General features: G+C 35.2%; 1 long non-coding RNA gene across 1 annotated transcript; it reads right to left on the reverse strand.

Moving 5' to 3' along the window:
- Positions 1 to 19,606: 19,606 nt before the first annotated feature.
- On the reverse strand, positions 19,607 to 56,283 carry LOC134430054 (uncharacterized). Its single transcript, XR_010030713.1, has 3 exons — positions 56,148 to 56,283; positions 55,488 to 55,505; positions 19,607 to 19,764 (listed from the first exon to the last, which is right to left on the reverse strand). It is a non-coding gene; the product is annotated as an uncharacterized LOC134430054 (long non-coding RNA).
- Between the last annotated feature and the right edge of the window lie 15,806 nt (positions 56,284 to 72,089).

Below are 72,089 nucleotides of genomic sequence, written 5' to 3' on the forward strand. Positions count from 1 at the left end.
AAGCTTGTATGTCTAACATGAAGATGAAAATTTTGCCCAATGAAGATGAAAATTTTGAAACTATCCCCAACAGCTCTGCCCATATATATGACCACTGGAAAGTAAACTAGAGAACTTCCTTAGTGAGAACCAAAACTTTTACATGACTACATATTCTCTTGCTAGTGGAAAGAGATTTTTTTTTTTTGCTATTCATGTCAGTCATGACTGCAGCCTGCTCTTAAATCTTGATTTCAATTTGCATATTAAGTTGACTATAAATTATTATTTTATAGGCACTAAAAACAGTGAGGTAAACATTTTTACATTTTCAAAAAATGCTTTAAAAATGCTAAATGGAAATTTACAGTGTTGCAGCTATTTTTTTTTTAACTTTAGAAGTCTATTTTTCATTAAATTTTATCATCAAATAGACAGTTTCAAGACACTTGATTTCATGGGATTTCTCTCCTTTCATTCTTGTTTGAAACTTTGTAATAGTGAGTTACATATTTTGACAATAAATTCATCTGTCTGAGATGAGGAAGTTATTAACCGCCCCTCTGAGAGAGAATCGGAATTTACTTAATGAAGATTTATCAGCTTTTCATACTAACACAGACATTTGACGTTCAGACATTTTATAAAACTTAGTAACTCGTTGCATAAAATGATGTCTCTTAAGAAGATAATTGCTCAGAAACTATTCAAGAAGTTTATGTTTAATGACAGAAGAGATTTTTGACAATATTTATTTTTATCAGGGTATGTTCTCATCACCATTTTTGTATTAGAAACATTACAGAAGTACAAAGATATCATTAGTAAATTTCTGAAAGTATTTTATTGTAATCCTTGATATCTAACAGTTTTTGTAACTTGATTTTAAAAATAGCACTTATTTCACTGTTCTATTTAAAAATATTTTTCTTTTCCCATTTGTTCCCCATTTCTCCCTTCCTTGTCTCAGTCCAGTAAGAAGATCTTGATGAGTTTATTAAGCTTATGTCTAAATAGAGTTACTATTTGAGGAATTTGTTTTATTTACATAAAATATATAGTATATATTCTATATAATTTACTTATAGAAGATATCCTAGTTCTTTAAATTAAAATTATTCAATACTTCTTTATCAAGGTAAAAAAAAAAGCCATGCAATCATATGAATGTAGAGGTATCTTCCTCAGTATAAGTCAACTTCCCTAAATAGTATTTTCAGCATATTGGGTCATTGACAACCTAAGTTATGTTTTGGGAGACTGTCTAGTCAAGGAGAACTTTCTCTCACTGAAAGATTTTGTAGAAGGAAAGCCCAGATACACAGAGAGAGCTCAAATAACCTCATTGCTTCTGAACACTGTCAATAACTCATGCAGGCATTCAGAGATAAACACTGTCAAGCAGAGAACATTGCAGCTTTTCAAGAAATATTTTTATAACCCTTATGCAAGAGTTCTGAGCCTCTAATATCATATCTTCAAACAATTTTCATGTTGATTGCTAATATATTATGATTGGGTTTGGCTCTGTCTTCAATTTCCTTTTAATATGAGTCTTCATTTTAATAGAATTTCTGTTTCAGAAAATATACATCTTTATATTTTATCTGAAAGAAAATATTATGTTAGAAATTCATAATGATAATTCCTTTAACTGAAATATCCAGATCCCACACATCCATACCACACACTTTGTTGATTTGATACTGCTGGATTTTTTTTTTCCTTTGATTTATTTGTTAAAGTCAATATACAGAGCTGGTTTTTTGTTTTGTTTTGTTTTTTTTTTTTTCTCCTAAGGCAGATGAGTATCCTCCCTTCATGTCAGAGATCAGTGACATTTCTGGAATGTTAAGTCTTGAGGTTTTTGAAATAACCAGAAATATAGTCAGATTTAAAATAAAAATATTATTTTGTCTAAACCTTGATTTTCTCAGATGCTTTAATTAGATTTGAAGATATTCCCATCAGAGAACATTCTGAAAAAGGATCAGGAGAAGGAGACCTGCCTCATTCCTTTTTTAACAGACTATTAAACAGTGTGAAGCATTATGGAGAGTTTTCTGTGTATCTCAGTTTCTTTAGTCTATGTTCCTTGAAAAAAAAATTTAAAATTAGATATTTTGTCAGAGAGGGAAATTATAGTGTTGTTATAGGAAAAGTTCTACATAGCGTGCAAAGCAGAAGGTTCAAATTCTCTAACAAGATTAATTCCAGCTTCACCTCTTTAGCACAGTTAGTTGAAAATTTTCAGAGGAGTGACTTAAAGCAGAAAGCAACTTTTTATTAATAACATTGCCAAATTATTAGCAATAAGGCAGAGGCTTTAATGCTGAAAAATAGGGCATTCATGAAACAGCTACTTGTTGTAAAGAAGTTAAAGCCTGAGTATTCACTTTTAGATCTCCTTTATAGCTTTCTCCTGTCCTGACCAGCTCTTACCCAGACCTACCTAAAGATATATTTAAATGCTCTCTTCTCAGCTGAAAAAAACACAGTTCACCTTCTTTTCAGTTTTAAGATTGGAAACTGTAAATAGCAAATGTGACAAACCTATTACCACGTGAAGAATTGAGAATTCCCACCCATTTTTGACAATGTGGTCGTTTCCTAATGACCAGGTACACCTTAAAAAGGCAAACATTAGAAACTGTTTATGAAGTAAGGGAATATTGCTACTGTCTTTTACAGGTATTGAGAGGAGTAAAATAATTGTACAGGCACAAAAGAACAAGGAGGCTCTGAAGTTTTCTCATAGCCTGGTTTTCTTGGCGTTGTGTTCTCCCCGGCATATCCATTACTGACCATGAGCATCTTCAGGCTGCACTAGACAGTGGTTTTCAAATGAACTTGCACGTCTGCCAATAAGCTGATAGGAAAAATAGACAAGAAAGAGCAAACCTCAGAAGCTCCTGTTAATCTGTTTAAGACTGCTACTTCATTTTTCCCAAGCAAAGAATGGGTAGAGCACAGTTTTGCAGCCTTGTTGCAGAAACATGTCGGGGGTTACATGACAGCTTTGTCAATTACCCAGTTTGCATTACTCACCAGTCCTTCTGTTTCTGCTGCCTGATCAAACACCACAGCAAAGATTGACTTGGGTTGATTTCTGAGCAGCCACAATGTGAAGCTCAAGCTGCTTCCTGATATGCTGCAGTCATTTCAGTTCTCATGAGCCGAAACCTCAGGAATCATCTGACTCGATCAATAACTTGTGAAGTAAATTCATTATGATGTGCCTGGCATAGAGTACAAATGTGCCCACATGCAAATAGCAAGAAACTTTTGCCGGTTAAGAATGTCTGTTTATTTTCAACGGAGTGCTAGTCAGGTCATACTTTTCTCAAATCTGAGAGGTAAAATTTGAAATTTTCTGTTTTCTAAACACTGAGGCTTTATAATTTTTACAATATTTATTTATTAAATATTATATTTCAGAACTGTAAAGATGGGGTTTTTTTTTTAGTTTAAAGAGTCTACTGGTCTTATTAAGTCTTATTTGGGATTTGTATATCCTCTAAGCTATTAGAAGGGAAAAGGAAATTATGAACTCCTGTATTTATATGGTCCTAATTCTCAAAGTAACCCAGTGCCTGGCCCTCTTTAATAGATTTAGCCTATAACTCTTCTCAAAATCCAAAAAACTACACTGTTTTTACTAGCACGGTAATATATATGACTTGTCTTAAGTCACACAAGAAAGTTGTCACTAAACAGTTAACTATATTTGGCCAGTCAATATCAGGCCAGCACATGAAACATTTCATTTTGTCTCTAAAGCTAAAAAACTAGATGAGCATTTTTCCAGAGCACATTCTAATCTAAAAATATCTAATGTGATTATTGTGACTCATATGAGACATTGTCTTAATAAATGTCTAAAGATGACAAGACTGAAGAAATGTTAATTCATCTGAGAAAGTCAAAATCTAAGTTCTGTCAATTTGACTTCACATTTGGTATACAGTTAAGCCAATGCAAAACATTCATTTCAAACGTGGATGTGGTCAGTGCAGAGTGCAAGGCTGCATCCCGACAATGATCACTTACAAGTCAGATTCTATAATCAGATTTTTCATTGCACTGGTATTAGTGATAGCTCTTCTTTCTGAAAGTAATGGCAAGTATAGAAGTGGAAGGATCCCCACTTGCACTTACCACATGACAGGCTTTGACTGCAGACACTGTGGTAAGAAAAGCAGTTAATTGTTAGGAACCGCATTACATATTCCTGACATCACATGCTCAAAATTCATTAAATACTCCCCCCTGGTTTTAAAAATAAATAAAAAAAATCTTTTACAGATGGGCTGCTGAGAAGACTTATTTTCTGATTGTTGATAAAAAACTGGGATTACTGAGGTGTTTTTTACAAGGTAAAATTTCTGCTAATATACCTATAGAGACATTTAAATTCTTCTTTAAAAGAAGAGAAAGAAATAAAAAAAAGCATTAATCTTTAAATATGTAGAGATACTGCTAAAATAATGATTCAGAGGCAAGAGAGTTTTCTGATCCATGTTAGAAATGTAAAAAATCCTTCAGACATCCACTCACATATTCTGTAATGCTGCAAAGAACTGACAGTTCTGACTTTAGAGCTGCACAACATTCAAAACATTAATAAAACACTAAAACAGTCAATTAACTCATGCCAGGAAATTGAAGCTTAAATAAAAGTAAGTCCAATTGGTACAACTACCTCAGCATAACCTTCTCTTTAGCAGATTCTCACTATAGACAGATATGGAAAATTACTTCAGAGCTATACATAATAGAAAACCAAGGGTCACAAACTGAAAGAAGAAAATATAAGTCACAACATGCAATGGAAGCCATAAAATGAATGACAGTGCAATTAACATAACAGGGAGCAGATGGAAACTTGTCAGAAACTGGTGCATGGCTGCTCAGGTTTGATAGGAGTGCGGAATTGTTTTCTTCACACAATCTCTTAGAAAACAGATTTCAATCAAGAAGTGAGGGAATGGAACTTGTGTGTATATACACTTCTCTCTGTGCTTGTATATGTGTGTGTCAGACCTTGTATGTGAGTTGATAGAGCAAGGAGCTCAGCAAAGCTGTTAGATCATGCAGACAGCGGAAAAAAGGCCTGCAGTTGAGACCATGAGAGGCAATAACTAAAGAAAAGCACTAATGAGGACTTTGGACTGGCTTTTGGCCATTGGAGAAAGATTTTTTTGCTATTATAAAGAAGTTAGACAACTATTCCAAAGTAAACAGGATAAAGGGGTCTTTTAGCTGAAACTAAAGCTGAACCTTATCAGCAAGAATTCATTCTGTGTCTGCTGTGAAGAAACTAGAACTAAGCAGTTCCCATAAGAATGGAGATGGGAAATTGTTTTTGCCTGTGCTGTGAATCTGAATGGAGATTTTACCCACTCTGCTCAAAAGCTCTCTTGCAAAAGATATTAAGTCTCTGCACTTTCCATCAAGAAAAGCACTATTTATAGTTCTCGGGAAATGACTACTGGAAGCCTTGAGGGAAATACACAGCAAAAACTCTTAACAGAGCAATGTAAGACTTTTGCTAGAACATCTCTTCCAAAGGTCCATCAGGCTTAACATGCATATTAAAAGAAAAGGGAAAAATTGCTCAAAGAACTTACCTTTATGAACTGAATTTCTACTGCCTTCAATCTTTATCAGTTCAAACAGAATATGCAAGGGGCAAAGTTTGTTGGAGTAAAAATCTCTCTCATTATCCAACCTAGAAGAGAATTAATGACTATTTTAGTTTGTGATTAGCTGTAAAAACAACTGTGTTGGAAATTATCGACTTTTTGTGACTGTCTAATCAGTACCAAGCTGGTTGTAGAACAGAAGACAACCTACTTTCTGAGAGTGTCTGGTCACTGAAAGAAAAGGACAGATAATAGACTAGAAAATACTGATCCAAATGGTTCTTTACTGAATCAGCTGTTTAATGCTTGGAATTGAAAAAGAGGGATAAAGGGACAAAAATGAATGTATGATTTAATATGTATTTCTACTTTTAATTTTGGTTGAAGTATGTTCACGTCTTTCACATAAAAGCTGAAGGCATGTGTACATGTTCTAGATTTTTCAAAATTACCCTGACTAAAGATTGGAAATACAATGACCTTATATTACGTCAGCTGATATTATCAGATCTCCATTTTGTCCTATGATCACAGATGACTGTACTTGCTTAAGAGATTCCATACATAACTAAGTGATTAAGCAAATTGTTTTTCTTTAATAAAAAATGAAAACAAGAAAGAAAGAAGACCTTCCTCACATTAAGATGCAAATATAATGGTCAGGTATGAGAAAATTTTTATTTAAATTTGACTCAGTACTGCATTAGCATCTTCTTAGTTGTTTTTTTTTTTTTGTTTTCTTTCCACACTTGTTTACAATTCTTTGTAGTTTTGGTTCTCGTTGGGTTTTTATGTAGTAGAAAATGCATGTCATGCTGTGTTATACTATATACTATTATAGTGTACAATGTATAGTTATGTATATATAAATAAATATAAGTATAGTTCAACTTTGCATAAATAGCATCAGGTTTCAAGAAATTATATGAATTTTTGTTTCTCCTGTTCTTTCCAGGAAGCCAGAAGGGAGCTACTGAATTTCTTGCTTATACATTTTGAATCAGGTGACATGTTCACAGTATGTTCTTGCACTTGGCTATTTAAAATTTTGTAGGAAAAGCACTTTTACACTGGAAAGAATTTGAACAGAAGACATCAGCACATTTGCTGCTGGTTTAGAGCTGTGTTTGCTAACATTTCTTATGAAACTGTATCATTGAGATCCAGACTTTGTATGGTGCTGGTCTGCCTTACTTCTAACAGGATTGTCACCTTAAGTAATTAAATGCACATAAGAGGGATTGAATGATTACAGTATCTTCAACGTCTTCATATTGTCCAAGAAGAGATGCCTAATTTTTTGACAAAAGCCTATAAATACTATATAGTTATAAGCATTAGATGCAACAACTGAGATTTAAGTGTGTTCTTAATATCCATTTAAATACAGCTAATTTAAAATATTTTAACTTTTAGGATTTTTAATTTATTTAATGGAAAGATATAATTGCCTGAATAATAATTTAATCTCAAAATCCTTTGACGTGAAGATTTGGGTGACACAAATTTTGAAATTCCTAAAGGACCCTGCTCTCATTTGTTTAAATTCATAAGTGATTTAATGGATTCACCACTAAATGTTCAGAAATAGTAATATGTGAACCCAAGCAAATGTCTTAATGGGAAATATTTTATAAATAGACATCCCATAGTTGTGTTAAATAGACTTAAAATTCCACTATGAAGGGAGGATTGGCTTTGGTTTGGTTTGGTTTCTGTGTAATATAAGGGACAGTCAAAGAAAAAACAGAGACCTGTTATAAGGCTATAAACCAACATTAGCTCACATTAGAGGTTAAATGATCTAAATATAATAACAACAGACTGTTTCTATTAGTGTAGACATTATCAAAAATTATGTATAGAAACCTGAACTCCAAGTAGGGCTACACTGCTAAATACTCCCTCAAAGGCTCAAGCAATTAGATTATCTGTTTTCCTAGGATTAGGGTAACAGCAGGACAGAAAGCACCTGGCATATATATTGTAGTTTCTTAATTTAAAAAGTAAAGAAAAAGTATTTTCTTGATCCATATCATGTCACTCCTCAGTCAGAGTGCTGACATATAAAACTTTTCAAGCTATCATTTCTTCTGTACCTGATAGATATCCCTGGCATTGTTATCAATTTGTCTCTCAAGAAACTCATAAAGAAAAATAAAATCAGGTTTCCTTTAGCTTTATTAAGAGAAGCTAGGGAGTAAGGGTGTGCCAGTGTGGGAAGTGCACATTTTCTCTAGCCATTTGCATGACTTACATTTTCATCAGGTGCAATTTTCAGTTGCCTTTTCTATATGGATTTGAAAATGTTATATTTAGTTTCTTTGATTGGGTTTTTTTGGGGGGGGCGGTGGGTTTGCCATGGTTTATGAAAGATAAGTATTATGATAATCCCTTGTTAAAGCTGGAGGTTGCATTATTTTGTGCTGTGATTTTTACAATGCAAAAAAATGCATGATAAAATTGACAAACAATTAGGGGCAATGCAAGTAACATTACAGTAATGGATACCTGGCAATTGTCTGATGTGTTACAAAAATCGTTTTTCAAGTTTGATATTTATGTAGTGGCTAAGAATTATAGGGTTCATTTGGGCATTTCTGATCATGTTAGAGCAGAGACAGATTTAATTATCTGGCTTTGAACAATATTGTGGACCAAGTATTTCCTGGTAATGCAAAAGAAGTTGTACATTTCATGTGCTGAATGTTCACATTTCCTGTGCACACTTCATTGGGCTTTGAAAGTTGTGTCTGTCTCCAAACTCACAGTTTTCAAGGCTAAATTGTTCTCTGCATTAGATTTTAGTGATGATCCAAGACAAACAAGCTGGTCTAGCCAGCTTATAAACTCAGAAACTCAATATATTTGTCCCAGCAATGCAAAAAGCAGTAGATGCAGATCCTGTGCCACGGTTGTGCACCAAGTAACTGTGAACTATTGTCTGAATTAAAATCTTCTGACACTTCAGTGGAAAAGGAAAAAAATTATACTCAACATCACTACTGTCATTTGGAAAGAGAGTTCTAAGTCAATGCTTCCAAATATAAGGTTCAGCTTCCTCAGCAGACTCAGAGAAGACAACTCCAAAATGAAGAAGTGTAGAAGGAACATTGTCACCTCTCATTTTCATCATTGCAAAAGAAGAAAAAAAAGGCTTTGTGAAGCCTTGCAAATCTTAATTGTGGTCTAAGATATATCAATCACTTATATTGCTGTCTTCTTTTTTGGATCATCTGCCATTCAAATTGGGGTTAGGAATGATCTGAGCATCAGGGTATTCAATGTAACCCTTGGAAGGGTGCTCCCAAGTCAATGTTGTTCCTCTGAACAACTTTTACAAGCCTCAGGTTTGGCAATTCAGATGTCATATGTGAACGTATTGTGTGAAGACTAGGATTATTATGCAACTTTTGAATGCAGGCCTTCAGCTGACATCCAGTTGATAAAATCTGGGTTTAAGACCACCTGTGCTGAAAAGGTAGATTTTATTATCAACTGTAAGTGTATTTTCGCAGTTAAGGCTTCGATGGTTTTTTCAACTGAAATGTTGCGTTCACATCAAGAGGGTTGTGTTTAGAAGCAAAAGATTTGCAGCAAAGCTGATTTTCAACTACCTCCCCTTTCTCCACTAGATTTCATTAAAAATGTAAGCATTTATTGAACATCCCTTCTCTTATGCACCTGCTCATATACTGCCTCAATAGATGCACCAAAGATGCTAAGTCCTGCTTTTTGCCGACGGCCATGTGGAACACTGGGACTGACCAGCAGAACTGAACACCCTCATTTTTTTTTATCTACCAGATCTTGGCAGCCAATCCCATCATGGCTTCTCTCTTTAGATGACAGAAAAGGAAAGTCTAAGAGCAACAATCCACATCAGATCTTAGTTTGAAAGATGCAGAAAATATCCCTAGTTGATGAAAGGCACGTGTTCTTCAAATGACTAGAGACAATCTCATTTTTGCATCTCTAGCACCTTGTAGGGTCCTTTCAGGGTTTCAGGGTAACAACTTCAGGCCACTGCTCTGTGCCTTTTGAGGAATTCTTCATCACAGATAGTGTACCCTACTCTCTCTGAGTCTTTTCTCTTCCGTATGTACTTTTGCAAATTTTAAAGGAAACATTTGACTTCCAAGACGAGAAGTTTTTTTATACGTAGTATATGATGAGTACAAGACTTATTTGAGCAATAATGTGTGCAGGAAAGAATATTCAGAAAAATGAAGTGCATGCCCTATCTCTTGTTCTACCATTCTGACTGTCTAGCCTAAAGTCTTGTGATCTTAGAGGTTGTAATATGGTGGTGGTTAGTAATTCAGTCAAAGGTTTAAAGAAGAAATAAAACATCTATTCCTGAAGAATATAAACAAGAAGATTTTTTCATCAGACATATATGTGTTTTATTTTTGACAAATAAATCACCTGAAAAATTCCTTGCATTTTCTTTAAATGGAAACATCTGGGAAGGAACTAATGGCTTAAAGAAAGGTCCCCTTCAGCCATATATTGATTTTAAGTATCTGGATTCAAACTTGGTTTGACAATGTTTTGTGGAGAGATGAGGTTAACATACCTTTTCAAATAATAAATCTTGAAAATTGTTCTTGACAATTAGCAAGAAATAAAGCCCTCAGTTTTATTGAAATAAAAAAAACAAATCCAAACAAAACATTCTGAGTAGCTGGAATTTTAAAAATTACAAAAAGTAACCATGTTAATTTGTCTGCAAATTAAAATATTATATCCCTTCTTCTGTTCTTTCAGAGTTCCTTAAGGCTATATCTTGAGCAGCGAATAAGAGACGTTAAAAATTGGTAATGTAAATTTAAAATACAGATTAATGTTGATATGTGACTAGCAGAATTTTACCAAGGAGAATTTAATTTCAGAGTTTACTTGTAAAGCTGAGATTGGTGTTCATTGGAGCTTGATAATTGAAAACCTCCTGAGAAAACCCAGAACCAGCATTGTGGATATGCATGGCAATTTGCAGCAAATTGTTCTTTAAACATGAAAAATAAAGTGCATGCCAGATGTTTTAAAACAATTCATTTTTAATACTTTTTTCTATAAGAGCACTTTAGAGACAAAAAGCAGCACTTCATACTTCCTTGTGTATCAAGGTGTCTTTATTTCACCAGACTTCATATAATAAGTAATTAGAGGTCCCTAAGTTCCCCTGTGTATTATTTGAATGTTACATAGTAGTTCATTATTTCATCTGAGTGAATTCTGTGTCTACATGGCATTTTTACTTCCCAACACAAGCAAATGTGAAGCAATAGAAAATCAATGCTTTAGAGGGGTAAATGGTAAATGAAGCAAACAGACCAATGTTGCTTTTTGACATTTTTTTCCTAGAAGCTCCAATCTGTGAGCTGATGCTTTACAGAACCTGAAAGCAACTGTTTTAACTTGTTTTAGGATAGCATCTTCCTTTACTGATTGGGTCCAAATCATAGGTTTAGTCTCAGGCAAAAAACAGATGCCATCTCTTTCAGATGTTACAGTAATCAAACCTTTATCAGACCCGTTTTAGATTCTTTATATTGTAAATGAACTTCTTAATCCATTAGGGTGATTATGCAAATCATAGTCCAGGGCCAGTCTTTCAAATTTCATTTTATAAATGGAATATGGCTGTCTCACTTTTAAAGATTTCTGGAAAATTATTGGCAATTCCACACATTTGGGTGCATCTCTGATGAGAAATGCAAATGGGTTGATAATGATTGCAGAATGTCAGGAAACTGCATGAGGTTTTTATTAACTTTGACAAGTTCTATTATACTATATGCAGATGGGGCAGTGTACTAGTTCCATCCTTTTTAACCTTGGGAAAAAAGGAGAAGCTCTTTGGCACAAGTCACATGAGCAGATCTTTCCTTACCTATAAAAAAACCCAATAAGTCAAAACAACCCCCACAAAAAACCCAAAACACCAACCCCATAATGTTGGAACCCTGGATGCTGAGAATTTTACAATTTCTGTGCTTGAAGGCACAGACCCACAAGAGAACATTGCAATTGACCCAAGGCTGGAGAAGGCTTCCAAAATTGATTAATAGCACTGGGATTATGGGTATGTAGTTGGTTAGAAGTGTGTAATATTACAGGGTGGAAAACTTAGAGTTTGGGGTTTAGAGTATAGAAATAAATATGAAGCAAGATGAAGGTTTTAGGGCAGAGGTCCTTACTTTCTTCTTCCTTCTTCTTCATAGGTTTGGGTGGTATTTTGTAATTGGACAGAAAAGTCCACATTGCAGCCTTCAAGGGATCAGTTATTGGGTTAAAAGGGAAAATAATCTAGGTGTCAGTTCTTAATTGGATAGTTTAGTCTTAAAAGACCTTGTAACAAGAGATAGCCATTTTCTGCCTTCCTAATGAAAGGCTGCAGAACTCATGGTTGTGAGGCTGCTTCATTGATAAGAAATAATAAACACCTGAGTCTGAACATGAACTCAAATGCCTTCCAAATCCCAACCTCAAAGACCCACACCCCAAAACCCCAACTTCTCTCATCTTTCCATTTGTGGTCTTTTCAGATTTTCTCATTGTGAAGACAACTTTCAGAGAAGTGATGGTGACAGTAATCCTTCACCATGTCAAATCTTCTGACTAGTACATTTGAAAGAGCTGGAATAAAATATACTCTCACATACATTTATCAGATCTGAAGTACAGACGTTTCAGGAATCAAGTAATATTTTCCCAGGCTGCTGAGCAGTTTATGAAGTCATGCAAATGGAACAATTGCAGCTGCTCAAGGTCAAATGGCACTATTAGTTCATGTGGAATACTGGGATAAAAATGCTTCCATTGCTCCCACTAGTGTGTCTGCATGAACAGGGATAACTGTTAACACAGAGATGCCAAAGGGACTACCTATGTGACACCAGGTTCTGTGCTTTGCAGCAGAGTTAGAACATAGGTTATATAGGTGCTGTATCACAGCAAAGAAATGAAGGAAACAATACATGCAAGAAAACTTTTTGCTAACCAATCACAAGATAAAAATACTGTTTGTCCTTTATTCTGCCTGGGTATAATTTGGCACAGGTTCACTGAAGTCAGAAAGGGCTGAGCTCAGTTTACCACTATGAATATAGATCACTGAAAAACTTAAGCTATGCCATCTAATATTAAATTATTATTCTTTAATGAGCACTTCAGCTTCATAAATGAAATAAAAATTCGGAGTAAAATTTTTGCAGCTATAGTTTGAACACGCAATAGAATATGAAGTATCTTTTGCAAATACCAAAAGATCACTTTTTCATCTGTTTCAATTTAGCAAACTTATGCTTTTAAGACAAAAAAATATTTATATTTATATATGTTTGTATAAAATAACCGTTATTGTATAAAATAACCGTTACATGAAATCACTTTTTGATTAACTAGAAAGTGCTGCTTAACTTTCTCCTCCTATCATTGCCTTTCAAACACATGGTACAAAATTAAGGTAGAGAGTAAGTTCTATGAAGGTAACACAATTTGAAATTATCTCATATAGAAATACACACAGTTAAGTACAGTTTTGTAGTTATTCAGCTACCATTCCTCAGGTTTTGTCTGTAGACAGTTATCATAACAGTAATAAAAAAGTTTCCATGGAAGTACACAGTTTAAATGAATAGCAGTAAAGTAAACTGCAGTTATCAAACACTTTTTCCTTAAAACACTGAACAGTAGCCACAGGTTTATGGCAGCATGTTTTAAAAAGATCATTGAGATCATAAGTAAAGCATTGACAACATTAACTGTATTGCTTTTATGCATTCTTCCTGTAAGAACAAATATGAAAATTTTGTATAACACTAGCATACAAAATCTGACGGTTAAGTGGAGAAAGAAATCTCTGAAAATGAATGTCAAAAATAAGAGTATGAAAAAATGAGTAAGGTATTTAAAGAAAAATTTTAATCTAGGTCTTTATTGCCAAAGAGAAATAATTTACAATCTCTAAATTATAGACATATTTAATAACCCAAATCAACCAACTTTTTTCATTTAAACTATATTAGAAAATTACTTTTTTAAAGGCCAACAGGTACAGAGTAATGACAGTGAGTTCTGTGAATCCATTTCACATTTCTATACTCATGTATAATATCATATATGTTTTTTATATATATTTATACATAGTGTATATCTGTATGAATCAGTTTCAGAGAAGTTTCCTTTCTAAGGAAATTAACACTGCACAACAAATAAACAAGCTGCATTTTCTATAGTATACCTATGAATACTTTAGTTTAGCATAAGTGCAACACATTGACCTAGAACAACGATTCATAACTCAAGGTGATATCTCTGCTAGGCTAATTAATGTATTTTTTTCCCCTTGATTAAAGTCTACTAAAATATTATTTTTAATGAAAAAAATTAAGCTAGGATCACCAAAAACAAAATTTAAACAGCAAGGTCTGCATTACTCAGTTGAGTGGGCAAACTTTTTTGTGCATTTAGGTGTGAAGGGGGGCTAAATCTTAGGCTGAAATAGACGAGAGGGGGGAAACAATCCTTTGCTACTGCATAGAATTTTTACATTTTAGAACTGTTACGTTTTTAATTTTCTGTCCTTCACTCTATCACAAGCTAAGAATAATAAATAATACAAGAAATTAATGATACTCTTTATATTTTGCCTTCATCATTTTCATGAAAAGATGCCTTAGGTCATACATTTAGATTAGAAGGGATACAATCAGAGACATTTTGGGACATCTCACATATTTCCAAAATACTAGGCCAGGTCATGCTATTTTTACTAGTCACATTGTACCTCATACAATTGCACTTTATCCCAGAATGAACAGTAGTATTGTCCACTTATTTGTATCCCTCTCTTATGTTTTGCTCCACGCTTTTTTATCTGCATGTAAAAAAGACTGAAGATCTAATAATCTGGACCACAGCATTTTTAAACTATGTAGTAATAATTACACCCACAATGTAAAAATGCCTTACTATTATTATTGCTGTTATTTTTTGCTTATTATTCATACTTTTGTTATTGATGTCATTATTATTAATTTAAATTTTGTCCAAATCCATCTATGCTTTGCCATTTTTTGTTGGATGTCTGTCCTTTTAAATCTATCAGACCTGGCTGTTATGATGTAGAATTATGCAGGTATTATGTGGTTTTGTTTGTACTTCCAGGCTTGGACAACACTGACAGCCTGGGCTCCTGAAGAGCAAGAGTTTGGCTCTGCTAGCCATACAAGACTCCTTCCTTCCTTCCTTCCTTCCTTCCTTCCTTCCTTCCTTCCTTCCTTCCTTCCTTCCTTCCTTCCTTCCTTCCTTCCTTCCTTCCTTCCTTCCTTCCTTCCTTCCTTCCTTCCTTCCTTCCTTCCTTCCTTCCTTCCTTCCTTCCTTCCTTCCTTCCTTCCTTCCTTCCTTCCTTCCTTCCTTCCTTCCTTCCTTCCTTCCTTCCTTCCTTCCTTCCTTCCTTCCTTCCTTCCTTCCTTCCTTCCTTCCTTCCTTCCTTCCTTCCTTCCTTCCTTCCTTCCTTCCTTCCTTCCTTCCTTCCTTCCTTCCTTCCTTCCTTCCTTCCTCCTTTTATAGCTCAGGCTGATCTGACAGACTGACAGAAGAAACTGGAAACATGTCCACAGTCCCAACCTACTGCACTTCAAAAACATTGGGGAAAAAAAGAAACATCTAAGGAATAGGGGGTCGTAGGGTTCTTTTAAGTTCCAATTGTCTTGTAGTGTGGAAGTCAAGTTCTGTCGATTAAACTTTGATTACACAGTTTCTTTCTATGGATACTTGCAGTCCTACCTTCCCAAGACAAGTAGCAAAACTCAATACAGTTACAAATGTGCTGACAGACTAAAGGAAAGTAATAACCACTTTTTCATCCAATTCTAATTCTGCTACTGGATGTAAGCAAGAGTAGACTGCACAAAGGTTTCTTGGGTGAAACAATGTTCTGCCTTTGTGATCAACTGCCTCTTTTTGTGATGTTTCCTGCAATATAAAGGATTAAGAGTTTTTAAATTAACTCTCTCCCAAATGGGAAATAAACTAGAGCAACATACTCAAATTGTCCCTGGTACTGTTTATAAATTTAATTTTTTTCCATTGCATTCCTTTGGCTGAAAGACCTTCAGCACTTTCTGAATATATTTGTTTTTTTGTGGGTGGGTTGTTTGTGTTTTTTCCCAAAAGAACCCCTCTTCTTCAGCCTCAGATACATGGTTAGTGCAAGATGAGATGGTTCTACATCTTTCTTGCTTTCCTGTCATGAAGCTTCTGCTTCCTTCCTGGCCATTTTGATTACTGCTGAATTTATTATTTGCAAGTGCAATAGGATTTGAATGACTTGCTATGCCTCTTTTGCTGTTTGTTGAGTCAGCTTGCTAGCCTTTGAGCCATATGACCTTCAAAATTTGTCTGGAAGGAAAAGTTTGGGGATTGGATACAGGATATACATACAGACCAGGCCTTGACTACTCTTCTTATGATATTTCTGAATCCTTTAATTCTATATTAAAGACAAGTTTTCTCTGTAATAGTGCACATATTCCCAGTGAGGTGATACAATCCCATCATATAATCCTGGGTTCACTAACTTCTGGGAATTTATGACAGCAGAAAATTTAGTTGACTAACAACCTCCAGCTAGGAAAGAACTTAGGCTCCAACATTTGTCTTGTTAACCATTTGTGTCACTGCCTAGTTATTCAATGAGGAAGATACAGAAGCAATTTGATTTATTTAACCATCTTGCAATCTGATTTTCTTAGAGAAATTATTCTCCTCTGTATAGCACTAAGCTTCTCCTTTCCCTCAAACAATGAGCCTTTTTAACAGTGGTTAAAAAGATATTTTGGAAAGTTTGGCTTTTGAAGGGCAAGACATTTCAGTGAAATGTGCCAATTTAATGAAGACTCTAACAGCTCCATAGCACGGCTCCCTGTGTCTATTTTTGCAAACAGACAGCTCAACCATGATACTTCTAATAGAGCCAATGGGGGTCATTCTTGACTGCACCCTGTGTTTGAACACACAACATTTAAAACTTTGGGAGGGAATAGTTGTTTTGGGAGGTGTCCAGATCAGGGACTAATATAACAAGTGGTATGGCCAAGTTTTAACGTTTGTATTGTTCTCCAATTTTGTGTGTCACTCCATTGCTATTCCATAACATATTTTTGAGATTCAGGCATACACTTTTGAATGCCCCAAGGCATGGAATGTGGATAATGCTGTAAAACCCCAGACATACTCCACTCTGGGGGCAGCAGTGCTGCTGGTATTATTTCATACAGTAATAAATTTAAAAAATAACCTCCCCTGCCCTACTTGTGCTCTAGGGGTAACACAGCAGCAAGAGTTAGGTAGCCTGAATGCAGTCAGCATGTGACCATGCAGACTCAATGTTATGAAACCTTTCCTGTCTCTTTATGTTTAAAGATGTTTATATGCATGTAATTAGGCTCAGAGTTTAGGTTCTCAGATCAGAGGCCTGAGGAAGGACATGACTGCTTTCAGGCTTTTCAACCTTTCCATTAAAGATCTGAAAAACCGTAAAGGCTTTCTGGCCTTCTGACCTCCATGTCACAAGGGAAATACAGAAAAACTGAAAACTTTTTTTTTAACTGAAATACCTTTTAAAACAGAATATTCTATTATTTCCTCTATTCAGGAACTTCTCAAATTTTGCATTACATTCCAAAATGGGTCATTTTTTACCCCAAAAATTTCTTGATTCTATTGAGTTTGTATAACTTATTCCACAAGTAAGTGTACTAGCACTGGACATTTTGTCTTTGCATTCTTATTCATTTATCACTCTTGGTGCTTCCTTTTATGTTCCAACAGATATGTATTTATTTCTATACAACCTAAAGTCAGTTTTAAATGGGTTGCAACAAGGCATATTCCACTGTGTACTTATAATGCTATTCATTATTCTGAACAGATCACATCTATATTTCTATTTATTATGGGTTGTCAATATAGTCCTAAGTGCTATCACTCAGAATCCTTGCAGCAGGTACCATAGCATCATTTCCACTCCAATGCTCCCCTCCTTTTTCCATTAACTAAAAATGTAAACATTTCCCAATATTTCTTTGAGTCTAAATAATTTATGTGAGACTTCAGCTCTGGTAACTAAACAAAGTAGTGCAGCTGTTCAAACTTCCACTGTGAATTTTTCAACTCGAGGAGATAAATATGGGCTCCATCATCTTGCTTGCACATTATGCTGTTGCACTTCTACAGTGTTCATTGTGCAGCCCTTTTCAGCAATTTGTCAGCACAGGCCACTGTGGCGATTGTAGGCAAATGCTCATTTGGAGAACAATGGGGACCATCTGCAAGGTTTAAATCATAACACATCAGGGAAAAGAAACACACAACACAAGGGGACAACAAACAAACAAAGATATCAACTATTGTTTCTGAGTAGTTACTCCTGAGCAGGTGTTGGTAGTAGGTACCCCAAGGTATCTGAGATGCAGGGATGGGACCTGGCCCTGATGGCTGGGAGGGAACTGGGTGGGAGCAGGCTGCCCCCTGGCTCAGCGGTGCTCAAGCACAGACCTTGGTCACATCCAGCACTGCTTGCCAGCCTTGGTGTAACAGGGCTGTAGCCTGAGAGTAAGCACCTCACTTTATCTTTAAGAAATGTGAAAGTCATGAAAGAATGAGCATTACTAAGGAAATGTATTGGACTTTTAAAATTCTTCATGTAGTGTCAGCGGTTCTGTGATTCTATGAGTTCTTAACATTTGCCAGCCAAGATGTTAACATGTCTCAAAAAGGTAAATTTACCATAGTCCTGGAAACAGAAGATAGAAGCTTTTTCCTCCCTTTATTCATATTTATGTTAAAAAAATTTCACTTATTCCTTGCATAGAACCTATATCACTTTAGAAATGACCCAGTCTATCCTTCCTTATTTTATGGGAAGCATAACTATAGTCAGGGTTATTTCAATCTGGCTTATAAGACATGTTTTGTAGTACTCCTGAACTGTCTAAGGCAATACTTCATTTTTCTCAGCTTGGTTTTGCTTTTCTGACTTTCTACTCAGAATATGAGCACACTAAGCATTCTGAGATACGAATATTCTAAATTCTCCTACTGTCCCACCAGTTTTTCATCATATTGAGCTTTTAATTTTTGCATTCTACCAACACAAACTCTTCACTTCCTTCAATCTTTTCTACCATAAATGGTTTTTATCATTTTGCTCTTGTGGTTTTTATTTACTCTGGCTTAACAAGTCCTTCAACTATTCCCCACTAATCTCTCATAATAATACTCTTATTGTTATTCTCTTTCAATTTTTTTAAAAGTTATGTACATTTTACAGAAATCTTCAAATCCCAAAATGGATGTATTGCTCAAGATGGACACAGCTAACAACAGATAACCACTCAGAGTAGAGAAGAATTAGAATTTTTTAACATTTTACTCTTTTCTTCTCTCAGGTGTAGTCAACCAGCTCCAGGTTGCAAAAGTATATGCATTTTATTTTTGGCTTCACCATGACTTACTTTTGTCTGAATTTAAAGTAAGAGAAACTTTTTTTTTTGTGTGTAGATTCTTTTAAAATTTGTATACTGCATAAAACCTAACAAACCCCTATACTGGATGTGTAGATTTGGATTTATGTCAGAAGAGATGTCCCAACATGTAATCTGAAATTTCAAATGCTCTCTGCATGGACATGGGGAGTTATAGTCCCTGTGGGAACTTTCTGAAGCAAGTCCCAGAGCCTGTGTCTCTCCTGAGAGATTTAGGAGTGCAGATATTTCAGAGTATTTGAAATCTCACAAGAAAAGACAAAATAAATAAATACTGTAGTAAACCAGGATATCTAGGAAAGAAAAAAACAAAAAGAAATAAAACCAAAACCAACAAAAAATCCCCTACAACCCAACTCCCAAACTTTTAAAAAGTGATTTTCTACTTCTCAAAAAGTAGCAATGGTAATTGAATACCAACACGAATCAGGCTATGAAGGGTTTATTGACAGAGTAATACAAAATATCTTTGAAGCATGTGGTTTTTTCATGTATTCTAGATTCTTTCATATCTTCATTCAGATGAGGTTATGACTTCATGTCTGTGGAACAGGGATAAATGCACCAGTCACTCCAGTAAATACCTGTGGAACAAAGGATAACTCAATATGGCACAGGACAGGCTGCAATACCATAACTCTAGTAAGAGTCACTCAGAAACCCTAATGTGTGCACAACCTTGCATGACTTTTGTAATTTTCAGAGATATCTTTTTCATTGGTACACTGCAATTAGTCAGGGTAAGCACACTTTCTGTAATTTTTTTTTTAATTTATCAAGAAAATATACAGAAATGTTGTTTAACACATTACAAAAAACATGGACTTCTCCAAAAATAATCTGACAAAATAGTTCTGTATGCTCAATTGTTTTTAGTATAATGTTGACTGGAGAAACAAATACTCTTATCTTCAAGATTTAAAATATACCTTGATGATCTGACATTTCTCACACTTGAAGAACATTTTTTCCCCTCTTTATTTCTCTCCTATCACCCATAACTTGAAGTACAATCTTTATAACTGAACTGGTATTTTGAATATACCACTGGAATCAGCAAAATTTGAAATTTCCTCATCTTCAGCTGTTGAGCCTTAGCCAGTTTGTTTGCCCAAATGCTGCATAGCAGAATTATGAGACAGTAACCAATGATCTCTTAAATAGGAATCCAGTGGGAGGCAGACACTAGTTCTCTCTGATATTTCAAAGGCATTGCTGACTAGAACTGATTGAATATTTTCCAACGTATTTATTACTCAGCATCTGTATCACTCTAGTTTTCATCACTGTGCATTCTTATTAAATTGCTGTCACTCTTTAGTCAACTCATTTATAGAAGAATAGTCAATCAATTACTCTTCCAGTGATTAATGATTACAATTATCTGTGGGCTACTTTTAAAAGTAACGTACCTGCATGTTCATTGACTGTTAGAGTGTCCTGTTAGACTGTTTATACAATTTCCTATCTTTGATTACTTCATTTGAAAGAAAGCCCCAAAATGTCAAGAACAGATGTTTAGCAGACCTTCCAGAAGTCCCTATTAATATATATCTAATGCATATAGTAATCTTCTAAACCAGGACCAGGGAGATCACTATAAAACAGAAGTCCTGGCTGCTGAGAGCTGGAACCACAGCTTGTGGGAATTGCTGTAGCAGAGTGTAGAGTGAATTGTGACTGGTGGATTCACTGTACCTACAGTTTGCTGCACAAAGTTCCAGGGAGGAAGAACCAAGTCTCTATCTGGTAAAATGTACTTCTAAGCACACAGTGACATAGACATAGCTTTGAATTACTTAGGGAAAACATTCAAGCACACTCCTCCAGGATTTGGCATTTTTAATAGTGCAGAGAAAAAGAAGATTTATTTAGTCTTACAGGCTCTGCTTTGTGTTTCCCTTGCACATCTCTCAATTAGGAAGTCAGATGAAACATGAAAGAAGCAATTAATTTTGGCAAGCTGACTTCCTTTCATCATGAAAGAAAAAGGGACAAGAATACATTCAATTGCTCTCACCAAGAGGATTAAATACCCAGCCAGAGCAAGCAAGGGCAAAAACTGCTGCTGGACCAAAGGAATCATCTGCCAATATATTGATTCCTGAGGGGACTGCAGAGCAGGAGGGAGAAAGCAAGTTACTGTGACCAGACCTATCACCTTGCATTTCTAGATTCACACCTGGGAAAGGATTTGGAAACAATTCACCTGGTGTGTACAGATAAGCAGTTTGCGCTTAGAAAAGAAAATGCAACTATGTCTAGGATAAGGTACAGACAAAGTCTGTTTTTCTTTTCCTGATGAAGATAGCAATCTGGGTCTTCATTTTAAATCATTAAAATAGTTCAGTAAAGTTACTAATACCATTTACTGGATTAAAGGAATCTTAAAGATACTTATACCATTTTTAAGGATGCTTTGGTTGTATACTCAAATAGGAAAACACAGCTCCGCTGCCCTTGCAACCAGATACACAGATCACCTCCCTAAAATTTAACTGTATGGATCTGTGTGCTCAACTATCTTCATATAATGGTCCAAATGTTCTGATACTTAAAATAGTGAAAATTCCTCTGGCATTATCAAAAGAAACTGCCAGGCACTACAAAGCTAATTTCAGACAGCAAGAAAACTTGGAGAGTGGTGGATATATCCTGACCTGGAGCTGAACAAACCTGGTTTTAGGGGTAATCATCTAAATTCAGAGATGATGAATAACCCAAGACACGGATAATTTATTGCAAAATCCCCTCCTCCCCAACCACCTCACCTTCCTCTTCATTCAGATGAAACCACTGGCCTCAGGAACCAAAGCAGGGGAAGACTTACCACCATTCCAGGAAAGAAACAGAAACCAAAAAGTATGTACATAAAAAGTGTAACCATATTATTCTTATTTTCCTGTATGACTTTTCCTGTATGAAAGCATTCTAACTGTAGAAATCTTTCCTTTACAGTAACTAATCGAAACTTAGATCCAGACCAATAATGATCAGAATTAGATTAGATTTTAAAGACTTCAATTATAGCGACATTACATTCTTTACTTAATGTATGTGCATATATTTATACTATAAATATATATATATATATATATATATAAGATGTGCTTCCTTTTTGCTTATAATCAAGACATTGCAACACTGTAAGATAAGGATTGAATTTGGAGAGTTTTGCAGGAACATAAACTCTTAGACTTTAAAGATGATTTTTCTAATGCAAGTACCTTATTTTAAAAAAATACAAGTTTCCAGTTAACATGAAATGTGGGCACCCTACTAAGGCTAGTAATTTTTAATCCAGTGGGGGGTGGGTCTGTGACTCATCTTTTATTCCAAGCACTCTTCAGGAGTGTGCAGAAATATTGTCTCAAGCTTTTACAAAATATACAAAATATGCAAATGTAAATGGTTCCATATAATTTCATCTCATATGTACTAACAAAAGGAGTCCTGAAACTCTTGTTTTAACAGATATTACAGAAGAACATTATTTCTCACCACACCAAGGAGCAACAGCAAAACTGGAGGATGGGATTTTGATCAGGTTGAGAATAAATTCAGGAAGCCAAAACCATGTTTGGCTGAGAGAGGACATCCTCACCTACTGATAAGGAATTAGAAGACATGAAGATTTTTATTTCTTTGAATGTGCTTTGTTTTGTAACTTCAAGCAGATAATTTCACCCCCTTGATATTCTATTCCTCTCCTAGTTACTTGTTTTGTTCATTGCAATTATAGTTTTTTAAGGCCACGATTGTCTTTCATTATTTGCATTTGATGCTAGTAAAGTATAAAGTTAAGAGGTTCCTAATCTGGATCAAGGTATCTTGTTGTAGCCATGGTACACAATAACAGCAAAGATTCTGTGAAGAGGCAACAAGGTTTTCAGTGAATAAGAGAAAGATACTTTTCTTTTTTTGCTAAGGAAGAATAAACTAAGTATCAGAAATATATAGGCAGCTTTATTTAATATTTAATATCTCTGCAGGCAAAAGTATCAGCTCAAATGCACATAATGCATTTAAGTTGCTGCTCTGGGGTGATGCTTATAGTCTGTAACTATCATATCTTCAGATAGAGAAGAGCAGCTTCAGATCAAGTTTAACACAGCTTTACCTAGTGACACTGAACAAGTGCTGGATTGCTTGCTCGGCTGTGTCACTTGTAATGAGTGACTTTAATATCTATGCTAATAAAGCTTGCTGCATCTCCTGTGTAAGCTTGACATAGACCCCAATGGCAAAGAAGGCACAGGCATCTAAATTAAACTGAATATGTCTTGATTGAAAATGAAGGAAATTATATTAACCAGTCACCTGTGGGTACATGTTACATGCTACTCTGTGCTGAGTTTGCTGGTATGAGTGTCTGGCATATTAATGCACGTCAAGCTTTGACAAAGCAGATAAGGAGCATCTCTGTCACTGAGAGGATTCAGACTGGCACTCCATCCTAGCAGTTCACTAAGATCTTTCTTTTGCTGCTAGCAATTTGCTTTGCTGCAGACTTTTTGTCTGATGTGTCCTGGGATGGGACTTGTACTATCCTTTTCTACAAGCAGCCTTAAAGTTCATGACAGATATAAGCCTCAGATAGCATATGAAATTTGTTCCAGCCACAAGCAGAGTACAGTATGGAAGGGGCTTAGAGGTGGCTAGAGTAATGCAAACCCAGGTTTTACTAAATCAGAAGGCTTTCTTTACATGTAGAGAAGTAATTGGTTTATGATACGGTAAGAATTGTATACCAGTGTCCTATATCTTCATAGTGCCATAGCTGGGTTTTTTGAGAGTGCCCAGAAGCCTTCATTGCAGTGTGGGATAAAAGCATTGTTTTAGTTCTAAAATACAGCATAAGGCCAGCATATGCAGGTGGCCCAGGAGACAAGACACACAGAAGGATAAATACTCTAATTGTTTTTTCCAGCCATGGAATTCATTCCTGGCCTAATATTTTTCCTGCCATAATTTCTATATTTACAAAGAACTGAATTTATTTTACCAATACAGTGTTGCAAAACCATAAGAAAAAGTAATGATGGAACGGTTTGGGCCATATACTATATCCCAAACTTTTCACAAGTTGAAGCTGACCAGCTACATTTTGTGCTAAGCAGAGCTGCTCCTGGAATAGCGGCCTCAACAGGGTGAAGTGGTTCAAATCTAAGTATCAGGATGTGTAAACCTATTTTTCACTCTATCTTCTTCAGTTTGTCTTCCCTTAAATGGGATTAGTTGGGCTTAAAGTGAGTATGGGAATTACATCTAGGAAGGGCAATGATTTGGAATGCTGTGCATTGTAGGGCAGACCAGTGCCAAGATGGGTGAGTGATAGAAAAGACAGACAGCAGAACCTACTTCAAACAGACATAGCAAAAGGTTCTCAGGCAAAGCAAATCTAGTACACATTCATACTCTTACCAGTAGTTTGAAGAAAATTATTCTCTTCACTATGGCATAGAAAGAAATATTGATTTCTAGCTCCTTCTCTACTGTTATTCAGTCATAAACTTTAGAAAGAATGAGAAAAATCTTGCTCAATTATATAGAAAAAGTGGTGATGCATTGTATTCTTATGGAACTTTAGTTCTCTGCTACCTTTATCTTATCTCTTGTGGCATAACTTCACAACCCACAGCAACCTCATTTTCTTTAGGAACATTGCTGCATTTCAAAAAAGTAATAGGAAAAGAGTAAGGGAAGATTTATTTTTATTAGTGACCCAGGGATTGTTCTTGAGACATTCTGATCCTTCCAAGCAGGAAATTTTAGTATTTATTATAATATAGTATATAGTTCAATTTTTCTAGATTGAAATCTATAAACTACTATAATTGGCAAAAACAATTAATCATGGAATTTTTCCAAAAAACTTGGCTAGATTTGAATTCAGATACCTATGTTATAAAACCTCACAGAAAATCTTACCAGGAAGGAGAGTCACAGGAAATTAATTAAGTTGAAAGTATAGAACAAAAAGAACATCAAGATTTCTGGAATGATCAGGGTAATGTAATATATCCTCATGAGGAAACCAACATCCAATGCAAATTGTAAATGTATACTTAATAGATGACTTATCATAGGTACATTCTTTATTAAATCTCCAACTTACGACTTCGGTTATTTCTCACAAATTATTGTTAAGACTTGCTTCTGAACAGGTGAAAGTCATCTTTTAAATACTTTGAAGTGTTCTAAGTTTATATAAACAATTCTCAGATTAAAATAAGGATATGATTCAGCATCAAAATAGACTTTTAAATGAGAATCAAGTTTAGAAATTATCTTCGTCCTGTGTTTATATCTGGGTACTTTTGTCAGAGCAAGAACTTTCAACTTCTTGCTCGGTGTTGCAAAAAGTGATTGTAATTCTTTTAATATTTATTCAATTTCCTTATTTTCCAGGCTTCCTGAACTTTGTATTGCCTGCTCACTAACACAGAATCCCAGAATCACTGAAAGTTGAAAAAGATCTCCAAAGTCATCAAGTCCAACCTGTGACTGATCCCCACTTTGTTAACCAGACAAGAGCACTGAGTACCATTTCCAGTCCTTCCTCTGGGTATGGGGACTCTACCACCTTCCTGTGCAGCCCTTTCCATGAAGAAATTCCTCCTGATGTCCACCCTAACACCAAGCAGAGAGGCACCCCAAGCCAGCTTTCAACGCCTTTTTTTCTGAAGAAACCTTCTAAAAAGTTTGCTTTTCAGCAGATACTAGGTCTGCAATCAAATGGAGCCCATGGGTTTTTTGTAAGAACAAGTGCTCATTTGAAGTAGGATATCTGTCAGGATATTTGCATAGGGTTAAACAGGAAACTAATGCAAGACAAGTTTAGTGATTTAAAGAGTCTGATCTCTGGCAATAGTCTGTGTCTTCTTGCTGAGTTTACTCATTTCTCACTGACTGAAACTCCTCATTATTTCACTTAGAATAAGGTTGTATCCATGGATTATCTTACTCCATGATAATTTAGTCCATACTAAATTATTCAGTTCTCAGTCAGTCTTATTTGACATATATAAACAAGATACACATAAATGAGAATCTGCAGACACAATTCAGCCCACCAAATACATGATATTGAGGCCACATTAATAACTAGATAAAAAACTTGATTTTCTTCACCAAAATCTGATCAATTTTTACTAATATTTTTATTAACATTAGGAGCAAAACACTTCTCCAAAGTAGTCTGAACTTCATAGGTTGTTACAGCCTGAACACACTAACTCATAAACAGGTTTATAAACACATTCTGTAATTCATTAGATTACATTAGGCTAGAAATCCCTGGGGTCAAAATAAGAAAACAGTAGAGAGGACTGCCTAGCTGAAAAGCAGTGAAAGCCGGCACACTTGTATAATGCCTGTTTCTGTAATAAAATTTTCTTCTAAATTCTGTTGCTTATGTAGTGAAATTCTTGGTTTAGGGCATGGGGGAAATGAACAGAGTTAGAACAAACTCAGGGGAATATTCTCTTTAATAAAACAAATAATGGAACATCAGTATTTCTTGTACCTTGTCTCTCTTCCTTTGAGTACTTAGAGGTATTAACACTCATCCAGCCCATCATATTTACAAAAGTACACTTTGCTGCAGTGATTGAATTTTTTCAATTTCCCTGTTTTTGTAATCTATTTCAGGATGCATTTGTGTCTGTTTCACACTGCAAATATCACATTTATCACATTTAGCATCACAATGGAAAACAAGAGCACAGATTAAATTCTGGAAAGATACCAAACACAGGTCAGGAGTACTGACAAAATAGGAGAGCCAGATTTAATATTCTCTAGTGATTTACAAGTGTTTACAGAGCCTATCCAGTTTCCTGGCCCCATGTAGTCAGCTGCTCTCATGATCAGAAGGACTTATTGGAACACAGTAGAACGTGCTGGGTGAATATTTGTTTTTCAGCATAGAAGAGGGACACCTGTTTGGAAGGGACTCTGACAGGATGCAGGATGTGGGTCCAACAAATTGTTCTTGACAGTATAGCTGTGCTTAACTTCAGTAATAAAGAGAGATGGCCAATACTATCTGAAAAGCTCTTGACATCATTTGTAGATGAGATTTTGCTTCTATTCTTGCTTCTGTTGATCATTTGACACTGTAAGATAGTAATTTCAGAAATAGTTGTCTGAGTGATATATCTTGTGAAACCTTTTCTCTTTTTTACCTCTTTTCTGGATGGAAAATTGAGTTGTAGTAGTTTTAGTCCTGTTTTCTATTAAAACATAACCACATAAAAATGGCTATGTGGTTAAAAAGCATGGATGTGGCAAATAGTACAGTAACACCAAAATGTGGGGGTTAAACAAGATTTATGGTGTAAATTAAAGAGGGTCAAGTAAAAGGTGTTTCAAAGACCTTTGGTGTTGTCTCAGCAGAGTATGTCAACAGAGAGACTGACGGCAAAGCTATATCAGACATGTTTTTAATTTCTCCTTTTAAAGGAAAAGCGTTTTTTCCATTTCACTGCCAAGAGATGTTAAATATCCCTCCTGTAAATACAGGTTGTTTGGAGTAGTTATTACCTATGTTCCTGCTGAGTAAATGCATGAAGATGTTTGTGTGTTTGCTTGTTTTGGGTTGTCATACACCTGGAATTTTACTTTTTGTAGTTGCAGCCATAGTATTATCTCATGATTGTGCCTGTGTCGGCTTTAATTGTGTTGGGATCTGGAGCCAGCCTTGTGTGATGTATTATGAGCAAGGTGTATTTAATTTTCTTTTTTCCTAGGCTTTGCATCAACCTTTCCGTTCCTCATTCTGTGCTTCCATAAAAATATAGGAATTGCACCCATCTGTGTTGTACTGAATGACAGCAAATATAATCTTGAGATGCATAATACATCTCTTAGAGCTAGTCTATCATTCACATACAAATATTTTAAGTTGCTAATTTGTGGTAGTCCAGGGACCAACTTTTTTCATGGGCTTTCTGTAGTTTATTAACGCTGCTCAGAGAATGCTTTTCTACTGCCTAGGTGCTTGGAAAATATTTTAATATCATAGGCATCCGTTCATTCGAATTTTTTTTTTTCATATTTTGTCCTTTTGTGAAATGGTGCAAGGGAAATTGCTACAGGAATCTCACTTCTGGGATTCTGCATTATTTTCACATCAGACCTTTGTCATTCTGTGGTCTTGCGCTGCAGACTTCTCAGTATGGAGGGCATCAGGCTGTCAGGAATGTTCTCTAAGGAACAGTGATCTGCTCCAGCTTGCACTTGGTGTCCAAGCAAGATGTACAGTGTACACTCATGAGACTTCTGTAACTGTGGCAAGTACTACCTTTTTTCTCTCAGCTTAATTTCATTTCACTGTCATTGATATTGAGGTCAGCTGGCCTCTGTCCTGCAACAACTCTTGTGTTGCTTTACTGTCATCTGATTTTAAAGTGACAGTTCCTGTTGAGGGGAAAACAAATTGATGCTACACTTTTTCTTTCTTTTGCTTTTTCAACTCTTCAGCAACATCACCTAATTTGTCTAATCTCAGTACTGATCTTGGTTAAATCACGTGTCATGCATGTTAATTCTTTTTTGAGAAAAGGTTTTAAATTTTTTGCATGTTTCACTTCATTCAGGTCAAATCTGATGCCTCCTGGTTTAAGTAGGTGACCAGTGGGACTAGCTCAACACAAACTTCCAGCCTGCTTTGAGTCAGTCTCTGCTTCTGGTGGATCATACAATTAGATTTCTATCATCCATGCTGTTTAATGCAAGAAAGACTCGAGTGACAATTTCAATACCTGTTAGTCAATATTATAGTACTTACCCCTTATTATTTTACTTTCTCTTGTGCATAAGCCATACAGAGGACACTCAAGAAAGCAATCATTTTCCTGTTGAGAGTATGAGCTGTGGTAATCACATGGAGCACACAGGACAGGAACACATTGCCTGCCAAAGTGTAAAGTGGGTGCTCTACACCAGTGCTGCATCTCATCAGCTGACATGTATGGTCCACACCAGCTGCCTCCTCACTTCTCAGTCATGTCACATGTGCTGCTTTGGACACTGTCTTTAAGTACAATCTTTGCAGTATGCTCACTGCTGTCTATCTATTTGCAAACCCACCCATTTTGCAATGTTTTGGAGAGAAGGCATCTTACATCTTCAAGGAAATCAGGAATTTTTAGATCTTCTCTTTTGGGAGACATATTTTTGTGTATCTGTGACAGTCTCTACTTTAGTTGTCCTATTTTGAACCTTTTTTTTTTTTTAGTCTAAATAAGCTTACAATTAAAAAAAAATAGGATATCACATATAGTAACAGTCTAGTGTTCCCACTAGGATTTTTAACATTTTGCAAAGAATATAGAGTCTATTTCCCACTTCATTACAGTCACACAATAGAGGTTTGGTATAAAAAACACTACTGGGAGAAGGGTTGGGAAACCTTTTAAAAGCATGTTTTTTATCCATTTATTTTGCATAGGGTCCACTCCAACACTAAGCATCAAAAAAAAAAAAAAAAAAAAAAAGGAAGGAAAAAAGACTGGTGGGGGTGGTTTTATATTAGATTGTTGGGGTTTTTTAAATAGTTTCTTAAATCATATGGTGAGGTACAAACTGGCTCACTTCTATGCTTTCAGTGAAAAAAAAATAGAGATGATATTTTAAAAAACCTCTGAGTAAAGGAGCTGTTTCTGTTAAAGCTTCATCTCTAAAGTAATTTTTGTATGGACTAAAAGCTAGACTGCCTCTAGCAGAAAGTTTTATTTGTTTGCACAAGAACATCTCTTGCTCTATATAGTTTAAACAAAACTTCTCTATTTTTATAAAACATAATACTCTGTGGCAGAGAAAACATCCTCTTGGAACCCATGATCAGAAATTTCTATTTAAATGTATTTTTTTTCCCAATGGACTTCTCCCCAGAATTTTGTTTATATATATGGTCATATATATTCAAATATGTCAGAAGAAGCAAGGATTATGTGTGTTTATTTTTCTACCTATACTTGAAAAAATGAGGTTGAATCTCCACATAAAAACTTTTTGTGCTACTGGTAATGTCAGTAATGTGTTCCCTAAAGAACACATTTATTTTCAAGCATTTGTTTTGAACTTTCAAATGCTGAGTATGTTATCTGAGCATATAGCAGAATTTTTTTTCTGTGAACCAAAGCATTCAAAAAAATGCCTAACTCATTTTCATGCATTCAAGTGACTGAAAAAAAGAAACAAAAGAAAAAATTCTTTCAGACATTAAAATTATAACAAAACTAATAAGTATGAGATTATAGAGAAAATCAGAATATTATTCACAGGAGAAATAATTTGGATTTTCTCGTGCAATACTATGAAGGTTCAAAAGTCAGAGATCAAGTGAGAAATAGCTGTGCAAAGCGATTGAAAACCTAATGGCCTTTTTCTATGTCTTGTAGAGAAGGAAATGAGAGAGAAGAATAAAAATTTAAAGCTGCAGCTGTGATTACTGAACATACTGGGGTTAATTCTGGAGAGACGTTTTCTGATATATTTGGGGTTTTTACCCCCTTGGATTTTACACTTCCTTAAGGAATTTCCTTGTATTGTTTCTGCAGCATGGCTGTGGATCAGTTAAAGGTGACCTAAAGGAATTAGAAACTGCCCTTTGTTGTTTCTTTTATACCAGGGAGTTGAGTAGCCAGCAAATGACAGCAATGTTAACTTGTGAATTTTCCTGCAGTGTCTGTATGGTCTTAATTTTGTTCCATTTCCTTCATTATATCACATTGCATTCATACATTTAAAAGACCTCCTGCAGAAGACTCTTTTTTTCAGGTGATTAGAAACTGTTGGCTTTCCTCAGAGGCAGCACAACTGACATATTCTGTATTAGACCATTCCATGACAGAAAAAGAGAACATTTTCTGCATCTATAAAGACTGTTTTGCAAAGACTGGTTAAGGCATGTTGAGTTTAAATATATACAGGTGGGAACAACACTAAGTAGGGAAATATTCAATGGAAAAACACTCTATATCATGTCATACTTCCATTACAGCATCCTTAACTGGTTTTCATATGTGCAAAGCATATTTGTTCTACTGAATCAGGTGCTCAAGCAGGAAAATGATACAAAATAGCTTCCTGTGAGCAACATTTTCTTGCTTCAGTATGTTAGGTGTATGCATTCCCATTCTCAGTGCAAGGTATATAAGTGTCAAATAAATTTTACAGCCTAATCCAATCTAAAATATGGTAGGGTCACATCAATGCATTCTTTAATTATTACTTGAACTATTTTCTTCCAAAGAAAACAAATAATTTCATTTTTTTGTGTCATTAACAGCTTCAAAATGTCACTCATATACATAGGATAGCTTTACGGTACTAGAAATTTTGAATTGTTACACTTAACAGCAATTTAACAGAACGAAGAAATGAATTTTCCCATTTCTTGAAGCTATTCTTGAGTATAAAATTCAGATTTAACAAGATAATAATCTCAACATTTCTTGACCTTTTATCTCTTTCTGCTAAATATCAGCAGTGAAGTCCGTGCCCTAGCAGCAGGTGTCTCCTTTCAATGACCATTCAAATGGTGGCCTAAATGAAGTATTTATCTGTCAAAAAACTTTTTGTTTTATAGTTGCAGTCAGATTTCTAAAAAAAAGTACTAGTAAAATGTATAATGGTTAAACATGGAATTTTCTTTTTCCTATTTTGAAAAGCATCTAATTTTATTTGGTATGTGACTGCATTGAATAGTTTCTTTACATAACAGTGATGAGGAGCAAAGACAAAGTTTTTTTTTTCCTTTTTGTTAGTGATAGTGTCACAAACTGAAATTCTGAGAGATAATAATCAGAGACAATATGAAATTCTTCACTGGGCCTGATTCAAAATCTCTGAACAATATTGTTAGTTGTGTGCAGCAACACCCAGGAATAATAAAACAAATCCTAATAACTATTCCTGTACTGAATGGCTATAATAAAGGTATTCTATTTTCATACTGGAATGCAACTGCTCTGGAAAGTAGCCACAATCATTACCAGATTCAAGAGTTAGTTACAGTTGGTTTTATAGTACGGTTTTTAAAAAGTAAAATAAAATAGACTTATGTTTTTCATAAATTATGTGTAGTGGTTTTAACACCAGCTGGAAATTGAACTCCAAATGAGCCACTTCTCTTCTCCTACCCCTTACCATAAGGGGAAAGGTACAAAAGCATAGACTATGGGTTGAAATAATTATTTACTGAAAGCACAAAGTAATGGAAGAAGATATGCACAGTATCAATATTAATAACCAAAGTGTACAAAAAATGAAAATGTGTCTTACCCACAGAAAGATGTTCACCACCTCAGCTTGAATAATTAGAGAATTAGGAAATTTCTCATGTTTTTCCCATAGTAAGAAGCTTCTCCTAATTTTGATAATTCATTGCAACTTGCATTTATATTGCAGATTTTAGTTTTTATCCACTCATCTCTCTAGTAAGAAACAATTTCATTTTGGAAAATGTTCACAAGAGTATACTGGCTGTTTTTATATTGATATTGTTTTGCTTTCAGTTTTTATTTTTCAGGTATGCCTTTCCTGGATATAGTTTCAAACATATTATAGCAAATCACATCAATAACGAGCTAATTCATGTGCAGCATACAGTTGACTTGGTTTACACAAGTATTTTCTGTGCAGTCACACAAAGCAGTTTCACAAAGATTTGTAGCTTGCATACTTGGCTTCCTACTTTATATATGTTTCAGGGAGTTTTTTTGGGGGATTCCATAATCTTTGTTTTAAGTCTCTTACAAACTGATTTGCATGAGCACTTTACTGCCTCACTGTCCATGATTATATTTATTTTGTGAACAAGATAAAAACGGGCCATAAACCTTCCATTGCTCTAGTTAACTTAGAGCATCTGCTCTAGTAATAAGCGCTTGGTTGGGTAACTTTGACATCTGTGAATCTCTCAGTTGATAGACTTGCCCTTACTGAGTATGCCAGCAGAGATGATGAAAATATTATTAGAACTATTTCACACAGTTTTTTTTGTAGTCCAATATACCTTTGCCAAAGTTGAAATCTGTCTGTGTGGCTTCAACACACTTTTTTGCTTATTTTTACAGCTCTAACTTTTATTTTGTAGCACCTAACAAAACTCGCTGCATACCTCCAATGCTTTTATGAAAAGCTGTAAAGAGTAAATTTGCTTGTGATATGTGGAATACAAGGAAACTTTGACAGGGAACTGAACGGCAGCTCCCTTCAATTATGTTTATGCTCCTGGTAAACCTGAGTGCCAAAATGTTTGTAGCACCATACTGACAAGTATCACTTGAAGGACTACATGCCTTTAATGAAAAAAATAGAGTGGAAGCTCATGAGTTTCAATCAAAACTATGTCACAGGATTTAGGGACCGTTTCAGATAATAATGATTTTTGTCCAGAAAATATGCAGAAAAGAAACAAACAGTGTAAGTAATAAAGCTTTATCCCCTGCCAGAACTCTTTGTTTTGATAATATCATCTCTCATTTCTCAACAAACATTTGCAAACCAGTCTGAAAAGAAGAAAAAAAGACAAGCTATATTACAGCTGTCTCATCTGGGAATTTTTATTTTTCCCTGAGACAAAGATCTTCTTCTCCATCTAATTTTGAATCAGTGAAGTGTGCAGATACATAACCTTTGATTACAGCTATAATTGAAATGTGTGTATGTGTACATGTGTTTTTGAGTGAGTGTAGGGGAGTTATGTATGTTCCTACATATACCTGTCTTCATAAATTTATGTAGAAACATTCAATGTTCAACTTCCACATTGAACCAAATCAATACACAATACTTTGGTTTGTGGTCTCCAGGTAAAATACCCATTCTCTGCAACTAATTTTTAATAATTTATTTCATCCTCTGGTTAGTTTCTCTTTGAATTTTTTGCCTTAAGGCAGAGGATTCAGCTCTCTGGGTGATATGCTCCGAGCCTAATGCCAATGTAATCTTCTTTAATTCCATGAGAATTAAAGTTCTTGTTCTACAATTAATTCAAATTTTCTATGATCTTGCTACTTGTCTTACAAGTTAAAGTCCAAGCATTTGCAAATAGGATAAAAATGAAATGTAAAATGCAATCTCGTTTTTGTGAGTATCATCCCATTTTAAGTTTTTTACTCAGTTTAATCAAGCTGACTATTGTGATGACAGAGAGTAGATATCAAAACTTTGTGGATTTTGACAAGTTTAGACAGCCAGCTTACTTTGATTCTTCCATTAGATGGTTTATCTCAGGGAAGAATAATCCACCAGCTATGTTTTTTAAGGATATGATGTGAATTTTATGCATGGAAAGATAATGATGGAACAAACACCCCTGGGAGTGAATACAAGATGTCTGACTTTGAAGTTGTATATATCAACATGTCCTAAAAGCAATTAGAAGCAGCTGGGTTGTGGGGACAGTGCATCTCTTTGTCTTTTATCATTCCTGAAGCTCTCTACTTGAGGCTTTCATATCTTGGGTTCTAAGTACAAAACTATTATGTGAAAGATCCTCTGACATGCTTTTAAGAAACTATTCTCCCAAATTTTTGGGCAGAGTTCAATTGATTAAGTATGTTCAAGGAAGATGTTGAAGGATATATTTTAATGGACTTGTTTTTGAAGATGAATATCAAAATAGGCATTCACTGTGTCTATTATTCAAAAGCTGTCTAAAAGTTAAATTTTGGAGGTGTCTCATTGTCTGTCAAACTGCTACTAAAAACTACTGAAGTCAGTACAGGAAAACAGACCTTTTAGAGTTGTCCTCCCTCTCAGCCACAAGGAATTCTACAAGCAAAACCACAGAGTCACCCAATGGAAATTGGTATTTTTTCTCCATTAACTCAAGAAAACTGAAGCAGACTAGGCAACAATGAATTTTTAGAGTAGACAAGATTAATTTCATTCATCCAGTAGTCATCTATACCACGTAAGGATTTGGTTCTAAGTTTTTAATCACAGCTGGAATTTAATGTTGTCTCTCTGACTTTTCCTGAGAAACAGACATATAGAAGAAATAAGGAAATCGATTACTGATTTCATGCACAAACACTGTCACACAGATTCACATATTGTCTTACTCTAAGGAAATAAATGGCAATATATTAACTTTAATTATTCTACATTAAAGGGTTTTTCCTTTGTTTGTTTGTTTGCACACACACTAGCCTAATATATTTCATGCAATGTAGAAAATCATACACAATGTAGCAGTTAGAATGGAAGTATTATTACACAATAAATGCATGTTTTTGCAAGCCATTTAAGAAAAGTAAATTATTAGGAGAAGCAATTGCTTATCATATAGCCAACTGACAGAGTATACACTTAGGAATTATCTCTTTAATTAAAGGTATTAATTCACCCATGAAGGACCTTTCACACTCCTTTACCATCAGGACTTGCAAAGCAATATTATCAATACAATTTTAAACTCTTTTAAAATGTTTCAATTTAGCCTTTTCATGCATTACTAAATGTGCCAATATTACATTTATGCATAATATACAATATATGGTGTAATTGATTTGTTCAAATGCATGTATTCCTATACTTTGATCTATGCTGATCAAAGATCATCCTAATCACACAAAAATCAAATATGAAATACAGTGAGTTTCATTCTAAAATAGAGATTGATAGGGAAAAAATTACTTCCTGAAGTTACAGCAGCCTAGTAGCAGGTGTATTTTAAGCATTAACATTAGAATTTTATTTTCATGTTTATTTGTATTATTATCTACAGAGAGCTAGAAACAACCAACCAAAAAAAATATAGCTAAATCTAAAGAACTATGAAGAGAGAAATCTGCAATCTAACCACCAAATTATTCTGCAAGATGTGATCGGTGATACAGAATTGAAATTCTTTTGAATTTCTGAGAACTTGTACATATCACACTAAAGTATATTTGGGATTTCTCCTTTATTTTATATATCTAATTTCTCCTATTTAAGACACTCTTAGTTCTAAGCAATCTTATTCTCACAAGTGTCAGAAGAAAGTTAATTACAGATTGACATACTGTAGGAGGAATGCATTATATATTCATTTTTCAGCATACAATTATTTAGAAATACAGCTGTAGGCTAGAATGTACAGCTAACCTGTAATAAACCTTTATATTACAGAAAGGTATGCTGAAACTCTTAAATAAATGAAGATTACTATACAACAAAATTTAAATACATGAGTGATTAAATAAGCTTAAACCAGCAGCATTCTTTTAGGGGGTTCCCTATCATGACAAGTTCAATGAAAGTTTAAATTAATTAAGTGTGTTGATCTGATGAAGCTCACTGAGAGTGTGTACTACTGGGAGGTACTCAGACTGTCTGAATCAGAAAGGGGAAAGGAGAAAAATAAAAAGCTGGAAAGAACATGAAGGTTTAAAAGTATGAGACAAAAGTTGAAGCCTTTTTTGTCAGCATGTACTTTAATATTTATAAAGATAGTGATTGCCAGAGAAATCTCTATCAGCTTCATGTCCTGTTTTAATGACTGATTCATGCATTTTATGACAATTCCATATATTTTTTTAATGTGGAAGGAAATTATTAAAAAAATCCCCAGAAGATAAGTAAAAGAAAAACAAAAACACAAAGCATGACAAAATGTATAAATGTTCTGTAAATAAATTAGAATTATGTATTTTTCAGAAGGTACATTAGATGCCGTTTGCAAATAACAGTTTGAAAAGAATTTGAGCATGAAAATTGCATGAATATGTCCTGATAATAGTCTAGATTCTGTTTCTAGCTATTTTTACTTTGGCCCTATACGCAACACTTTGAGCTGAAATACATCCTGAAATACTTCAGGCACCATGAAATAGTAATCTACTTAACCAGGACCTACGTGGAACAAGAACAGAACGCCATTTTTCAAACTGGTCTTCTTTCTTTTTTTCCTTGAAGTTGATTATATTTGTATTATTTAATATATTCGTGTTTACACCTTTTTCCAGTTTTCATTGTGGTACAGACCAAAAAAAGTCAGATTCCATGGGTAGTGTGAGTGTGCTGTGTTAGCATTTGACCATTATTCATACGAAGCCAAGCAGGGGGATACAAGTCAATTCTCACTACATTTTTTAACCTATGTCTTGGGATAATGGCCTCTGCTCTAAACAGTATCTCCAATTGCACTAGGCTGCTACAGGTGACATTAAAGTGAATGAAGATTATTTTGGGATATAACCACATTGACAAAACAATTATCTTGTGGAAACAGAGGATAATTACAGCAACTTTCCTTCTTAAATAACTAATTCAGCATTTGAAACATGGGCCTATTTCAGTGTCTTGCCACAAATGGCCTCCAAGCTCTCTACAAGTCTTTTTCATAGAAACACTTTTGCTTTTACATATGAAAGTAAAATAAGAAAGGCATAAATTACATTGTCATTTTCCTAATGTTTTGCTACATTTTGAATGAACTTACTTTTAAAATTGCTTACTAATTTTATACCAAAATTCCCTTTTCAGTTACATCTTCTTAAATTTTTTTTCTGGAGTCAGATTACTGAATCATAGAATCATTAAGGCTGGAAAAGACCTCTAAGATCATGAAGTTCAACTGTTAAGCAGGACCAATGCTATGGGAGAAATTCTGCACATTTATTATTCAATTTTTTGCCTCATTAAGATAAGTCTTATCTGAACTAATAACTCAGGTTTCACAATTAATCTTTTCAAAGCTCCATATCTTAATATTTTGCTCATTCCTTTTCATTGCCAAGCTGAAAAATCAATGCATTTTTCTACTTACTGAAGTTAACAAGAAGTTAAAATGTCCAATTCATCTGAAATGCAGACTTCTAAAATTCTGAAATATAGTTTTAGCATCCTAAAGTAACCTTTGACGACTTTTCCTACATAGATAGAGGCTCTAAAGAAGATGTGCAGCTTGAAAGTACAAAAAAATTGGTTTTCTTTTTCACTAATATACACAAGAAAAGAAAGCAATTAGAGCTGATTAACTACCAGCTGAAGCATGAATATTCTCACCCCTCCAGACCCAAAAAGTCTTTGTTGGTCAGACAGCTCTTAGGGATGAGAAATGTGATTTTTGTTGTGCCTTGAAGTTGGCTCATCCTCAGTGTTGCTGAGTTGCAACCTTCTGATTCTGGTTTTCTCGTGTCAGTAGTTTTCCTCCAGAATCCTTAGCTGCCCTCTATGAAAATCTCTGTGGGAACTCAGCACATCACTCTGGATGTCCAGAGTTACCGAGACAACCCTTGGGGGGCTTGGAAATCCTGAAATGTTGCCAGAAGTGCTTGGTGGTTAGATTTTGACCCTGCAAGGGATGTGCCACCTGTTTCAGGACAAGAGAGTCACTTGGGGATGAATGGTGTAAGAATTAAGTACTCACAAAGAGGAAAAATAGATTTTAAGATTTTGGTACAGGGGGATTATGGAGACAAGATGGAGGAATCAGGGCATGTCTTGTCCTTCTTCTTCTTCTTGTCATCCATTTTCTGTGATGATGTTGGCACTTCGGGATTAGTTCTTGGTGAAGGTGCACTTGCTAATATGGGTGAAAGGTACTGGGAAATAAAGGTAAATATGATATACATAGTTTTTAGTATAAAAATAGATGACCACCCAGTGGGAGGTCAGAGTGCCCTTGGCTGCCTTGCTGGTCAGACCTCTGTCAGGCTGGAAGAAAATTTTGTAGATAAGGAATAATAAACAATATCGAAGACTAAAAATCTGAAAAGTCCAGACTCGTCCTTTGAAGCGTGGGCTGTCCCAAGGCCATCCCACACGCGATCGTGCAGAGACGAACAGCCGGACCGGTCAAATCTCCACAATTACACTCATCTGTTATGAATTTTGACAGCCTAACAAAACTGAACCAGCACCTGGCTCACAGAAACACCAGGTTGAAGGTTACATTAATAACCTTAAGCTGGTTGGAAGATAATCTGAGTATCCATCCTAGCTACAAGCCTAAATTAAATGGCAATGTGGTTGTGGGAGGGGTGTGGAGGAAGAACAAATTGGGTCCTGCTAGGAGGAAGTCTAATTGCTGTTCAAGGCTCTTGGTTTCTGTGTGCATTTCCAGAAGCCTGCAGGCCTCCTAGGAGAATATGTTTGCCATTTCTGATGGGGATATCCCAGCTTCCCATTCGCACTGGACATCTCTCTATAACCATGTAGATCTGTTCCTGCATAAACACAGATGCAGTAATGTAAATCAAAAGTTTTGCAGATTTTATTTTAAACATTTTATTTCTGTTTTTACATAGGTGCAATATTTATTTTCATAAATTGATACTGTGAAAAAAATATTATTTCTGAAATTTGGAAAAACAAATCCGGTTACTAAAATTCAAAACTATTTCTTGAGAAGAATCCATAACTTCCCCTACCAGAGTCTGAACTTACTTTACGCACTGATTTTAGCCAAGAATTATTAGTGAAAGGGTCTCTGTTTAGTCTTAGAACCAAAAAGGACTGGGTAGAGTCTTAGAGCAAGGACTTGTTCAGTGGCTCAAGTAGAAAGTGGTTCAGCCTGAAAAGGGAGATCTGCTTCATCATATCTTGTGTTGTCTTGAAAAACACCTCTGTAGATTTTCTTTTAGAAAATTTCCCACTTAGAGAGGAACTTTGAAATGCTCCAGTTTGTCATAGACTGAAACTGCATTCTCCAACATGCTCTGCCAATAATAGGTTCAATATTTGTGTGCTGACAGATATATTTTCTTACAATGTCTTCATAATAATTTTTAGCATTATAAAAATGACCATGACACTGATTCAATGAGAGACATGGGAAATAAAGGCAGGTGTGAAATATACAAATTCAGGAAGATTAAATCCTAGATATTGATGCCATTTAAAACAACATTTTCATCCTTTCAGATAGAAATACGTGTTTTAAGATTTCCATGGAAAATCTAGCTTTCTGATTAAATGTTACAAGTAATGAGAAAGTGAACCAGCTCACACCAAGGAACACTTAAATAAAATATCTTAGTTTTTTAAACTACTAGAAACACACCATAAAATTACTATATTTGTGCTTGCGTGGCTATATTAATATATATATATAAAAAATAGCTTTTATAATCAGGTTCAAAGTGTTTTCTGATTAGTACCTGGCGATAAGATCTTTGATCATAGTTTTAAGTAGACTATTTTAATTACGTATATATTGTGTTTGATTGCTATTTCTAAACTGTTATTTCTTTATCTTCATAATAGATAAATGCTTTATTTCTATTATGACATTTTATCACAGAATTTTCAAACACTGAAAAAGTGAAATAGATAACAGAACATTGTTATCAAAATAGGATTTTTAAGCTTTGAAATGTCATTTAAATAGACAATTGTTTTAATAATCAAATTGCTTACATGTATAGATATATTAAAAAATATGTGTATATTTAGATACAGGTATACGGGCACGTAAATTGAACACATATCTATGTAAGTATGTTTTTTGTTTCTTTTTTAAAACCCCCTTTTGTCTCAAAGAAGTTTTGAAGATAAAAGTTACTTTCTTATTTCTTCCTTTACGTCAGTTTAATCTATTTCTTGAAAATGTTCACCCTTCATCAACTTTTTTTCATCCATTTTCTAGCTGTTACACCTGGTGCTATTGCTGGGAAATAATGCAGTCAGTGTTTCTTGTCAATGTAAGCTAGAAGTGCCTGACATGCCCTTGCAATTGCTGTTGGTGCCTATTAATGGCCTCATATGTTCCAGTAGTTTAAAAATTAGGGAGGGCAACTTGGCACTACGGGATTCTGCAGATTAAATTGCTGAGAAATAAATGAATGTGATTAAATCCAACATCATTGATGTCTGAATCTATTTCTGGCCACCAACATGCCAATACTTTGTCTGCCACAGTAAATTTTATGGGGATCCTGGACTGTAGCAGTGGGTAGAGCAATATGGTATAACCTTTTGTTGTTTTTTCATGGTGTCTGATATATCCATGTAATCTATCCAACTCATCTATTCTGTAATCTTTTACAAATTCATTAGTATCCATGTATATTTATATGCTTTGATGCTACACAGCAGGGAGACAGGTAGCTTAGCTAATCAATCACTTGGTCATGGGAAAAAAAGATATCTACATTCAAAAAGCGTAAGAACTAATCCTCTGATGGGTGCTAAATTTCAGTGAGATACAAATAAAAAAAGAAGCTGAGGATATATCTCCTTCCTCATATGCAATGTGTTCTGTAAAATGATACAGATAAATCTGAAATGAGTAAGTAATGCTCAAATTGCAATCACTTATTAACAATTCAAAGAGAAAAAAATTTCCAACAGTCAGACAAGTCTTGGTAGTATATTTTAAAAGTACTGTAAACTAATGAGTTTTAGTCCTTTGTGTGAATTGAACTGCTGTTTCTGAGATCTATTGGTCTTTCTGGAAATGGATTTATGTTAAATGACCTGGACATGTTGCGCCTGAGTTGGCTGCTGCTGCCTCTGACATGGCTGAACCTGAGTCTGAGTAGTCTTGTACAGTTTATCTAATTGTAGAGCTGATATTTTTTGCTTTGTCATCTTTGAGAAATATCAAAGGAAAGAAGGAAGCAACTGCTCACACACATACCACCCCAAGTTACAAGAGTGGGACCAGTGACCACCCTGCTGATACCCAGAACTTGTATTGTACAAAGGTGGTACTCCCAGAAGAATGACTCAGGGACCACATTCACCATTGAGAAGCCCAGGGTGAAGAAGGACCAACTGGCTCCACAGTTGGTGACTGTCTTCTACTTGATATCTCTCTCCTTCTCTTCTCTCTCCCCCCTCTTTCCTACTTCTTTCTCTCTACCTCAAATTTGCTGTTAAATAAAATACATACTATTGACTTTGGCATATGGTCTTGTTTGCACTTTAATTCAGGAAGAGGCATCTCTTATAATCAGATTTTAACAGCTTCCACTGGTAAAACTGCAACGTGTGATGCTGGGAATATTAGTTCATTGGCAAATGAGGTTGATGTTGTCACTACAGAGTTTCTTCTAAAAAATTCTTATCTTGGGAATCAGCTGTTATTAAATTCATGCAAACTAGCCACAAGACTCCCTTTACTTGTTATCTAGCCACTACATGAGCAGAAAGCATTAAAAAAAATGAAAATCAAACAATGACTTTTTAAATTCTGCAGCTACTGTCAGGCAAAATAAAGCAAAAGAGAATCCTTGTTTGCAGCCAAGTCCCAACACCTACAATCAATATGCATTGTTGTTTGGAACAAAATGTCTGTCTTTCTAATCAGCTTTCTCTTTCAACTGAGGTTAGCCATTCAAAGGACTCCTCATGCCTTTTTAGCATGCTATGGAAAGGATGAGAATTGCTCATTTATGGTTCTGTGGCATCAGGAAGTCACTGTGGTGATAGTCCATCAAGAAAGTAGATATAGTTTATGCATGAAGTGAGCTCTGAATGCTCACTATTTGTTGTTAAAAAGAATCATGTATAACTGAAGATACTGGAGGGGCAAACAACCTTACTGAACTATTAAGCATACTGTGACACTTAAGTGGCAATAGGCTGCTAATTACCAATGGTTATTTCTATAGCTGTGTTCATCCAGAACTTTCAATGCATCATGTAAGTTACTCCTCACCCTTTACAAAAGCTCTTCAGGGACAATAAGGGGTTTAGCCTTTGGAGTTCAGTTTTCACAAAAGCGTCTGCTCCTAACCAGCAGGTTTGAAAACATTGGCAAAGAACTGCTCTTCAGTGTATTTTCATGTTAAATAAATGCTCTTATTGGAAATAAATGCCTCATTTCGAGTTTAATCTTTCTGTCCCTTATCTTCAGTCTCAGAAATTATGAGAGTACAGAGTATGAGAAACTCCCAGAATACTTTTATAGCTACTATAGAAACACATGCTTTCTTCTTGTTTTCCTTTAATTTTTTCATATCAAATTAGTAGTGTGATTTAAATCAATGAAAAGACTGCTCTGTCTATTGTTCAAGATTATTCTTCAGCCACTGACCCCCACCTACAGCTCTTCCCTCCTTACAGGCATGCATACTTTCTTCCCACATCCTCAGTAGTTTTAGGGCAAGCAGTGGTTATCACTAGATATGTCTAACCACTGGCACATACTGTAATCCCACACAGAAAGCAGTCCTGATCAGTGAGTGTTGAGGTCCAGCAGTTCATTAGCCTATGTCTCATTTCTTGAGGTCTGAAGTCAGAAGAGCTGAGCAGCTGATCAGTAGCCATAGATGTGCAAATCTATGGGAAACCCAGTGTCCACTTGCTACCTTTCCAAATGTGGTCCTATGAGCAATAGGATAAGTGAAATGCAGAACAGTCCCTCGCTGAGGCCAAAGCCAAAACTCCCAGTGACTTCCCAGAACATAATCTTTTTGAGACAGCGACAGAATATCCTACAGCAAAAAATCCTACTCTGTCAGATTAAAAGAAAAAAGAAGCTTTGGAGGTTTCAGATCAAATGAAAGAACACAACACAAAGAACTTTCTGAATTGGAAGGGTCAGTGAACCTATATTCTGCAGCTGTTCTTTAATTCTGTACTGTGAAAAGCTCTTCAGGTCATGCAAAACTGGTCACACAAAGTTCCACGTTACACACAAAGTGAGGAAAGAAGCATTTCCAGAGAGCTACAAACATCACTGTCATCTCTCAGTAGATGCTCTCTCTTAACTGGAAAATGTAGTCTGCACTGGTGGATAAGCCAACGTTTAAAAGTTCTTTAAATGATTGTTGTAAACCACTGAAGCCCAACTTTCTTCTTTATAGGAGAGCACTCTTCCATGAATGATTTGTGATTCAATGCTGAGGAAGCTCATATGCAAAGCTGTATCACTTAATTCACTACCACAATGTAGGAGAGGGGAGAAGAAAAGAGAAAAATGTTTTAAAATCAGTGACAATGTTAAAAAAAGTATCTGGGGAAAGAGAAGCACTGTTGTACAACTGTTTATTGAATTTGTTGTTTATCCTTTGAGCAATGCTGACAATTAAAACAAATGCATAATGAATATTAATGAAAATGAGGATTGAAATTGGATAGTTCTAATGAAGTTAATGGTTCTGGGTCAGTTTCAACTATAAAAAATTTAAGTTTTCAAACAATTTCACCACATTTTACAATTTTAACTATACAATACAATCTTTGTCAAACTGACCACATAAAGGTTCAGATCCCAAGTACAATATTTTTCCCTCTGTGCTGTAATACATTTTATTGATTTAGAATCATAGAACTATTTTGTTTGGAAAACACCTTTAAAGTCATCAAGTTCAAACAGATAACCCTTAACCAAGTTAACCCTTGGATATCTTCCTGCTGAATTAAATTATTTATCAGCAAATTCTGTTTAAAATTTTCAAAAATATCATTTCAGGAGGAGCTTCATTTCTCTGATTAAATTTAGCAGAATGGTGTGATTGTATAGTCACAAACTCACATACATTAATTTTTTGAGAAACTGCATTATTATCTGATATCATTCTCTCATTATCAAGAAAAACTATTTCATTAAAGAGCACTTTTCAGGAGACATCTTAGCCAATGCAGGGTATTTTCCACTGATGATGTTGCATAAGCTATATAATTAAGTTGATTGTTTAGCTTCACTTAGGATAGATGAAGTACATTTAGGCTTAAAAGTTATTCTTCATCAGACATTTTGTCCAGCCCCTAGTTTACATCTGGGCCTTTTCTTTCTGGTGTCTCCAAATGTAGGGAGGTCAGAACATAAGTACATAAAGGTAGTATAGAAAGTAATCTTACTCCCTAAAGAGTTGCAGCTGAGCTAATTATTAAGGATTAGGAGCAGGCCTGATTTTAACAGGCCACAGCTGTAGCCAATAAAGAAGAGTGTTATAAAAGAGTGGATTGGTTGGTTGAGGAGAACTGGAGTCAGCTGGCTACTGTGAGGATAAGGAAGAGTCAGTGCCTAGAGGAGGTGCCTACAAGAAATATCAAGGAGGTACAAAACTCTTGCAGTATAATGACAACATCCAACTATTCAGTTCTTTGTTTAAAAGAGGGACGGGAAAACTGAAATGAGTCTTTCCGTGTAGTTTTCATCAGTATTGTATTCAGAGACAACTTTTAACTTTGCTTGTTTTCTATTTACTGCAGTGGGTTTTTAGTTGATTTTTAGTAAGTTCATGTATTTATGGATAACCTCTAAAGTGACTGCCCAAGAAGCAATCTTTCAGAATCTGTGGCAAACCCATGTGCCACACCAAAGCTTAAGTAGCGTGATCTGACTTCCATTTTCTCCAAACCAAGAAGGGCTTTACCTTTGTGAATTGCAAGGACTCCAGCTTCTACTTAAATCACAACTCAGCAGTAGAATCTTACTTTTTTTTTTTTTTAAAAAGAGTGATTTCCAAACTGTATCTCACTGAGCAAAATATTAAACAAACTTGCTCATAGTGAGCAGGGCTGAAATTGTCACAAAACCCATACAATATTGTATGCAGCTAGGAGACATGGATTTTCATAAAAGCAGTACCCCTTCCCTGTAAAATCTACCAGTTCCTGTCAGCAAAATTTGATAAAGAGGGCCTGGAATCCTGTCTTTGAGAAATCAAGATAGCCCAATGCCTGGTAAGGAGCATAGATACTGAATGGAAACTAGTTCTAGTTTTGGACTTGAGACATGACTGCTTCTAGGTGGCACACAGATACTGTCCCATTCAGTCTGTAGGTTTTTAGGAATCAGATCTCGGAGCCTTTGCGCTGTCTAATCTGCATGTAGAGATAGAGTTTACTGAACTTGAATCCTTTCAAAGTCTTCCCTGCTGTAATCTCCTAATCAATCACAAAGGCCTGGTCTTCTTGTTTTTACATTTCTTTTGCAATTGCCTTATTTGCCTCATTTTCATATGAACTGAATATGTTTTAAAATTTTTCATATTTTATTATGTTCTTGATTTGCCCTCATTATTGCTATCCTTCTTCTAAACCGTGTATAATCCACACACTTTATCAGGAAATACATATTTTTTTAAAAAAGATGCCTACATATAATTTCCTAAATTTCCCTTCTTTTCCAATCATTTTGCTGATTTTTGAAATGTTCTAGACAGAAATATCTACCTAATACAAATGTACACACAATATATATACATGCAGACATGTATGCTTTGTTTCATATATGCGTACGTTATTTAAGTTGTAAAGTTAAAAGGCAAAAATTATATTTAGATGCCTTAAATATTTAGTGAGAAAGAAAAATCATTAATTATAACAACATTGTACATAATTCTAATCATAATAAATTTTTTGTGAAAAATCCACATCAGCTTTGAGCATTTTATGCAAGAATTAATCTTTCAGATTTGTGTTTGCTTTCAACAAACATCAAGTGAGTCAAATCTAGAGCCCCAAATTATAGTAGAATCAAAAACATTGTCAAATTCATGCAATCCTCCGGAAGATATATTGCTCAAGACAGGCAGGAAGATTTCTGTGTGGTATCACCTGATTAGCAAATAGAAAAGCAGATCAACTAAAGAATCAATTAATTAAATTTTCACTTTATTTCTAGGAAACATATTTTCAACAGTATCTGCAGGATTAACTTCCAAAGAGAAGACACCTAACACTGGTTCCAAAGAGATTTCTGTATTCAATTAACATTTGGATATTTTTTTTTTCAAACAACCCCAGAGGTAATAGCCCCTGAACATAAGATACAAAAGTCTTTTGTAAACTCAAGTAATAAAAGGAACGGTAAAACTCCATTCTGGAAATGCAACAGAAACAATGCCATGTCTGAGGTGCAATTAATTACTCTAAAAGGACTGCAGACACCTTTTCAGAACAACAGCAGAGAGAATAAAAAGTCATGTAGGTATAAAGGGGGAAGTAAAGAGGCAGGGCTAGGGCCAGCCAAGCATAAAGATAAAAACTAGGAATCTCCAGAAAGCACCTATCCAGTGCCTAGAAAAATCAGCACATTCACAGGTAGGGTGTCAGCAGCTATAACACATACCGTAACATCACTCTCACTAACTTGGATCTATTGATTACTGCCTGTGGTAGTAACTTTGTGATCATCTTGAATCCTCTTTGTGTTTTCTAGCACCTGACCCAGGTTATGAGGCAGAAAGAAAAGTTCAGTTGGTTGGTTTTATCTGCAGAAGCAGAGCCTTGTTAGGATTAAGCTCAACAACAGCAGTATTTTGCAAACTTTTTTATCCTGTGTTGAAGCCAAACTTAGTGTGAAGCATGCATATGTTACACGTGCATATGCACTGCATATGTTTGCAAGGCAGAGGTCAGATGCAATTTCTGATCTGTGAGTCAAGTTAGGTAATCCCTGCCCTATGTCTCAATATGTTTCAAATATTTTAAAATAGATGTTAGAGGAAATTGAGTTAACACTAATATTTTAAGCATTCAACAGCAAGCATAAGTTTATGAACTGGTTAATATGTTTAACAAAAGTTCAACTTTTCGTGGGCACGAAGGAAGGAGGCTGTATCAATAGTTTCCGTTTTATTTATTGCCTCTTTCTTGTTCATCTGTACCCAGCAGTTCTATCTAGATAGCAGGATCTATCTTTGACTGCAGAGATAAGAGTCTGAGATGCAGGTCCTTGTGAAGGTTTAACATGACAGAGAGATATTCCCAATGTGTCCTGTAAATTATATGGACCATGGGTTCTTTTTGTGCCTCAGCAGAAGGAACACAATTGACTGCAGTGGAGCTGTCCTTTGCTTGTCAATTTGCTTATGATAATACATTTATGAAGGTACACTATGCCGTAAAGGTAAAACTCTGAGGAAAAGTGTTGAAGATTTTTTAATCAGATGGTCCATTACAAAGATGTATATTTCACATGTGATGTTGGAAATAGGTTTTCTGTCACCATCACATTTTCTGAAAAATCTCTTTGCCAGGATTTCTTCTCCTGGGAAGCTGAGAAGCCTCAGAGAAAAATGAAAACAATAAGTATCTCCTGTGTTTGGCTGCTTTGGAATGTGGTTTGGACATTGTTTACCAACTGGTCATTGTTTGATTGGTTTCATGTGAATCGTTTCAACCTAATGACCAATCATGGTCCAGCTGTATCAAGGCTCTGGAGAATCACGAGTCTTTCATTAGTATCTTGTTAAGCCTTGTGGTGTTACATTTTATTTAAATTGTATGCTCTGTCTCACCCCCCCGGGAATGTATGGTTTATTCCAAGCTGGTGATCCTCTCCTGAAGTATCATGGATCTGTAATCCCATTGGCCCAAGTCCTGTTCCGCGCCCACTTTGGATCTCCCTGTTAAGCTGTGTGGAGGAGACCACCAGGCCCTCTTGGCCTTCTTCTCCCTAGGCTCTCTCCCCCTCCCTTCCCCCCTTCTCCTTCAGAAACCATGCTGCTCCAGGGGGTGGGACCCCCAATAAAACCCTCATCTAATTAACATCCTCAGAAGCTGTGTGGAGTCTCCTTGCCTGCCTGCTGCTACCAGCGAACATTCAGCTCTGGGGACCCCCCAGACAAACTGCTACAAAGCCTTCTGTAAGTATCCTTTCTCTATTCTTTAATATAGTGTCATATCATAAAACAATGAAGTAGCCTTCTAAGAACATAGAGTGAGATTCATCATTTCCTTCCCTGCCATGGGGGACCCCAAAAATACCAGTGTTCCTCTTACCTCTTCTAAATATGGTACAAATGAAAGTTATCTTGAAAAAAAGCTCCAATAAATTCTGTCTGAAAATACTGCTCAATTTCAAAAAATAGATTTTTTTTTTAAATATGAAAACTGAAACATGTAAGTACAAATAAAGAAAAGTGCAAATGAAACAGCTCTGTTTGTTATGCAAAAAGGACCAATTTTGCCTCCTTGTTTTTTTCTGGATTGATGAGAAATTTGAATAAAGGGACAGGTGTGATGAATTTAACCAAAAATTTTATTTGCTTGTAACCAAAACCCTCTAAAAAGTTGTGTGGATAAACTGAAAATCAGGAAAGCTTTTTGCAGCTTTAAGTAAATTAGATTATCCAGAGTACAATTCTAGTAAATTGTAGATAAATGAATGAGTCTCTAAGCTCAGCTTCCATATATTTTTCCTCTTTCTCTTGAAATGGATGTTGCTAAGTTCCTCAGTTGAGTTTGTGTGTGTCTGTGTTCAACCATGTAGTTGTTTTTATTTTGAAGGAGGGGAAACGGGGCTTTTTAGATTCAGGAGAAGTTGGATAAATATTACTTTTTTTGGGTGCAACATCATCTGTCTGCAACCTCTTCAAAAACTTGCCGCATATTGACTTAACTGAACAGCAATATTTATACTACATGCTTCATACTGTGCCAAGTAAGTCACCAAGGCACTCAGTACAAGTTTTGCTGTCACACATCTGTTGTTCGCTATAGCAAGTTTAACATTAATACATCCAGGAGTCCTCAGTGGAAATGTGTAGCAGATTGTGCCATACTGAGAACGCAAAGGAATGTCAGGTGATTGGAAAGTCTTTAACCCCTTTTTCAAAACTGAGACCCTGTTGGGGCATGTGTGTAAAAGTTCCCTAAGGATTTCCAGTTTAGAAATTGATTCTAATCATAATTACAGGAATTTCACATGGATATGGCTCCATTTGGTTTGAAGGAACAACTCATCACTGTGAGTGCTGTAAAGAACAGAGCTCAAAGAGAGTCAAGTGATTATGGTGGAACGGTTTCAAAGGAATGAATTTGAAGAAGTTGTGCATATTAAACCAGATAAGAAATAAATGTCAAAGAAAAAGCTGTCAAAGCTGGAACAAGTTTCTGTCATTTGGGGTGATAGAGGTTTATTTAACCTCAGGACCTGCTGAGAACACAGCAGGCATATCTGTATCCAAATTCTGGGTTAAGCTCAGAAGATGACACTGAGAAGATCGTAGAAATGTATAACCAAAAGACAGAGGTTAAATCCTCTTATAAATATGAAACACATACCCATAAGCCTGATGTAGGGTAAAATTGACAAAAGATTATACTATTATAACTGATCAATCTCTGATTAAAATAAGACTAAGCTAAATTTAAATTTTATATCAGCTACTTTAAAAAAAAATCTTTTCCAAACATTTTAGGGCAAACATCCTTTGTGGTTTTCATCTGACTAAACTTCTCTTTCCTCATACCTTGGCACCAGGTGTACATTAATTTTAGCAGAATACGATACTTCTCTAAAATAGAAAAAGATATTTCAGGCATGATTTCTGATTTTGATAACATGATTTTCTGCTTGGAAACCATTTTCCTTTATATCCTGTAGTTACTTTAAAAGAGAGATTTACATCCTCTGACTTCTTCTGTCCTTTCTGTCAGCAGAGATATGCTTTCATAAATTTCTTTATTGGTCATACAGAGGAGAAGATTTTGTAGGCTGATTACATAGTGTCAGGATAGCATTCACATACCAGAGAATATGTGATGAAACAGTACGTGAGGGCACTGGACCCCCAATAGTCATGTACAAGTCTGCTCAAGCCTTATGAATGGCCTGGTATGGAAACCCTGAGCAGAGGTTCCCTGGCATGTCCTCAAGGCATAATTTCACTCTTCATTTTGATTATAATCAAGGTGCTTAATTCAAAACTGGAATATTGGATAAAGAATTTCCCCTTAAAGCAGTGAGGATAGATGCCTATTGCCCTAAGAAAATACTTTTGAGTCATTCTGCTTTTCATTTTGGTAATATTGCCTTTCCTGGTACAAAATAAATACAGAGTGCCTAGTATTTCCCTTAATGTGAGAAGGCTTCTTGGTGTCTTGGATTTTTATCTTTTATTGATTTTTAATCTGGAAAATAGATTGGTCCTCCCTTAAAGTGGCATGACCCCATCCAGCTGGGAAAAAAAGAGGGTTTTAAAATTATTAAATCACAAAAGCTACACATCTACTGGAATGGGAATCTATTCACATGTTCTTTGTGATTAATGACAACCTATAAGTAGAGTTTTAGAAACCATTTGCAGAACAGTAAAAAGAAAATGGGGTAATTTGTATTAGCATTCCAGATACAGTATGCTACAATGTGATATATAGGATTCTTAGGTAAGACTGAAAAATAGTGCTTAAGTGCTAAAACAATGACTCTATGAGATTAATAGCCAATTTTGAATGTTCAGAGAGTTATCTCTACTTTTACTATTGATTAAAAAAATTCCCATAATTCTTTGTAGTATAAAGGTAGCTACACATCACAGAAAAAGTATCAGAAGTTCTCTATCTGCAGCAGGAGGAGCCCCGGTAGAGAGCAGGATGCTGGGATTCCTGTTGTCCCTCTATACTTAATATGCACAAAATTTCCTCTACTGGTAGGAAGTGGAAACTTTGCTTGCAAGGATGTTATGAGGTCATTTTGAAAATAGATCCAAAAAAGAGTGTTGTTGGAGTGCATCCTGTGTATATATGCACTGTTCATGGATGTTTTTGATGCCTCTTCTGGGCAGATGTGTCCAGATGGGAGTACTTGATTTCTGAGGTTTCAGGATCTTTCACAGCAGCCTGCACATAAGGATCTACTCAGGCCCCTCCAGCTCCAATCAGCTTTATCTTCCAAAAGTGAGAACCACAATGCCGTATTTTGATCTCAATCAAGTAGTATATAATGTTGCAGTTAGTGGATGAAGTTGTGGAGGGTTCCAGTGGGGGCTGGGTAGGATAGTAAATTATGCTAATTATTTTTCTCACTTACTTGCTTCCCGTTATAGATTTGGAAGAAAACAAGTTTCTATATTATGAAGTCTGGGTTTGGCTTTTCTATGCCCCTATGAAATAGTTTTACGTATTTGATTCTTTCAGTTTTTGATTACTGCTTATATTCCTGACATGCAGGCTCTAGACCTATTTTTTCATCATAAACTCTTGACACAGTGTTTCTTGGACTCAAAATGATAACAAGAAATGTCATAAAGCACCTGAGGGTAAATAGGCAAAAATTCTTACCAATAAAAACTGCAATAAATCTATAGGTATCACCTCTAGTAAGCTGCAGCTTCTAATGTAAAAAGTCATAAATTCTTATTAACATAGATAATAAATGTATCAAGACATCAACAGATTGACAGAAAAATTTTAGACTGACATTTAAGATTGATATTCCCAAATGTCTTTTAATGTGTAACTTTATCAAGAATGGTCAATAAGGGAAATAAGAATATTATTTGAAAATACAATTTAGCTATTATCTTCACTTGAAATATGGCAATGCGATAGAGTTTGCATGCATATGTGTTTAGATAAATATATATGTTGGAATGTGCAAAAGCATCCTGTGTGTGATTTGTGGATATACACAAAGGGCACACGTTGAACAGTGGGAATATTAGTCATACCAAATTGACAGTACTGTTTTAAAATGTATTAATTTCATTTTTTTCATACTTTAACCCATAGATTTAGTAAGATTTTATAACTATGTGTCTCAGTGATCAGTTAGACTGTGGAGTGATTGCAAAGATTATCTTATATTAGAAAGTTCCCACTCTAATCAGGATCGCTAACCAAGCCATAATCAAGAGCTAATGGTATTCTACAGAGATTTGAATTCGAAGACAACAGAATATAAATAAAATTAAAATCTTAAGGTATTCAGTAAAATTCTATTACATAACTTCTCTTCCACCAAAAGCCCAACTCGAAACCCAAAGGCTCTAAAGGCAATACTATTAAAGGTTTTAGACAATTTCAAAAAATTACCTTTAAAAATATTGATAAATTTAAAGTATCCATGTCTTCGCAGACTTAATTAGACACTGCTATCCTGCATGATTTCCCACAGTTTAACAACATGGAGGCATTCAAAAATATTTTCTTAATCACATAGAAGTGAAAATAAGAAAGATGACTAAGTGGGTTATAGCATCAACTTGCATTTCAGAAAAACTATGTTTCAATCTCTCTTCTGTCATATGTTTCCTTTAAGGACTTGAACCATGACAGCACTTAAATTGAAATTTTTAACATTTACATGTCTGGTCCTCAGACTGGAAGGCACTGCAGTTTCTAGTCATCCCTTTCATATTATTTTTAAAACTTCAGGAACGGTCTTAGGATTTTTTTTCAATGCAATAATAAAATTAAAAAGAGAAATTTAGGATTCTATTTAATTCCCTTCTATACTGAAAAACAATACTATTTCAAGAAAGGTAAAAAGTAGTCCTTCCCTTCATGATTTAGAAGTCTTATTTATAAGGGAGAAATATCTCACATGAGAAGGTAATAGAGCTATTCCAGTTGTTATTTTTTACTTCAGTCACAAGATGTTCAACTACAGATTAACCTCTCCCAAAAAAGTAGTCATGTCTCTCTCTCCTTTATCTTCTTCAGTATAACACTGGCCACAAGAAGAGGCTGTACATATGGCTAAGGAAAGGGAATTTTTGTTGAAGAGGCATATAAACTCTAGCTTTTATGGAGCGAAGGCAAGGGAGGGACGCAGTGCTTCCTGGATGATGTTGCTTCTAAGTCTGCATTGGTGTCCAGGGAATTTAAGACAGAGTCATGTCTTGAAGGCAACTGTAAAGTAGGTAGACAATGCTATAGAGTAGGGTAGGTCTTATAAAAAGAGATGCCATTGATTTTGAACTTCTTTATCTAGTGCTGGTTGCTTTCTGAGTCCATATGAAAGAAGGCATGGCTAGGCAAGTGAGATCATTTTAAAAAAAAAATTTTAAAAAGTGGGTTATTTAGTTGCTATTCTTTATGTTATGCTTTGCTTTGCTTTTGACAAGTGTACTAACAAAACTGAAAAAAATATGCTAAATCCAGATTTCCATTTATGTGGAAAACCTGCACTTCCTGACATGAGTCTTGCAGTTGCATTTCCTTCCAAACAAATGAGTATCTCTAAACTGGGATGACATTTATGAAAAAATCAATACACCATAAAAGAGAACTCTCAAAATTTCCCCACCCAGAATTTATGAAACAGCACAGCTGGGTTTCTCTCTCAGCAAGGCCATCAGGTTTTCATTCCATAAGAACACTGAAATCATCGCTGATTTCCTTCATTATATCTCCTTTATAAATTGGGAAGTGCTTCTAATTATGGTAGTCAACAAGTATGAACATTTCTTGTAAGGAGATTACATATAAAATATTGTCCTTTTTTCCTACATTTGTTTGTTTGCTTCAGATAATCAAAATTAAGTTGCTAAACAATTTTGTTTAGAATTTAATATACTTTCACTATTCACTTCCACATACTAGAGGGAAAGCTGAGTGACAATTTAATGTGATTTGACTTTGCCTCATGATATCCACAGTGATATCACCCCCAAAAAGAGGAGGGAGGAAAATGCAAGAGGTAAGGCTTAGAAGTCATCCTCTGCTCTTTCAGCTACCAGTTCAGTGGAAATACATAGGAATGATGATTATAGGAATAATGTACATGTTCTTTCCTTCGAAGTACATTTCCTTGGCTAGTCAGTTTAGTCTGGATATTTTTACAGAATGGTGATTATTAATGATATGCAGCAAAGGGGAGACACAGGTTCAGCAGAACTTGTGTCTCCCCTTTGCTGCATATCATTAATAATCTCTTGATTCCTATATAACTTCAGCAGAACTTTGTAAATATCTTTACTCATGTCTATCCCATGGAAAAACAGAATCTTGTGTGGCTAAGATATGTCACAAAAGTGATTAAATTCCTGTGAAGAAACATAAAATATAGTTCAAATGTGAAAGTTAAAATTCAGAAGGGAAATTGAATATATTTTCATTGCCTAAATGTTTTGTATGGCTGCATTAATTCTGTAAAGTGCTCAGATAAAACCTGTAACTGTGCCCTCTTAATTAAAGCTTGAGCTAAGACGACTTATTATTTCATTGAACTTTCTAACATATAAAGATCAAACTCTGAATTTCAGGATAAAACAAATACAGGATAGATAATACTAATTGTTTGTTGATTATCTTGCAGGTACAAGCAAGAACTGAGTACTTCTGGCTTCTTATCTCTTTAAACCTTTTCAGTGTTTGTGGAACAGTTGCGTCAATAAGAAAAGAGGTACAAGTTTTTTTGACTGTTGCTTTGGACTAACCTCATAAATTCTTACTTTAGTACACTTGGGTGCCATGTTTATTAGGAGTAATTTACCTGGGACTGTTGTCCTCCAATGACCCTTCCAAATGCTTTGTTCTTAAATACCTTAGCCTTCCAGTTTACTTGCTTGGCTCTGATGGCTAAAGATGGAAGAATAAGATCGTTGGAAACAATCAAATTTCACTACTAGTGTCTTTGTGAAGATTAAATATCTGCTAAATATTGTCCCAAATACTTTTTAAATGCTCAGATGACCCTACACTGAAATAAAAATGGAGTGTTTCTTCTTACCAAACAGGAACTGAAGATCTGTAAAAAAAAAACAACATCTTAGTAAGACTACATTTTGTTAGAAAGTGGGTAGCATATAATGACAGCAAATAGAGGGTCATATACTGCTACTGTCTCTGTATGAACTGTTTTTCCATAGTGAAAAATGCCTCACATCCATCCATAATGATTATTTCTCTGCTTGCTCAGTGTCCAATCCTGTTTTAATTCATTCACTTTGGGAGTGATCTAATGGCCCTCTGGCTGTTCATTCTGCTCTGAGTCTCAGGCAGATTATTCCACTACAGGGAATCCGTCCCTGACTGGTTTGTATTGAGCTGCTTTGCATTTCATTCAGCCTGTATGTGTACCTGCCTTTGCAGCTTTGCAGTCATCTTGATTAAGTGACACTTTAAAAGCTCTAACAGGCAGGATCCCTTTGTGTTTCCTTTTGTAGAAGATCACAAACCTTTGAAATTATAGCCATGTTTAGTTCAATTTGTAGGCTGTAAAATTCCTTTCCCTCTCAGTGTTTTAAACTCAGCTGTTTTAATTGTGACAGTTTATAATTTCCTCTTTCCTTCTTAACCCTTCTTTTTAATCTTTGTGAAAGCTGGGATATATTCTTACATCTCCAAGAGCTGAATCTTTCAATTAAATATGAAGTATAACAGGACTCACGATGTAATCACAAGGGTGGAAAGCACCATGGAATGCAAGACAGTATGTACTTCAGTCATCAGAGCAAACTACAGTCATGTCCACCTCAGGGTATTTAAGTAGATGTGTGATATGATGCATGGCCTAAAGAAACACTAACAAAAAGAATTAATTAATCAGTTGCAGGAAGATGTTGAATTTTACCAAGTTTTCCATAACCACATTTTTGTATTCTTATATAATTAGCATGAATAACTACTTTCCTAAAATGAATGAAAGAAATGTATTCATTAAAACACAGTCAGGAAGATTTTCTATCTTCTCTCTTTTTCCTTTACAGGTTATACAGACAAAGATAGACTTTTTTCCTCACTACATTTAATTTTCATATTCGGAAGACACCAATGAGAATAGATGAGCTTTTTTTAAAACTCCAGATGGACTTCAATGGAGACATCTACTTGGATGTCAAAAAGCACAATTTTTATTTTATTTTTTCCAAATTCTTAAAAATATATGAGCATTTGCTCTCAGTTTCCTTTAGCCTAGGCTTTTTATGACCCCATAGATTGAAAAAAAATTACAAAAATGTTTTCTTTGTCTTTCAGCATATATTAAAAAATGGCTAAACATGTCAGGGAATGAAGACTTCTCATAAGATTCCACATATTTATGTGATTATATTTTTTAAATGTTTCAGATAGTGAGTGATATTTCTTCAGTAGTTATTGCTCTGAAGGGTGACTTACTGTACTATACTCTTTAATTGAAAGACAGGGCAGAGCTATAAATACAACCACAGACCACCAAAATTCTATGACAAAGACCTGTTTTGCGATTAGGGCAGCTATAAATTACTCAGCATCCTGTGCGCTACTCCAGTATAAATGGCTGTGGTCACTTGAAATGCTATGTTTATTTGTTTATAAAAAATTATTCATGTTAAAAAAATGAAAACATAAGAATTTTTCCTAGGAAGAATTTGAAAAAGTTTTCATGGCAGGGTCTAAAAAGAATAATGAGTGGGCTACACATATTTGGAAAGCAAATAACACAAGAAAATTAAGCTGCCTTATCATTTTGAAAAATAAATCCATGCCTCTTCTACACAAATTACCCATAATAAAAAACTAGTTTTGGGAAGAGAAATGAAAACTTGCAATTTCAAATAGGATCAATTTTCGCAAGCTTTGATCCATGTCTCTGCACTCCATGGAATCCCATGCGTTTTGATAGCTTTAACTTTGGCAAAAAAATTTTTTTCTTTTAAGTGACCATACCATGTCTCTCATATCTTCACCTCAAAGTTCTACTTTCCTCCATTATATTATCCCATAATTTCCGGCATCTGTAAGGTCAGATTTGGCATGTTTTTGTCCTTTACACTGCACCTCTTGTAATCCCAGACTATTTTCTTGTAGTCAAAAAGTGTCCCAATTTTCTGGATTTTGGGACGTTTCTTACGTGAAATTCCTTTTATCCCGCCTCCTTTACAGAGTGCTTGTAGTCAAAATGTGATTTTGATTATTCTGTTCTCAGGATACTACATAGTAATAAGAAGATGTTCATCTAAGAGCAGATATCTGATATGATATTTTGGCCGTTTAGCTAGAGAGTCACTCTTTGCAGTGACTCATTTGTCTGGTAAATGTATTTCTATGCTCTTCTGTAGATCTCTCCTATATTCCGGAAAGGGAAAAGAAACCTTGGGAAACAGAATAAAAGGACCTGCAAACACTCTGCATAGGAGATATGATCAAATGAAATGCAATAGCAAAAAAAGCAAAAAAAGACAAAATTGGAAGATTTTGTGACTACAAGCAAGAGGTCTGGGAGGAAATGAGCTGCAGTGCAAAGGACCATAAAAGGCCCAAACTAACCTCACATATATTGCAAAAGCAGCAGAAAAGATCAAGGAGGAAGACACAACTTGGAGGGGAAAATATTAAGGACACAGAATGGATACGTAAAGAAAAAAAAATTGTCACAATATTGAAAGACATAAAAAGGCATACAGTGCAGGCACATGCACAAAAGGTTATTCTATTGATCCCCATTGAAATCTCAAGAATTTTTCCCTTGCCAAATGGAAATCTTGAACAAGAGAAAAGAGAGACCTACAAACAATCAGGAAAGGAGATATGATCAAATGAAATGCAACTGAAAAAAAAAAAAAAACAAACCAAAAAAACAGGAGATTGTGTGACTAAAAGAAAGTACTATTGGAGGAAATAAGATGCAGTGAAAAGGACGAAAAGAGGCCAAAATTAGCCTCACTGCTGTTGCAAAAGCATGGGAAAAAGTCAAGGAGGAAGACAAAATGTGTAGGGGAAGATATGAGGGACATGAAATGGATACCTTAAAAAAAACAAACAAAACAACTATTTAGGTTATATGAAAGCCAGAAAAGGCAGGCCATATGACATAAAGTGCAGGCACATGAAGCAAAGGTTGCAAAAATTGATCCCCGCAGAAGGCCAAAAGCGAAAAGAAGGACTTACAAATACATTGAAATGGAGATACCATCAGAGGAATTGCATTTGGAAGGAAAAAAAAAGAAAATTCGCAAATATAGAGACTCAGGAAAATAGACGAGGATTATATCAGGTGCAGTGCAAAGGAGGAAAACAGGCGAAAACTAAGCTTACAGATGTTGTAAAAGCAAGGGAAAATGTCAAAGAGGAAGACACAAACTGGAGGTAAAAATAAAAGGTATATGGCATGAAAAAAAAAAAAAAAAAAAAAAAGCAAAAAGTCTTTCCCAAAGTCAAAGACACCAAAAGGCATGGCACGCCATCAAGGGCAGGGACATGCACCAAAGATTCCTCTATTGGTCCACATTGAAATCACAAGATTCCTTTTCCCTTCCCGAAAGGAAATGAAATCTTGTGAATGTGAAAAGATAGGCTTACAAACACTCTGGAAAGGAGATAGGATCAAATGAAAAGCAATTGAAAAAATGAGAAAATCCAAATTTTTAGTGTCTTAAAAAATAGGCTGTGAGGAAATGAGCTGCATTGCAGAGGACCAAAACATGCTAAAACTAAGCTCACAGATGTTGCAAAAGCAGGGTAAAAAGTCAAGGAGGAAGACAAAACTCTAAAGGGGAAGATATGAGGGACTTGGCATGGATACTTAAAAAAAAAAAAAAAAAAAAAAAAACAGAAAAATTTCTTTCCCTAAGTCAAAGTTATCAAACGGCATGGCATGCCATGAAGGGCAGGGACATGCACCAAAGATTCCTGTATTGGTCCCCACTGAAATCGCAAGATTCCTTTTCCTTTCCTCTCTCTTCACCTGATGGTATGCCATTCCTTCAGATGTTCTTCACTTTTTCAAAGAATTGGTCTTTTTTTTTTTACAATCCAGTCCTTGTCTCATGTAATTCCTGTACTTTGTTTCATACTCCTTGATTTTTCGCTCTGCTTTTGCAACAGATTTTCGGTCATTTTTGGTCTGGTTTACTCCTTTCTACTGCATCTCATTTTGCGCCAGGTCATTTCCTGGTAGTCAGTAAACACCCCAATTTTCTTGAGTTTTTTTGTCTTTTTTAATTGCATTTTTTTTTTCCATATCTTCCTTCTGGAATATTTGTAGGTCTTTCTTTTCTCTTTTGTATGATTCTCTTTTCCTTTCTGAAAGGAAATTAATTTTTTTTTTCGTGGCAGGATACGAAATGTTGCAATTTTAATGGGGATCAATTGGGCAATCTTTGGGCAAGTCAATTGGAGAATTCATGTTCCTGCACTTGATAGCATGCCATGTGTATTTATGTCTTTCACTTTGTTTACCATTTGTTGGGTTTTTTAGTATCCATATCATTTCTCTTTTATATTTCCTTCAAACTTTTGTCATCCCCCTTCCTTTTTTCTCCCAGTTTTGCAGCATCTGCGAGGTCAGTTTTTGCCTGTTTTAGTCTTGCACTGTACCTCTTTCCTTCCCAGACCATTCTCTTGTAGTCACCAAACCTCCCAATTTTCTGTTTTTTCATATTATTTTCAATAGTGTTTCATTTATTCATGTCTTCTTTCCAGAGTGTTTGTAATTCTTACTTTTCTGTATCCTAAAATTTCATTTCCCTTCCCGATACAAAGGCCTAGCGTGTAAATAGAGTTTAAGTCTTTATCTTGCTATTATACATGCAACTCTATTTACACTGTTGGCCATTAAAGGGCAGTTGTGTAAATGTAGTTTTAAGTGTATTACTTATAATTATACATGGTTTTAATTTTTCCATTTCTATTGAGATTGCTTTAAAATTTGTTTGAAGGATCAAAACCAGTTAATCATCTGTCCAAAATAAGGGTCTTTGTGTTATACATATTTTTAATTTTATTTCATGATAATTTTATTCTTTTGATTACTTTCTTCTCTAATTGTCAAAGTCCTTTCTTATATTTCTCTTTACAATCAGGAGGTCCAGAAGATGTTAAGCAGAAATAAAGTTTCATTTGTTTTATCAGGTGCCCAGAAATGAAGGTATTAAGAAGATGTAAAGAAGAGAATGATGGGGAAATAAATATTAATTATAGTAATTTATATATTTTATCATTTCAAGTGGAGATGTACAGAAGAACTTCATTGTATGTCTATATTTTTAAAATGAAATATTGATATTAATATTTATTTGATATTTAACACTAAAGACCATGGGCTAATGCTACATGTCTTTTGCAAATATTTATCTATGGAAAATACTATAATAATCTACAATGCATCAAAACTTTTCTTAAAATCATATGTAATATTTAAAACATTCCTCATCCACCAGAAAAAATTATGACCAATTAATTATTATTTGTTCTTTTGTCTCAAAAGGAATCTTGTGTATATAATTACAGTACTACTTCTAATTTTTTACTTTTGGTATATTGGAGTTATTTTCTTGGTTTTTGTTCTTCTGCACCTTTTTTAAATTTTGCTGTTTTCCATCACTCCTTTGCACCCGTTTCTTCTGCCTCTACATTTCATTATTTTTCCTTGGTTTATCTGTTGTGCCTCCATTTCCTGTCATACTCTCACCCTGAATTATTTCCTTCTCAATGGAGTACTATTTGATAGTTTCTGGTCCAAGTTTTTTTCCCCACCCCACCCATCTGAGGATTATTTACTGAGGATCACCTTTGTTGCAGTTCCATTACTGTCCACAGATACTTCCTCCTGTTCTTATTTTGTTCCCACATGCAAGCACATGTTCTGCCTGCAGGTCACTGTATTTTCTTGCCAAATTACTTTACCACAGTTACCAAACCCCTTATTTTCCTCCCAAAATGAAGAAACAAAAGACCACCCAATAAGTCTTTGTAGTAATTAATATATCTTATCACTTCAAGTGGTTTATATATCTTATAATTTCAAGTGGTTTTTTTGGTTTTTGGTGTGAGGTTTGTTTTCGGGGGTTTTTTTGTTTTTGTTGTTGCTTACTTTGTTTCCAAAGAAAATAAATTGGCTCCCAATACAACAGCTGTTCTAAGGGTTTAAGAATTGCTGTCTTAAGGTTTGCATTCCTGTTCTGCTGAGTACTGAACATTCTGGCATCAACCAAATCTGTCACCTGAGAAACACAACTTCTGTTCATCTCTTTTGAACTACTTAAATTCAAACTCTCTATCTCCCCTCCACACTGTAGATGGTGGCATTTATCAGTACCAATTATCATTGGTTCTTTGGAGAAAATTGACAAGAAGTTTTCGTTTGTGTTCATTATTTTGTTTCATGTTTTGTGATTTTGGGCACCTCGCTATTATTTTTTTTATTGATAAGGTAATGAAGGTTGAAATAGAATGAGAGACATATGTCTGGTTACTCTTTCACTCTACCTTGTCATATTGAAGTTATATATTAGATGTTAGAGCCTAATGAGATTGCAGCAGTTACATTAAGAGGATGAGAATGGAAAAAGGTTGCAAGTTTAGCACACGAAATATTATTTGATACTGGTTTGTCCATGGATTTTTCATCCTGTACATGCAAAAAGGAAAAAAAAATCTCCAAAACAGTTTAATCACTAAGAAAAAATATTTGTGAAGTCATGAGAAACTGCATGCTTTTTTATTTGACTTTGAATTGCTTCATAAGCAGGAAAAATTGTTTCTACAGAAAAAAAATGGTAGTTTCTTTTTTCAATGCCCAAAATCCATGCACTAGTTACTCTATAGCATAATTCTCATTGATTAGACTAGAAACTGAAGAACAGGGATCATAAGCTAAAGAATAGCAATAATGATTTTAACACTCCTGTTCTTTCCTTACTAGCAAAGTTTGAAAACTATAAGTGTACTTGTATTACTCCATTCTCAATATGAAACATATGTATCACAGGGAAAAAAAATGCATTCAGATTTTTCTAAAGAAATGTTGCATTTCATTATCAGCACATTTTTACCATTGGCATTTTACCACTTATTTTGCCAGTCCTGTTTTCTCATTTCTAGAATTTTATTTATTTAAGACATAAATGAAATAATTGTTACCTTCTACACTTCCCTCCTACTGGGCATGGAGCTCATTATTCGAGTAATAAAATATCTTCTGTGAGAAGGCAGTTTGCTTTGGCTTTGTAAAATCTAAGTTCAAATTGTTTCCAATCTGCAATGGAGGTAAATAGGATAGAAAAGGGAAGAAAGGCCAAATCCTGGCTTTAGACAGTGTATGATAGTAGTTCCAATTCTCACCTTTAAAAAAAAAAATTAAATTCCATTTTTATTCATTGCGTGACCTCAATAATGATAATAATAACAAAACCTGTGACTGATTGCTTATCATACATACTGATTGATCTTGCTGTGACTATGTGCATATAATTCTTTTACCAATAACTTTGACTTTGGTTATATTGTGGGCATGTCTAAACAAACTTCTTTACTTTAAATGGACTGAACTGCAAATGAGCCAATTAATGTCTGAAGAATTAGCTAGCAAAGGTCATTTAAAAGAAAATGAAAATCAAACTCAAGCCTTGGAATGCAGAGCCCTGAATTTTGTTGATTTGTGTTCTGCTTATAAATTAGACCTTTAGTTTTTTTATAGTGTAAAAAAGACAACCCCTAAAACCTGTTGCTTAAAATTCTGCACAGATATACCTCTGATGTAAACCCCCACCCCAAGCCAAACAGGAATGAATAAATAAAATATAACTGAAAATGCCTTTATGATGACATCATCCAAGAACTAAAATATGTGCTTATTAAAATCCAGACTCTGAAAAGATCACTTTTTATATGCAACTTTCAGGCTGTAATAATTAAAAATCTTTTTATTTCACTGCCACTGAAAAGACAGTGTGATCCATGCTTCTCTGTAGAGCTCTGCACATTCTATAATGTTCTGACATCTCTCACAATACGTTTTTTTGTCTAAGAAAATTAATGTATCTTAGCTGATACTAATCTCATGCGACAACACAAATCAGTGAGGAGCATAGGTGTCTGAAGTACAGTAGAAAATGAAAATGCTGCCTGTTAAGGATTCCAAAAAAGCTGCTTTCATTCAGTTCTGTTTCTAGTCCCTTTCAGAATCATGATATCCTCAAATCTTGGCACAACCAGATGTACGATGTCAACAATAGCCTTTTGTGGCTGTACTTACGTGAAGCATTTTCATGTATTGAATGGTGTCTTTAAAGTGTAGACTGGAATAACAAACTATTGATCTTTGCTTTGTTTTCCACTCTAACTTCTTAAAGTGATCCTGGCATACTAGGGCTTTTCCTAGCCCTAATTGGAAGTTGTCACATACACAGCATAATAGAGATAAGAGAAGTCAAATTTTAGCAAACATATAATTTAACATTTAGAAAAACACAAATATTTTCTCAGCTGTTTAGCCCACAGATATTAGAAACAACAACAAACTTTTGGTGTTTTATGTCTTCATGGACTTATTGCTGGACATAGAAATCCAATTTTGAACTCAGTTACGTTCAAGTTGAAAAGGAACAAATAACTCAATGTATCACTGATATTTCTCCAGAATTAAAGCACTGCCATTGAAAAATTAGTTTAGCCTGAAGCTGCCTTCTACCTTTGAAGTAAGGATGTTCAGCTACTAATGATGTTTCTGTATGAATTATCTTTTTATTTAATGATGTAAGTTTATTATATAGAATAATTATCAATGTGACACACAGTTTTCCCCAGTGAAGACACATCTTTCTAGCAAGACTGTACCTGATTGGTTTTCCATCACTTCCCAATCTCTGCATTACAGCTACTTCTTGCATTTAATAGAAGAAAGAGTGAATTTGTTTCTGTTCCTCAAACATTTACTTCTTCATGCTAGCGTCTTCTAAATGATACTCTTGAAAATAGGGACAGGAACAGAGCAGCAAACAACCTGAAAAGCATGTACAATCACTTGAAGTGTCTGAACCCAGACCTAAAATAAAGGACTCAGACCCATTTCTTCAGCAAATATGCAATTTTTTTGTTTTTCTTTTTTTTTCTTGGCATTGAAGCAATATATATAAAACATATTTGTATGAACATTTATCAATTCAAACAGCATTATGCGTCAAAGGCATTGCCTACATGGAAAAGTTCTGTTTTCTCTTTCACAAAGACAATGAAAATTTTTGGATGGGAAACTGAAAAGTCTTGGCCACAGCAGTAACAGTGCTGAAGCACACCTATATGTTACCAAGGTGACCACTCTTACAGACTTATGTCCAACCCATCAGTAATCAGGAGTTTAACTAGAGAAATCTCTAGAAACCAGATCTCTGTCTTGGATAGAATAAAAGTTTCATGAAGCTTCTCCTTCTTCACAGACTTTCACCCAGAAATGTCCAGAACCATAAAGTGTAGTATCCCATGAACTCTCTTGGTCAATCCCCAAGTCCCCAGGCTTCGAAACAGCAGTAACTACTTACCATAGAGTTAGCCTTCCTGTGGGGAAAAACAGACTCCCAAATAGACCTCTTGTGTCATAACTTCCTCTGCTTTCTCCTTCCCCTGTCCCCTGACTGGCTTGGCATCCCTGAAGCCACCCCCCTTCCCCTGGAGGCCAGTCCCCTCTGCCCAGCCCTTAGCTTCGCTGCCCACCCCTTCCCCTTCTAAAGCTGCCTGCTCCACGTGGTTCATCCTCTTTCTGGCCCGGTTTTCCTTCAGCCACTCTGTTACTCCGCTGGAGTAAAACCTTGCAAAAGAGCTTTTATTGCCTCTATAACTGAGCCAGTTGTGGTGAGTGTTGAAGGGAGGTTTGACTGCATTGCCTGAATGGTAACTCAACTGGCTTTTTGACAGGAGAGGTTTGTTGGGGACAAGAATTAGGCAGCAGCACCTACCATTCTAACACCCACCATTTTTAATATAGCTGAAGTATAAAAATTCCTTCAACATAACAAATTATATCAATATTACAAGAATGTTTTAATGAAGCTAATTCATATACCTGCACTGTTATGTGATAATTTTCGCATCAGTGACACTGCTTGTAATAACTTTCGGGAAGGATTTTAATACATTAATCCCTATGATGTATTGTTATAATAACATAGGCAAAATATCAGAATTTACCCCAGACTTCTCTAAGGAGCATGAAGGTTATGGTTAGTATTTCAGCTCTCACATATTCTAGTTCCTATTCCTTACAGAAGCCTTTCTGCATAGTTTTAGTGAAATGGTATTCTTCTGAATTAAGTGGTCAAGCAAACAAGATGTGAAGGTCTATAAGTCCATTTTGTTGGAGCTGTTGTAGCATTCAGAGGTCTGTGTGCTAGGAATAAAGCTCTGGATTGAAACCCTCCTGCAAGACCCGTCTCCTTTTCCTTCACCATCTCCTAAAGCCTTTCCACCAGAGGTAAACCTGAGCTCCTGCTTGCCTGGACTTGTCCCAAGCTCCAGCTGCAACATCCAGCCAGCCAAAGGTGTCTCTGAGGTGAAACTGCTACAGCTGCCACCCTTGGTCAAGCAGCAAGGGTCAGACGAGCCCAGGCACATTCCATCCGGCAATATTGGGATAATATTCCAATAAATGATGAAGATCTGCAGGACAATACCCTGCACAGCCAGCTGATCCTTCTTTGCTGTGTGGAAGACCAAGAGGAGTTCAAACCTGCCAGTGCTGCCAGATTTGAAAAGCATCAAGCCTTTTTTTTTGTTCAAGTGCAATAATTCTAGAGGTCGCCCTGCTCACATCTTTAGTTGTTAAGGAACATGCTACTTTTGTCCTTCGAGGGGCGCTGTGCATGGCTGCCCACCCCCTTCCTCCTGACAGCCTGCCCAGGCTGACATTTGGCAGCAGCACAGGCTGTGTGCTTCCCCTGCTATCCACACCAGGCAGAATTCCCTCATATCACTCCGCTGTTCATCGAGCCAAGGTGCAACACAGCTCTGACATTCTACAGGCATTTGTGTGGTTGGCTCCTGCTGCCAGACAAGCCAGTGTCCCTGTCACCCCACTGGAGTCTTGGCATCACTTATGATTCCATGTTCGCTCTGGGTGGGCATGTTGTTACTCGTCTTTTTGTTGTTTTAATAAAGCTTTGTTTTATAACGTGCTGTCAAGCTGCATTACATTTCAGACCACATTTGTTCATTCAGCCCAGTAAAAGCACACCAGCACATACCATAAAGACCTCCAGTATCTTTGCATCCTCCTGTACCACTGCTGCTGCAGTCAAAAATGCATTTGACAAATGATGTTTAAAAAGACAAATAAAGAAGGAGGTTTTTTGTCAGCTAAGCAAAAAATTGCTGCAACAGCTGCATTGAATTTGTCAGAGCTGCTTCATGGAACTTCCTTTGTAGTGGATTTTGTTAGAATCTAAGGCATTAGGAGCATAAGTTTCATAGGTCAAGGGAAAATCTTTATTGTATAGTGAAATCTCATCACAAGCAAGCTAAGAAAAGCAAATGGATTCTTTAAGATATCACAGAATTTATTGGGGTTTTTTTCAGATCAAATCTCTTGCTATCTAAACAGCTGTTTTATCTATTTCCAGACATACACTGAGAAATCAGTGTTTGTTTTCCTTTTGTTAAATAGATAGCATGTATTAAAAAGAGATAGTGTTTGGAAATTACTTAGTTAACACAAAGAACTATGCCACTGTGATGTCATAGAACAAAAACCAGCCAGTTTTTTTGTTTGTTTGTTTGTTTAGCTTTTTTTGTGGGATATTTTTTTCCTTTTTTAAATTTTTTTTTTCCTCTGCTGGTGTTCAGAAATATCTACAGTAGCTTGTCACACAGAAGTTCAGCTTTGAGGGATTGAAGATACTTCACGGCATTTTTTCAGACTGGATGTAATTACATTTTTATTAATTCATCTTTCCTTGACAGAAAGATTTAGATGTACTTGATTCTTGATTGTGCTGTAGACTGTGGCATAAATTCATGGGATATTGAGAAACAGCTGAGAGACAAACCTCACGAAAAAGATCAGTCAAAGTAAATTGAAATGAAAAAAGAGAAGGGTAAGAAAAAATCATGCAAGAAATTTGGTGATTGGGAGCGAGAACTCATTTGCTTATTAACCTTGAATGATCCTATACAACTGTACTTTAGGAAAGTAAGGAATCTGACATAGAATTTTTCCCTTTCTTTTCTGTGAAATATGGTGTATATCAGAGATACACTATTCATTTGTGTATCATTTGAGTTTTTCAGCTTTGGACTACCTGAACAAACCACAGGAGACTGAAAAGAAATCAGGTTTACTTAATGATACAGAATGTCTGGCAATAACTAGAATATCACATTCATGGAGCAAGTAGTGCAAAAATTGAAACAAAGTATTGGTTTTGGTTCACTGGTGAAGCTACACATTAAAATTAGGTTGGTTGCAATTCTTTTGGGACAAACAGAAACAACATTCCAGCTTCCCCACAGGAAGAAAAAATTGAAACAAATTTGCTCTTGACCATGTAAAAGTGAACTAAATAAAAAGATTTTAATTCATTTTTGAGGAATCTTTTTTTTAGATAGAAAAAAAGTAAAATAAGCTATGTTTTCAATCTATGTTTATTCAACTAAATAATAATATTATTTAGTCAACTAAATAATAATAATATTATTATTGCAAATAATAAGGCTAAATATTGATAACCAAACTTTTTTTTTGTTTTGCAAATATGATGTAACTTACTTCCATTTTTTCTCAGGATTGCCTTAATTGAAATAGTCTTACTAATTAATTTAAAATTCATTACCAGTCTTTATTGCCAAAAAAATGCATTTTTAGCCAAAAAATGTGTCACTTGGTAATTGCTATTCATTCTCTTCAAAAAAGTGCCTTTAAAATGTACTTATCCATCAATGAATAAAATTAATTGCACAACCAAGCACATGGCAGCTTGTAACTGATACTCCTGATCCTCTAAATGTGACTCTATCCAAGTCTCTTCATCAACTAATTGGTTCTTTGCAGCCTGTATTTGTCTCCTCTCTTCCTTTTGCCTTTGGATGGTACAACTCCCTGAGAATGCTTGTTCAGTGCCTAACACAACCCGGCCTTTCCTGGCAGAAGAATCTACCACAGATTCTGCTCATGACTGTTTAATGGGTAAATAATGGAAAAATAGCAGTGGCAAAGCAAAGGATTTTTCATGTTTTTAAATAATTTCTTTTAACTTACAGAAAAGAGGAACTTGCTACAGTTATGTAACTGCTTTATGTAAAAAGAGAGTTTGGGACTTTCCTTGCATTTGTTACTGTTTTTGGTGGATTGGAAACTAGTGTCCTCTGCCTGTCTAAATATCTTCAATTGCTTTACTGTCAGTTATGGCCATGGTAGAAGTAAACACCTTCAACAAGTTGCTGCAGTCTGGCAGCATCTTAAATGTCCCGTTTGAAGGACAGAAACATAATGAAATTGTGAATTCTGATTGAAAACTTTAACAGTATAGATGAAAGCCTAGAAGATCCAAATAAGTAGTCAGGATTTCTATGTTGTATTGTTTAATATGAGATGAATTCTTGCCCTTGCCAGAGAATGAGTTTACAGACAGAATCCTAACTGTTAAAGCAATTCCAATAGAAAACAAACATTTCATTGGATCCTAAATGTTATTCAAAATGTTGTTATTATTACTAGAAGAATGTTGATCTGCACATGGGGTTTAGAATCCCTAATGCTGAAGACTTTATACACTGGCCATGGGTGAAAGAAAAGGAGAAAGTACCTTAATTTTGCATAGTATAATTTTTGAATACTAATAGTTTTTGTGATGATTGCCTAGTTGGGATTCACTTGAAACTCATCAGCGTTTTTATAATGCCTTATTAACCTTGTTTGCTGAGATTGTGTGGTTGGCCAAATTAGATATGATGGTAAAAGTTTCTTTGGGGACTGTAGATGTGCTAGTATAGGTACATTTACTGAAGTTTAATGAAAATAATGAATATTCTTGTCTTATAAACAACATCTTTAGATGAGAGCTCCTGGAGAATGTCAGGAAATGTTGAACAATTTCTGGTTTTTGTGCATCCAAGTACAAGTATAAATCTCCTTGAGAATGAGACATTTAGCATTCCTAGTACTACCAAGTTTCTGACTCTTGGAAAGTGAGGATTTTTAGTTGTGTTGTTAATGATTTCTGTTTTGCCCCTCATTAGAGATGCAATTCAAAATTTTATTTAGTCTGAGTGTCAATGTATAGCATTAAAATTTTATCATATATAAATTTTAAAATTGTGCGTCTTTGGATCTCCCAGCAATTAAGTAATAAAAGATCAAACTATCACAATTTGTAGCTGAAAAGTAGCATCTCATCCAGCAGGAGCTTCCACAGGAAAAAAAAAGTTAGAATGAAAGTATAGCACTCATCTTTGATAGGTGTATCTTGTAACAACACATAAAGGTTGTGATTTACTGCAATATCATCTCAGTAACTGTTTTTTTCTTTTTAAATTAGAAATACCTGCCTTTTTCTTTTTTATTCCTAGAAAGAGACTTAAATCCTCTTGTCATCTATTTATTATAATGTGTGTTTAAATGGGGAGAGGGAAAGAAGTCTTTGAAAAAAGGTGATGTTACTGTAATACATTTTTCAAAAAGGCTACCTTGTAAAACAGACACATATTTATTTTAGCCAAAATGCTATCTTTTTAAATATTTAACACATTGCATAGCTTATCATTGCCTGAAGTTGGTGCTAAAAATTCAACAGTGACCACTGGAATTCACAGAAAGTACCTGGAGACAATCTCTATAAGGAAGATTATTGGTATAAGTGACTAATTACAATCACTAGCAGAGATGGAATTCTGACACAGAATTCTATAACTATGCCTACACAAGATTTTCCAGCAAGAACAACTTTGCAGATTTTTCCATCTCTTCAGATTTTCCATGCAAAATTGCATTGGCACTGAGTCTCCAGCCACAGGCAGCGAGCATTCACTAGAGTTGATTTAAGAGGACTGTAAAGGTGACTTTTAGACCCTGCTGCATCTCTCCTGCAGTTCTGCCCTGTCTGGCAGCTTTTACCCATGCTTGTTGCCAGTGTAACAAAAATGTTGTTAAAAATCAGGGATCACAGTGCATCAAGAAAGTCTATGTCCTGCCTGTTCTGAGGATCTGGACAATACAGAAGTAAGTGTTTCTAAAACACATTTATGGCAAAAAGTTTTCTTAGACAGCCACTGATGAAATTTAAGGGTTGATTTTTTGTCACCCCACACCTGAAAAGCTAAGTTGTGTGTTAATTCTACCTATCAGCTAGCATCACCTAATTTTCTTCCATTTCTAGAAATGCATTAAAATTAAAGCTTAGGCTTCCCTGTTTGTCTCTACAGAGTGTTGCACCTAGATTTCACGGCTGGTCCTCAAAGGAAGATAACTGCACCAGTCCAATAAAACAGCACAACTACAACACAGCTCTGTAGTGACACCTACCTGGAGTATTGGTGGAGTATAAAATATCAATGGCCAAATCTGCCTACTTGCTTAGGAATCAGAGGGACACTTCTGCTGATCAATGAGGTTTGTTACAGTCTTACATATTCAATCTAGAGGCAGCCTCACCAGTGCTGCCAGATATTGTCAACTTTGATAATTCCACATTGAAAAATGTAGTGATCTCTGAACAAGTTTAACTGCTTTTCCCACTGTTTTGTCTTTTTTTAAATTAAAATTTGAAAATACAGTTATTCAGTGGACTATATGTGAATGTATACCTTTGCTAACTGTCCATTTCCTGAAGTACGTGGTTTCAGATCTTGACAAAATGTGTTTTCATATTCAATTTTTGAATCATACATTGGATTATTTCTTTTTTTTCAAATGAAAATTTATATTATTAGGAAACTTAGTGAGGTACTTAAACTGACTTGCTTGTTTTCAGAAAAGTAGTAAATGATTTATTATGAAAACCTAAAAGAATTCTATGAAATCAGTGTGTTTGAATTCTTTTCCCTCAAACAAAAGATGGGATAGAAAAGACTGAAAACACTCCCCTCTCTCAAGGTCTTGACAGTATATTCAATTCATTAACAGCCACCGGGCCAAGCAACATGAAGAATCTAAGAATTTTAAACAGGCATGAATAATCTAAAAGTTTGATATTACATGATGGGAAAGTATAGACAGTTTCTAGATCATATGTGGTATCTGCACCTGGGAATATAACCCTATTGCTGGACCTCAGTGTCTCTGGTGGCTTCATCTCTTTTTCTCTTGGTATGAATCCCCAGTATGCACAAATATTTGTGCTAACCCAAAAGAAAATAGGAAGAGGTGAGAGGAATAGTGAGAGGAAGGCAGGACCGTTTCTATTTATCTATGTTTCCATAGTTCCTACAGTACCATATAGTTCTTGCTACTGAACAAATATACAGCAAAAGAGACATTGCCCCAAAGAGATGGTAAGTGGATGCATCATTGTCACAAAATGTTAAAAAATGAACATTGTCACTCATGTTAAAAAATGAACATATGCTCTAAATGTGCAAAACAAAACCAAAAAAGACAAAAAACCCCAAACAAACCAGCAAAGGATAAATGTTTTTCAGATTACTGTAG

This window comes from Melospiza melodia, chromosome 1 (genome assembly GCF_035770615.1).
Source record: "Melospiza melodia melodia isolate bMelMel2 chromosome 1, bMelMel2.pri, whole genome shotgun sequence".
Classification (NCBI taxonomy): Eukaryota; Metazoa; Chordata; class Aves; order Passeriformes; family Passerellidae; genus Melospiza; species Melospiza melodia.